Here is a 72089-nt window from a genome sequence, read left to right as displayed (position 1 = left end):
TTGTGCAAAATAATCCCATGCAGGGAAGCCCAGACCAGCTAGTTTCCCCATCTGTTCAGCTCCCACAGCCTGAGACACAGTACCCAAAGAATCAGCCCCCAAAATTTTAATTTTGAAGGCATGTTCAGCTTCTGAGTCTGTGACATCTACACCTCACTTGTCTCAAGCACGGTCTAGGAAACTTGTGCTTGAACCTGAGGAAGCAAATGATTCTTGAAGTCCAGAGTATTCATTTCTGGAGTATCTATCATGAAAAAGAAGACTCAGATTAAAAGGTCATGTTAATATCATTCCTACAGCTCCCAAGTGAAAAACAAAGACCTAGGTAAGTCTTGGATGTCTGCATCCAAGGCACCAGAAGAATCCTGTCAGATACAGCACAGCAGCTCTGTGTCCTTGGGACAGTAGCTTGAGAACAGGAGGATTTCCCTTGAGAATCTAAAATAGCTTCATTCACCTGAATTGCTTCTCTGGTGAGGAGTGCACAGCTGGTTAGCAGTTCATCTCAAGGTGAGCAGTGATGGTTCAGTGTTGGAATCTGAAATATATGGAATTCTCAGAACTCTGGGCCTGCAAGCCAAAGCTTGGAATTAAACACAGAATTTGATCTGAGATCTTGGAAAAGGCTTCCAAATTTTGGTGCTAGAAGCAAGATTGAGGATTTATAATTTAAAGCAGAGACACATTAAGCTAAGTAGAGGGAAGTTTAGAGTTTTAGAGTACAGTACTGTAGGTTTGTGTGTCGTAACATGATTGGCTAAGAAAGCTTACACTGTAGCATGAGTCCATAAAAATAAATATATAAGGATTGGGTCAAAAGCATAAATACCTTTGTTGGCAATGTTTTATTGGTTAATAAATCCTTGGAAGGTCTTGTAACTAGGTCTTGCCACTTGGGACCTTCTGAGCCATGAGGTGAAGATGTGAACTGAACTCACCCTTCCTGCCTATGTAGAAGATAAGGAAAAGCAGCTCAGAGCTCCTGTCTCTAACTCATTCAAAATTCCTTCACAAATCCTCACTGCAGACACCTGGTCAGCCAATAGCAGTGTGGACATCAAACCAGGCACCCGTGTTAGAGCACCTCAGCTGTGTCTCCTAACCCAGAGAAAAACACCTGCTTTGATAGTCAAAAATTTAGGTGGTTTGGCCTCATTAGCAGCCCAGGATTTTAAACTCATTCCATAGGTACACTCACTGTATTTCAGTGTTTCTTCATGGAAATATTGCAGGCTTTTGGTTCTTCTTCCTTTAGTTTTGTCTTTCCCCTTTTGAGCCATTTCAACAGGAGATCCTAATGAATATGTCCAAGTGAGCCATGTCCTTTGTGAAATTGTGTTATCTATCCCTCTTTTGCTTTCCAAACTACACCTGACCTCCCTGAGGCTTCTCCCAATGGCAATATACCACACAGCCTTGTTTCTTACCTGAAAATAGAGGGATGAAATGCCACCCTTCCTCTTTGATGTACAAACCCTTACCTTCTACTGGGATACATGTGGATGCACCAAAATATGCCTTTATTAAATAAACATATTTAAATATCTGTCTGAATCCTTCTTGTTCTCCTCCTTGGATAGTCCTAATTTAACATTTCTTGGGGAGAGCTGATGTTGAGCAATAGTGGCAGCTTCCTGCTGTAATTATTAAAGAATATAATGATGAAGAAATGAGTAACAAGGAAAGTATCCCAAGGGCCATACGGCAGTAATACGCTCTATGAATTGGTTTTCAAATTATTTGTAGGGAGGAGGAAGGATAATTAAACTTGGGTGTCTTTATTTCTTTGCAACATAATCCCAAGGGCTAGTTTAGGTTAAAGCGTGCTCCACTCCCAGTGTCATGCAACAGGATTTTGCTTCAACCTGGATTAGATCTCACAGAGTCCCAGAATATGCTGAGCTCACAGGGAACCACCTAGATCATCAAGTCCAGCTCCTGGTTCTGCACAGCACCATCCCCAAGAGCCACACCGTGTGTTCAAGATTATTGTCCTAACACATCTTGAACCCTGGCAGGCTGGTGCTGTGGCCACTTCCCTGGGTAGCCTGTTCCAGTGCCCAACCACCCTTAGGGTGAAGAACTTCTTCCTAATTTCCAACTTAAACCTCCCATTACACATTCCCTCAGGCCCTGTCACTGGTCATCACAGAGAAGAAATCAGTGTTTGCCTCTCTTCTTCCTCTCACAAGGAAGTTCTAGACTGCAGTGAGGTCTCCCCTCAGTCTCCTTCAGGCTGAACAGACCAAGTGACCTCAGCCATATGTCATCTTCTTAGCCCTCCTTTAGGAGCTCCCTAATAGTTTAATGTCTGTTTTGTATTGTGGCACCCAGAACTGCCCCCAGCACTCGAGCTGAGGCCAGCCCAGTGCAGGGCAGAGCGGGACAATCCCCTCCCGTGCCGGCTGGGGATGCTGGGCCTGATGCCCCCCAGGACACGGCGGGCCCTCCTGCCTGCCAGGGCACTGCTGATTCACATCCAACTTTCCATCAACCAGGAACCCCAGGTCTCTTTCTGTAGCACTGTTTTCCAGCATCTCAGTCCCCAGTCTGTCTGTACATCCAGGGTTGCCTCACCCCAGGTGCAGAATCCAGAATTTTCCCATGTTGAGCACCCTATGGTTCATGGTTACCAGCCCTCTGACTTGTTGAGGTGTTTCTGCAGGCCCTCCCTGCCTTTGAGGGAGTCAACAGCTCCTGCCAGTTTTGTGTCATCTGAGAACCTGCTTAGTGTCCCTTCCCGTCCTGCATTCAAGTAACTTATTAAGATGTTGAAATGCAGAGGGCTGAGGATGGAGCCCTGCAGAGCTCCACTAGTGACATATCATCAGTCTGATGTCACCCCATTCTCTGTAACCCTTTGTGCCTGAACCCTGAGCCAGCTGCACACCCATCACATGATGTGTTTATCCAGCTGTGAGCTGGACATTTTGTGTAGAAGAACACTAGGAGAGACAGTATCAAAAGCTTTGTTGAAATCCAAAAAGACTGCATCAGCTGGCTTCTCTTGATCAGCTAAGTGAGATGTCTTGTCATAAAAAGGAAATCAGGTTTGATAAGCAGGACTTTCATCTCATGAAACTGTGTTGGCTTCAGAGCTCCATGGATTTGTACGGATCCAGCTGGAGCCCCAGGCTGACTGGGAATTGATAATTCCTGCTGTCATGGTTCTCCAACTCAGGGCACTGAGAACCCCCCTTAGTCCATCTGGTGTGGATGACAGAGGCAAAGAATATGTTAAACCTCTGCCTTGTCCATGTCTCTGATTGTGAGGAAACCATCCTCATCCTGTAATGAGCTGATATTACTTTTATATCACTGCCTGATGCCATTGATATATTTGAAAAATCTTTTTATTGTCCCCCACAGTTCTGGCTAGCTTCAGCTCCAGGTTTGGTCGCCTGAATTTCCTCTCTACAGTATCTCTGTATCCTTGCCCTGTTTTTCACTGGGTATGCACCTCCCTTTTTGCCTTATTTCCAAGAGAAGATTCCTGTTTAGCCAAGCTGGTCTTCTGCCTCGCCTGCTTTCCCAAATTCTGACTTTTGGGAATTGACTGCTCCTGTGCCCTTAGGAAGTGATGTTTAAAAAGTCATCAGCACTGATGGACTGCAACATCTGCAAAAACATATTCCCAGGGGACATACTTACTAATTGCCTGAGAAACCTGAAGTCTGCTCTCCTCATATCCAGAGCTGAGGTTTTGCCAACACTTTTCTTCCTGTTAACAGATATTTTAACTCAATTTCTTCTTGTTCACTGTGGCCAAGACAGCTGCCAATCTCCACTTTGCTCACAAAATCCACTCTGTTGACAAGCAGCAGATCAAGCAGGGCGTATTTCTCAGTTGCCTCCCTTAGGACTTGTTCCATAAAGCTGTCATCCAGGTTTTTTAGGGATCTCAGAAGAGAATGAGGCGTCTAAGTCCTCTGAAGTGGATGACAACTATGTTAGATTCACGGTGAAGAAATACCTGCTCTTCACTGTTGACTCTACAAGGGCTTCAAAGTTTTGGATGCAGCTGGGTAAGGAAGAGGACAGAGTAATAGAGTGCAGGGCAAATAATAAATATGTATTTTTCTGGTTGTGCTACAGTAATGTAATTGCCACCAGGTTATACCACATTTCATGTGTCATATCTGTCTTTTTGCAATGTCTAGGATGCTGAGAAATGCAATTTAACTTTAATAAATTCATAACTTTATTGTCATCTGCAGGAAATCTTAAGTGACTCTTCAAGGTTCCTCTTCAGTTCCTTACAAATGATTATTTGACTGCCTGTCTTCTAGTCTCGCTTCATACTGTATTTTAAAACAATAAAAATCATTCAGATTGCTGAGTCTATGATAAGAGAAATGTTTCTATAAAATTCTCAAAGTACAGATTGCCTGTCCTTACGAATTCTCTTGCTCTCATGGTTTAACCCCAGACAGCAGCTCAGCCCTACACAGCTGATTGCTCACCCCCACCCCGTGTTGGGATGGAAGAGAGAACTGCAAGCATTAAAGTACGAAAATTCATGGGTTGAGACAAAGACAGTTTAATAGGAAAAGCAAAAGCTTCACATGCAAGCAGAACAAAACAAGGAATTAATGAATTCAGTACTTCACATGGGCAAACAGTTGTTAAGCCATCCCCAGGTAAACACAGCTCCATCACATGTAACAGTGACTTGGGAAGACAAACACCACCACTCCTAACATCCCACTGTTGTATTCTTTGCTGAGCATGATGCCATATGGTCTGGAATATCTCCTGGTTCAGTTGAGGTCAGCTGTCCCTGCTGTGTTCCTTCCCAGCTTCTCGTGCACTCCCAGCCCACTTGCTGGTGGGGTGGAGTGAGGAGCAGAAAGAGCCTTGACTCAGTACAAGTGCTGCTCAGCAATAATGAAAATATCCCACTGCTACCAGCACAAAATCAAAAGACAGCCCCATAGCAGATCCTGGGAAAAAATTGAACTCTATCCCAGTCAATACCAGCACACAGCCTTATTTATAAGCTTGATTCATCATTATACTCTAGGGCCAAACTAGATGAATGTAAACAGCTCTCCCCCTTTATGTAGAAGGAAGTGACATAAGACTATATAGCTGTGGTTACAGTTGATAAAGGTGATCCTCCTGGAGATTTTTATTCTAGGGAAACAATTATGTACAGTATATAAGCCCATACTTCCACAAGGTCTTTAGAGAAAACTTGCTGCTCATTTCGAGGACAGCCTCTATGAAGGCCATTAACATCAAATTTAGCTTGTCACTGTAATGATTAAGATGAGGTTATTTTTGCCCTTGATGTTTATCTGTTTTTTTTATATTATAAAGTTCTTCAGTACAACACATATTATTTGTAGAAGTGGTTTTTTCTTTCATCATTTCCACCCAGTTTATAAAAAGTATTTATAGGTTCTTTTATTATGCTTGAAAATACAGCGAACTCAGCCAGAAAAAAGTGCATGTTTGAAATGTCTATCTCAGCTGAGAATGGACACTGGGTAGTTGATAAGTGCTAACCTCAGCATGATAGGTTAGTCTAGTCTGCAATTTCCTTTGTGGATTTGCAAATAATCATTGCAGATAATATCAAATACTAATTAGCATTGATGAGATTTTAATTTTTTTCATCTTGCATATATTTAAAGAGCTCAGCTGACTAAAAAAATACTTTAATTTATATCAGTTGGTTGTCTGGCAGTTTCTCTTCTCTGTATTTGCTGTTACTGCCAATAATGTGTTCTGGAGTCTTAAAAAGTGAGGGAGGAACTGAGATAAAACAATCAGTAAAGAGGAAAGAAGACCTCAAAAGCACGATGGCAACCTGTCACCTCAACCTCAGTCAAAGACCTGGTAGTTGCAGGAACCTGATTAGCACTGCTACAAGACAAATGCAGCTGTCCATTCCTGGTCTGCAGGTGTTGCAGTAGGTATTCCATTGTCTGACAGCCAGTGTTTTCAATCAAAGTAATTATCTCCTATAGGAAAAATAAAGTGTTAGCCATGTTGTTCTAGCAGCAATTACCCCTCTGTAACAAGATGGGCACTTGGAGAATACCATTAAATCACTGAGCTTCTAGCCCTGTGGTCATTAGATTTTCCTTTTTCATTTCCACTGGATGTCAGGTGTCTTCCTCGCTGTCTGGCTAATTCTGACTTCCTATGCTGTGTGCTTTTGAGAGTCCTGGAGATAATGCCTGAGTCTTGAAAGGCTGTTTTGTGCAGAAGTGAGAGAGCTGGCTCTTTTGCCCTGGTTTTGGTGAGGAACACTGCCCCTGAAGTGGCACTGAGCATCAGTGCAGTAGGAAAGAGAAAGTATTCACAGAAACTGAGCTGATGTAAAGCTGCATGGATGAAGTTTAGTCATACTTTAAATGTGTTCTACCTGACAACTTCAGAAACAACAGCTTGCAAACCTACATGGCAACAGCATGTAGCAAATATGCCACTCATGTTCATTTCCAGGTAAAGGATTGTGGATATAATTTCTTTAATATCAACTTTGCAGGTAGCCATCCTCTAACCATTTAGTGCAGAAGGGCTTACTGGACCCTTATTTTCCAGCCCACTCTTGCAGTTCTCAGTCAAATTGACTAGAGGTGGGAGCAGCCACTGTCCCTAAAAAATCATGTGCCTCATAGCTATAAAAAATCCACACACTGCACAGAATTGGGCACAAACAGGGCACTTATAATCTTCCCAAAATGCAACAGGAATGGGTCTACAAGGACCTCCCATATGCAGTTTGAAGTCCACAGGAGGCTGGCAAAAGATATGGGAGCAAGGGATTGAATAGAAATGTGCCTGAATTCTTAGCCCCCGTGGGGATCATTAAGACACAGAAATTCTGTCAGAGGAAAATTATTTCATATGATGACAGAATTTGCCAGCTTTATATTAGATATTAGGAAAAAATTCTTGACTGTGAGGATGGTGGAACAGATTTCCCAGAGAAGCTGTGGATGTCCTATCCCTGGAAGTGTTCCAGACCAGGCTGGATGGGTCTCTGAGTAACCTTGTTTAGTGTAAGTTGTCCCTGCCAATGGCAGGGGGGTTGGAACTAGATGTTATTTAAGGTCCTTTCCAACACAAACCATTCTATGGTTCTATCAGTATAGTACCCACCTGTGCTCCTTGGCTGCCTGCCTTTCAGGTGTGTGCCAAGGGTCAATGACTCATGGTGCTCAGACCCTGAAACCACAGCAGTGCTCAGTGGCAGGGATACTTTGCAGAAATACACATTATTTTCCTTTTAGATCTTGGAGTTCCACTCTTACTTTTTTCCTAAGCCAAGTTATGGTCCTATTATATTTTCCACAGTTTTTCTAGTGTTAGATAAGTTTGCACAACGATTACAGAAATGTTAATTAAGAAGTAGTACAGATTTTCATTTTGTGTGCTAGGGCTATGAAATATATTTTGGTTGTTGCTTCTGTTCTTAAATTTGACTGCTGTAGGAGACAGCTGCTCATACACGTAACAAATGGAAAACTCTTTGACAGATTAATTGACTGGCAAGCCAGGTTCATCATATGCATCCACTTTTTAATGAGTTATAATTTAAAAAAAAAAATTACAAGGAAGGTAACTATGATTTGATCATTGAAGTTTAGACAGGCAAGGTGACCTATGTGTGAACAGAAGAGTAATTATTTGAGAACTATGACATCACCTATCCACATGCCTCACACATTCTGTTAATTTAACCTTTGCCATCACAGACAGGCTGTTGTCAGGTCTCTTCAAGCTGAAATGATCATATCTAAACTCCTTACTAGGAGCAGCAATGTGGGCTGGCCCAAAGGAGTTAGATGGTTCAGCTAACGTAAGGCACAAGGGCTCCACCAAGCTCCTTGATTCTTCAGAAATATTTTAAAACTTCTTTAAAAATTCTTTAAAATATTTTAAAGGCCTGCCAGGCCTCTCCTGTTAGCATGTTTGGTGTAAATGCAGCAAACAGAGATATTTGTTCTGTCCAAGATGGAATTTCTGCCTTGTGCTGTACTGCAGCAATAAAATTGTTTGCTCTCAGAATATGAATGTGACTAGGTGTCCCATTATATTTGCACATTCCAGAAAGCTGCAGAACATTGTGGATGATTCACCCCAGGAAGGCTAGATGGGAACCTCTAACCTTGGCTTCCTAAGAGTAAAATTCAATGATGGACAAGAGATTTTTTGACCTCAGTTTACAATGTTTAGCATTTTAATGTAACAAATTGTGAGTTTGGATGGGGAATTTATATTTGAAAGTAAATATTTGTTTTAAGGTACATAGGGGAAATATACTTCTTTCAGCTGGTGGCTCTGGCCTCATGAGTAGAAGTGGGTTTATTCTGCACTGAAATAGAATATATCCCATCTAAAAACATGGTAGTGCTTTGCTTAACTTCTACTTTCTTTCCTGCTAAATTGCATCTTTAGCAAGAATTATGTGGATTCAGTCTATGGTATCTTGTTCTTTAATAGGCAATTTTCTAGGAAACTGAAAAATGGTACGCACACCAACATGTAGAAACTGACCATCCAAATTCAAAGAAAACAGATGGTCTCAGTGTCTCAAAGAAAAAGGTATTTCTCACTACCTTCTCACGAGTTCTCAATAGTTCCAAGGCTGCATTTCATGTGCATAAAGCTTTAATATTCTGTGATTAGTGCATGCTTGTCTGAGACACTGGCAGTGAGCCTAGAGAAAAATGCCACCTTGAATCATATTATGTGGTGTCATCCTACCGGTACGGCACACTGTAGTGTGACACAGAACAGCTCAATGCACTCCTGTACTAGCTAAATTAGGAAACAGAGATAGTCCATAATTACATACAAAGTGCCATGGTAGGAAAGAGACTGCAGATAAAAAAAACCCACTATTTTTCTCTTTTTCAAGAAATAAGGTGTTTGATGCTCTTTCTTTTTTAATCCTTTTATTTAAAGATACATACTCCATTCAGTGATTTTTTTTCCAGGAGAAAGACTGGTAGACAGGATCAGAGTAAACTGAATGCAAAAAGATTATCCTCTCATCTATCATGTCAAGAGTCCAGATACAAGTAAACCACAAGTCCCAGTCTAGGCTTGGGTTGGCTGCTGATGCAAGAAATGAAAAAGGACTCCTGAGTATACAAGCACCTCTGCTTGAGTTGGGTTCCTGTGACCTTTTTAATGCCATGCTAGGGATCTTCTTGCTTCTACACATCACTCTTTTTGCAATACCTGGTCACTTGTTCAGTTGCTAGAGCATTCTCTCCAGAGAAGAAAAATAGTCTAATTCTTGAGAGGCCTTGTATCTGGAGTGGTACTATTTTGGTGGAGACTTAAAGGGAATGAAAATATATAGCAAAATGTCACAGACTAATAGAATCAGAAATAACAAGGGACAGAAGGTTCAGATAGGATACTGTTAGGATAGTTAGAAGAGATGGACACAGATAAAGAAAATAGAATAAAATAAGATTTAAGAGCTGAAATAGTGGAAGGGGAGATGCAGTACCTATTTGAGTGAGGAACCTTTTCTGTAAGAGAAACTCTTCACTGCCATGGGGCTTCAGTGCTGTTTCTGACCTGCAGAGTTATTTTCCAGTCTCCTCCTTGTACTTGAGTGGTTAATTTCCATGTTTCAGGAATCCATGCTTCAGCTAGCAGTTTTCAGGTATATTGTTCATCATGTCATCATCATTGGAGCAGGAAGGTTCCTGCTGAAGCAGTATATCTTCTGGAAATTAAATAAAAAGTCCAAGTTTAGCCATGTCCTTGAGAGAAGAAAATGAAAATTTTTGGATATAATAGTGAGTTGTATTTGAAAAAATACTCAAAGAAGAATATGATTTTTGAGCTCATGAAATAACTTGTATTAAGTAGTCTCTTCTTAAACAGAATTGCTTACACCCTCCCCCCCACCCCAAACCCCCAAGTGTTTTGTTAATTTTAGCTTCCAGTGTATTCAGATGTGTTAGGTTTAAAAAAAAAATGTTTAAAAAGACTTGGGTGAAATTTTGGTTCACATGTGACATCTGGAATAATGAAAAAATATCTGAAGTTCCATCAAGACATTACCATGGTGAGGTATTCATTTATATTTCTATCTCTTTCTGCTCCTTGGGAGTCCTCCCCAGTAGTTCACAGCATGTAGCAAAATCTGTCTTTGCTGACTAGTTGTAAAAGGAAGGGAGTTTGCATAAGCAATAAAATAAGGAGATACCTTTGGAAAATAAGACCTTAGAATTGTTCCATCTGCTCATAAGATATAAGTATTCATAAAGAATTTCAGTGAAACAATAGAAAATTATTTTAATGCTATTTTTAATTCCTTCTGCTGTGCTGATTTACTTCTGTGAACAAAGCGACCAGAAAGCTTAATAAGTTTGGGCCATCAATAATCTGCATGCCAGCAAAACCCATTGTAAGACTTTGCAGAAGATGATAAAATCTGTAATTTCCTTTAAATTCATTACAGTTTTGTTTATTGAGCAGAAATGTGCCACTTATTATTCATTCTTCTTCAAAAGTTAAGGAAGATTCCTTTGCCCTGATTTAAGTAGCAGGTTCAGAGCTCATTTAAAGTGACTCTTCATAGGCAGCCCTCTCCAATGATTACCTAGAGTAAAAGGAAAACTATTAAGATTCCTATGAGAACAAGTTAAGCTCATTTTTCTACTTTTAAATAAGAATTCTTAATTCTGTTGTTTCTTGTATTTACTGTTTAATGTCAGTGAACAGCAGATTCATTTAATGCCTTAGTACTAGTTCAGTGAATTTTTCCTGCCAATCCATATTGCTGTCTCTAACACAAATACCTTCAAACACACAGTCTAAAACAACACTTCTACTCCCTGATCTCAATTAAACACAGTGTAATCAAGTTCATCTGTTGAACTTGATTACACTGTGTTTAATTGAGATCAGAAATGGTATGAAAAAAGCAATAGAAGATATTCTCTTCATCTGAGAACTAATATATAACAGCATAATTTTAGCTATCACATGTAGTTGATTTATTGTCGATGACATAGAAAAGTGTATATTTGTACTTACCCGCAGATATATGATGTGTGCATCACTCTGATCCAGGATGTGAACTGATGCAGAAATTCAATAAGATATGTGGAGCTTAGCAGAAGGAAAGGAGTTCATCAAAGCCTGTATGTGATCAGTTACCATCATGCAAATTTTATTTTAGCTGTATGCATACATTAGATGCCATCAAATGTACATGTAAATATGCCCAACTTGGAAGCCTGATATAGTGTAAAATTTAAAAACAGATTCAATTGCAGCATCCTATTTCTGGCAGTAGCAGTCTGATCTTAAAAACCCTTAGGGCTGCAATGTGACAGAAGCTGGCAGTTTATATTTTAAGTATAGATTTAAAATATTGTATATTTTTGCTTTATGACAATTTACAGTAGAAAGTGAGAGATGGAATCAGTGGATGTCTGTGTTAAAGGATTATTCAGGTGGAAAACATGATCTCCTGAGGGGCTCAGCAGGGCGGACAGGGATTTAAACTGGTCACAGTGAATTTAAGACAGTAAAAATAGAACTGCACTAGAGCTGCAAAGTTTGGATCTGGTCTTAGATTTCAAACATCCCTAAATTCTGAGTGAGTCTGTTCTGCACACTTAAAGTGGCAGCAACAGCAGGCCCAGCTGCCACCATGCACATGGCACACTGTGGGAGCCTGGAACATTCCAGGAGTTGCAGAGCACTCATGCACCAGAGTTTATGAGTTGTCCCCACCATGTCTGGACAACAGCATCCCTAAGATGGCTAAAAGGTGAATTCTCCCTCAGTGTGTGAGAAGTGTAGATTTAGTTATATGACTGAGGATGCACTCTAGGGGTTGAGTCATTCAAATTATGAGATCAGGGTGAGGACAGAAATCTACTTCAGCTGATGCAGAAATATTTCTGTAAACAGATGCAGACATATACATGGACATTGACATTTATGATTGTTGATGTTTTCCTCATGGATTCTGTTCCACACCTATTGCTTGAACCTTATTTTAGAAATTATCATGCTTGCATGTCTTTGCATTAGCAGCCTGGAAATTATCCTCCTTACTTATTTCAAAACATATGACTTCATGTGGTGTAATGCATGCTCTGAGCACATTCCAATGAATTGTTGGGTCCTAATGGGAGCTACCCGAGAAATTTTAATCTTCAGACACCAACTGTAATGGCTTGGCAGCTTAAGCTTTGAAGGTATCTGTAGCTAGTGCCATATCCAACTGCTGTTTTTATTCTTCCAAGACAGGCATAATGAGTCCCATGTAGTGTATGAAGGTCTTCTCCACCTTGGCATGAGTACCATCTGCTACAGCTGTACTCAGTTTATAAGTAGCTCTGTAGGTTGCTAAATGGATTTTTACATACCTCAGTGTCACAGTTTAAAGGTAAAACCTCTAGTTATTTAGCTCTGAAAGTAATATTTCCAGGTTAGAAAATGGGGTTGGATGAATTAATGCAGTAGAAAGTCTGTACACAAAGAAGAGCATCTACAATAAAGCACAGACATTATGGCAATCAGCCCTGATTACATGCCTCCTCCACCATGAGATTTATGTGGATGTGAGAGCTGTCCTTCTCTTAGATTGTGTCTTCATGCTCATTTAAGCACAGCAGCTCACATTAACTAAAGGGGGTTAACATGAGCCATCTTTCTTTTGAAGGGCAATTTGCTTTCAGAAGCTGCTTGGAGATCTCCATGCTGTGTATTTCTCAGCTGGGCCAGGCTCAGCCTTTAAAGCCTTTTTCCATGCAAGCTGAGCAGTGCAGCTGCCCCTCTTAGCACATTCCTCTCATTAGCTACAGCCTGGGAGCTTTCCTCAGCTTCCCCTACTGCACGGAAAATTCAGTTCCAGGACTTCTGCTGCCCTGGGGACTCCTCGAGCCTTCACATTTTCTAAAAGCATCCATTCTGCAGCAAAGCTGTCTAGGCATTGCAGCAGATCTGTCTTTCCCTTTATTCTCTGTGGTTTGAACTACACCAGGAAGAGTACAGAGTTGACCAATGTGGATTGAGAATTATTCTTTGCAGTGTTGCATGGGCCCCAGATTTGTGCAATAAAGGTTCCTGGAAGAAGACCATGATACTTCATCATCTTCTGTCTATTTATGCCTATCATGTCCTTTGCCCAGGATTTATAGAAGATGCTTTAATAGTTTTTCAGAGAATAAAAAACCATTATCTGAATATTATTTGCTGTAGTGATTGCATGTTTTCAAAAGAAGAGTCTTTGAAGGCTCCCTTTTTTGGCCTGTTGTTTTCTCTCTGTGGTTATCATTTTAGCTACATTCGTTACTATGGGTTTTTTGGACTCACATCAAGGATAGTCCCACACATTTCTTTGAGAAAACCTTTCAAAATGTTCCATAGCTGCATCTCTCATTCATTCCTAGCAGATAAAGCCAATGAAAAAAACCATACTGTAGAGAATATTTATGTGGCATACAAAATATTAATTACTGAATGTTTAGTACCAACTAGTAGCACTGAAATCCAGCCAATCTGATGATGAAGCAAGTATCTCTATCTGCATGTGAAGAAAGAAGAAAAGTGCATAAATTAAAAAATTAAAAGCAAGAAATGTATACAAATATATATATGTATATCCTATATACAAATTTAATTGTCATTTCATCTGAAAAAATAATATGAAGCAAATAACCTATTTTAATTTAACCTTTTTAATTTTATAAGTTGCTTAAAAATATAATTATTATCTTAGATTTTTTACAAAATATTTTGGTGAATAATTCTAGACAATCTCTCTATAAATAGCTGAAAATTAAGATTTTTTTATGATTTCCATCTTGCTATCCTCTTCTACTCTTTAGGCAGGAGTATCACCTGCATCATGATGAACTTCCTTCGCTTTAAAAATTCCAGTTTTCAGTTTCAAAAATTTAGAAATGTCCAAAAAAAAAGCAATATTTATCTTACTCTAGTGGCATATTTAGTGGACTCTAAAATGAAGCTCAAGTTGCCATCCAGCCACCTCTTAAGCTCAGAGGGGAGAGATAATCGCCTACCAAGGGCGATTCTAGAGGTCCTGGGGGAAGTGGAATGAGCCCATGTTAAGGGCTCTTCACTTTTTGGGGAATACAGGTAAGAATAGACAGCTAAATTTTATACAGTCCCATTTAGATGGGCAGATTCTTGCATGCTAAATGTAACGAGTCAATTGTGTGTAATTTCCACAATGCAGAGAGCTTTCATTGCAGATCTGTTAACACAGAGTGTCAAGGGAGTACTGAGATACTACTCCATCACATCTGCAGGAGGCAAGAGTGGCTTTGTCTTCTGATCTGGAAAACTCTAAGCACTGGGTTATGAAGATGGAAGGAACCAGACACAGATATTGGGCTGTTTTCAGGCCACTCTGCATTTCAGTGTTTGCACAGTGCTCGGGTGTCCCATAGAGCTCTTAAGGCTGAGCCAGGGTTCGACTCATGTTGAGTTTCTCCATAAGTACTGAGTACTTCCATGCTTAGACCTGAAAACTGTTCAGCAGGAGTGCTACTTGGTGAGCTCATTCCTGGATTTTTGAAGACCAAAGAAATTACTAGAGAAAGTTAAAACTCTTCAAACAAGAGTTGACAGATAGGACTGAGCTATATTTTTCTTGCAGTGCTTTCAGTTTTCCAAGCTGCCAAGAAAGTTTCTCAGTTTGAATGTCTGATCCTTCTGGTCATAGCTGTACCTACTATGAATTTTTAAAGCAAATTTCCTGAAAAACTTTTAGGAAAAAATGATATTTCACATTAACCCATGTACTCTTACCTGAAGGTCACAAAGTCTTTCAAATGTATTGCCTGTAATGGGAATTATGTGGCTAAATCTTTCTGTGGTCCTTTGAAAATAGATAGTTAGCAAAAGTCTATATCTTTCTCTGCTTCCAAATGCAGATGAGTGATATCTGAAAAAAGGACTGAAGAAACACTAGTAGCTAAACAAGTCTTGGTGTACATTATGGAATGCTTATAGTTATTCATCATTTTTTCATCCTTATCCAATGCTGTTTGTCTTAGGACTTGACTGGAGCAGATATGGAAAAAAAAATTTGCAAAAGTTACAGCCTACTATGAGTAAAAAAATCTACCAGAAATGCTTGTCTTAATTTTATTGACTTCAGTAATTACAGCTGCTTCTCTGAGGTCTTGATGCTTTCAAGTCCCTTCAGCTTTATCTGTCATGAGTCTGACCTTTCCTTGGGGTTCTCTGCACCCTTTGGAATTAACACACCCTTTTCTCCAGGTGTCACAAATCTGACATTGCTTTTCAGACTGCACTCTTTTGTCTTTATTATTTGCAGGCAGCCCTTGTGCTCATTTCCTTCCCTCTCTTGTCCCATTTCAGCACCCTCAGTGGCCCTGAGCATCTCAGGATCTCTCTTGTGAGCAGTTAGTGAAGGCTGGAAACGTTGAAATGAAAGGAAAAGTTATTAGATCTGATCATAATCCATAATAAGATTCATTATTAAATGTCACCCTGACCCATTTAATTTCCAATAAAATCATATAGCAACTGTTTGTCTAACACATCATTTAAGAAAAATAAAATCAGGGAATGTAGCATTAGAAAATATGTGGTTACAGAGCAAAGCTAATAGAGGGGGACTCATGGTGGGAAAGCTCATTGCTAGGGATTAAACTTATGTCAGCAGTAGACATCAGTACTGTAATTACAGCTGATATTAATAAAAATATGAAGTGCTTTAAGTCACAGAGATCTTTCAAGAAACTTCTAGTAAACCTCATATTATTGTCAGTATTTTTTTCCATAGTTTCTCAAGTGTCTCAGGGAGAGAGAGTGAGAGAAACAGTCTTGAAAACTCTCCTAAGTACTTCAGGTGTTGGTTTCATGCTGAGGATAAGACAGGAAGAATCCAGTCCTATGAGAACTGGGAACTTGTCTCAGTGGACAGCTAGCAACTAAACATGTAGTGTTAACTTGGTTATCTACGCCTGGATCTACATGTCTGTATTTGGAACCCAAATTAACAGGATCTAAGCGATACAGACTCTGCATCTCCACCTTCAAACCTTTAGTGGCTGCTCCACCCCTCTGGAGAAAGCAAACTCACTAGAAATGGAGTGCACTCTCAAGAATACTGTCAGAGAAATCCTGGTGCAAATAAGAAGCAAACATTTCTAGTGTTTTGGCTTTCTCTGATACAGATAGGTTTTCCAATTCATAACATTTTGGCTTTGTACAGCTGAAAGACAGGAATTTACCCAACAACTTATATTTTCTCAGTGTGAGGGACATAAGAAAAAACTCTCTTGTTTAGAGAACTTTGCTGTATTTCACCTGTGAAAATATGTGGCAATTGATTAGTGATATTGCCTGCTTGTACCATCTTTGATTTATTGGAAAATTCTATGCCTTTTGGAGCAGGTCCATGTTTTTCTGCTGAGAACACCAGAGCTGGGTGTTGTGCTCCAGCTGGGCTCTCTCTCACCAGAGCAGAGCAGAGCAGAGCAGAGCAGAGTCCTTCCCCTGCCCTGCTGCCCACAGTGCTTTGGATGCAGCTCAGGGCATGTTTGGCTTCCTGGGCTGCAGTGCACGTTGCTGGTTCATGTCCAGCCTCTCCCCATCCAGCACTCCTGAGTCCTTCTCCCCACAGGTGCTCTAGATCCATTCTCCACCCAGCCTGTCCTTGTTCTTGGAATTACTTCAGCCAAGGTGCAAGACCTTCACCTGGCTTTGCTGAAGTTCCTGAGGTTTGCACAGCTCCACCTCTCAGCTGTCAGGAGTACAAGTTTGTATTAGAGGCAAACATACAACCTTCAGATGACACACCCACATCCCCAAGACACACACACATAACTATTTCTAATAAATTTGGTAGGGTTTTCCACTGGGACTGGCAGAAAACAACCCATAAATGACTTGTAAAAAAGATGAAAGCGAATTATAATTCAACCATTTTTGTATAGAACATATTGCTTTACCTAGGAATGGTTGGTTTATGGCTTTCTGAAACTAATTATCTCATTCCATTCTCGATGACTTATTTATTAATAGTGCTGTTTTTAATCATACACAGCTTGGAGTACACAAAACAGTTTTATATATAAAATTGATAAATACATTTAATTTATTGATTTGCAAATGACAAATTTATTTGGTCTAAAAATTTTATTGGTTCATAAGAATGAGATATTGATTTCTTTGCATAATATTAGTTTCAGATGGGCACTTAAATAGAGGCAGCAGAACTGCTTATACTTTTGATGGAAGTCTAACAAGCTTTTCAATCTTACCTTTATTTTGAGAGTTTCATAGCTAGGTCATAAAAAAGGAGTTTGGGCTGCAACTTCTTTTAAGACAGTTGCGTATCTAGTGCTTGACATCTCAGCCAAGAGTGCTTTTAAACACGTATACAAAACACATTGGTCTCTGTTAAGCTGTACATGTTTAAAGTAAATGCCCATTAATGTAACTGTAGATTTATTTCTGTCTATAATTTCTGTAATTGGCAGTTTGGCATCTTCTGAGCTTTCTGTTAAAGAAAATAATGTGTTCATTGAAAAATAATAAAAAATATGTTAGCATTTCCACATGCTCTACTGACAAGCTACGTGTGAACTTACAGCTCATCCTGGTGGTCCTGAATGAGAGTATTTTCATAAACTGAAATATTAATCAGTTAATTCCCCTTAGCCTTGGGGCAGAGAAATATTCAAGCACATCACAACAGTGTGCCCCAAACTCAGCATGACAGCAGTGCAGTTCACTGACTTGCAGATTCCTGTTATTCCTGCACACATTGTGCCTACTGTCTAGAAAGAGAAAGGTAATGAGCTGCATTCAGAGTGATTCTTTATATTTCTGTATAAAATACACATTAAGATGCTTACTTTGCTTAATAAGTTTATGCACTTCCCAAAATCCTTCCTACTTGTAGGAAAGATTTTGCTGGTGTTATAGTTAATCAGGAATAGTAAGGTGTGGACAACTTCATTTATTCACACATTATATCCCAGTCAAAGCAAGGTGGGTCATTTGGTTTTGGTTTTGTTTCTGTTTTTGTTTTTTGCCCTGCTTGTACCAAGATTTGCTCAGCAACAAACAGGTGGGATCTGATCTCAGCTGGAAGCCCATTTGAGTTAACAGTAATGTCATAGATATTAATTTGTTTAATTTTACACACACTCTTTTTATGTTTAATTATGAATTTTGTTTTTATTCTAAAATAACGAGAAGGAAAACTACAATTGAATGTGTCAATTATGTCTCCATGGATTTGCATTGGTTTCAAGACTTTATAGAATGCCTGAGTCATGACATGTCACTACATGGTAAATTAGTTTGGTCCCAGAGATTGGCCAAGGTATTTCCAGCTATGCAGATAGGCTGGACAGAATATAACCTCTGTCTCATCTCACCTCAAAAGATAGAGTTTCATCTACTACAGACATGCAGACCCTGGTTTTTACCTTCCTTCAGTATTTGTGCTCACCTGGAGACAAGACACTTATGAAACTACCCACTGAAGGATATAAGTTGCCTTGGAAATAGTACAGCAGTTCTGGGAGCACTGAAGCTGAGTACCTGTATAACCAAAAGTCTTGCGTCAGAAAACAAGTTAAATGAAAAGTAGATGGAAAAGGATGCAATAAACAAACTGGAAAAATACAAGGTAATAGGGAAAACATGGGATAAAGTGATACTTATCGTAACTGAAGATTTAAAGAATGATTGAAGAGTGAATAAATGACACATTTGTAGATCCTACTGTTATATTCTTTACCAAAGAATCTACTATACAATTATTTGGGGAACCTGACAGATGAGTTGTATGTCTAATTATAAATAAACTGATCAGTGCATAGAAATACTCAGGAGGATACTTATTCATTAAAAGTCCTTGGAAAAAACACATAGATAGAATAATTTTTGTAAGGAATATTTATTTTCAGTTCCATTTAAACAACCCACTTTTGTAACACATACTAAAATCTTTAGGAAACATTCTATGAAATTTCAGGATTATAACCACAGTAATGAATTAAACGTTTTTCAGTTCTGGAGATTAAAATACAGAATATGTTTGCATCATTCTGCATTTTATTAGGTTGCTGCCTTTTGGTATGCTTTACATTAAAAATACATGACTGACACTCTTTATACCAGTAAGCCTTTTTATTGAAAAAAAATATTATTGCATTAAACTACATTCCCAGGGATTCCTTGAATAAGCTAAAACAAAAGTCCCATTGCATGTACAATAGTGCAATTCACTTAGCTACTGTATAATATAAAACACTTTATACAGAGAATACAAAACAAAATTACTAGTTTACATATTATACTAGCCAGAGTATTATCCAGTTTTAGATATAAACTTGACACTTTTAAAATCAATCTGATCAAATGGCATTTTTATGCAAATCTGCACAACAAATATACATGTTGAATGTATTCCAGAAATGCATCAGATACAAAAAAAAGTCCCAAGCAACAACAAAAAAGTTTATCCTGGTGCAACTCAGAAATTTTTTTTATTGGAATTTTAAGGTGTGGGTGACCTCTTTCCTTAGATTATGTATCAAGAATATACAATCAAGCTAAAATAGATTATTAACTTGGTGTGTATATATCACTGCCATAAGGATACTATAACTCTTTTTAAAATCTCTTTAAATAAAATCAAAATTGTAGCACGGCTCCATACATCAGGCTCAATAATGCTTTTAATAATTATAATGATACATTTTAAAAGTACGTTACTGATGAAAAAAAATATGGCAGCAATTAGAGAAAATATATCATTTCAGCTTTATTACATTTCTCCAAGAAAATCCCTTCTGTGCACTAAGAGCGGTATTGGACATTGCCTGTGTTTGGTAATCACTGATTACTGTTTTTCTGTTGTGCTCTTTCTGTTCCTAATCTCTCTTTTTCTCTCCATGAATACATCTCAAAATTCTAATTCCTGTTGTTCCAAGAATTAAAATTAATTCTTCATTGTCAATTATTTGCCCTACCATGTTGGTATGTACAATGATGCATGGGAATCCTATGATTTCATTTATTCTAGAGTCCCATTGTATGGTGCATACATTAAGGGATACAAGTACATCTATTTTCCATAAATGATCTATGTAGTAGGATATGGTTAAATTTGATTTGGTCAGGTTTCTTACTACAGAAATTTCTATAGTATTAACATTGTCTCATAGAAGTAGGAATACAAAATATGTGTACACACATTAAAGATGAGATTAGCTCATCATTCTTTCAATTCCATATTTTTCTTTTGGTGTTATCTACATAGGGTACAAATGAACTGTTATACACAATGTGTACAGCTGGGTTTACTTCAACAGGGATGAAACTGGGCCCACAAATTTAAAATCTTGTGGGGCTGGAAATGCACCTTTTATGCTGGTATTATCCTTGGCTGCAGGTGATGGCCACGCAGCCCAGTCAGCCCCTCCTGGGGCACAGCTTGACCTACTAGATGTCCAATTCAGAATGTTTCTACAGAGTTATGACTAATGTGTCCAAGTGGTCCACTGAGTGAGGGATCTCCATCCAAGCAAGTAATAATTTTCAGAGATGTTAAGTCAGAGTAAGTGAAATATGTTTGATTCTCAGAAAAGAAAGTATTGGAAGTACAGAAAATATATGTAATTTCGGGCCTTATTTTGGGAAAATATTCAGCCAAAATTGAAAGGAAGAATTGTTAAACTCTGGAAACATTTAGTTCTACATTCTTCACAAATAAAATTTTTGACTTCCTTAATTCTGAAGCAATAGTTTCAAATAAAGAATTACTCTACAATTTAAACAAGAAAAATAAATATAATTTATATGCTATTTACATACAGATAAGTAACACCCAGATGGCATGAATCCATTTTCTTAATGAGACTAAAAAATAAGTCGGGAATCAAACCAAAATATGTTTGAGGGTGCTTGTGCCACCAACCTTTTAGAACAAAATGTTTTGCTTCTGCATAGTCTCCATAATTTTTTCTGATTTTTTTTTTTCAACATCTAAACCATCAAATGTTTAAAGCTACTCTGAAAACACAAAACTAGCAGTCACAACTTGTAAAGTAACTCAAAAAGTTTGGTGTATTACCTGTTTATGCTGAAGAAGCTCCAGAAAAGCAGAAATTAATGTAATTCCATTTTATTGCAATGGATCGATGTTTTTTGATTAAAACTAAGAAAATTGGTTCTGTTGTACTTTAAAGACACAACTTATTTGCAATTAGAGTTTTCAGCTTCTTCAGGTAGATTAATATAATAGAATAAAATTCTTCCAAAAGTTTTTCAATGTGTTTAATATTGATTCTGAAAGATACTTATTTGTGCACTTATTGCAAATTAATTGAAATTTTTTCAAATGTTTTTAATCCAAACAAACAGGTACTGTGTGTTGGATACTTCATGGTCCAATTTTATTGGGAAAGCATGCTTGCAGTCTAACCATAATTATGAACTAATTTCATGCTAAATATCCTGTGCTCAGTTTTAGAAACATTATAAAAAATGTCAAACCATGGCATTCAAAGAGATGCTATCACCTTCACCTATTTCCAGATACACAGCTATTACAAACAATTTCAGCCACACATTACTCTGAAGGTTGGATACATGCATTCAAACCCTGTCAATTTGTAATTTCAATTTACTTGTTGAGAGTTTGGGAAGCCATGCGAGAATCTTGACATATTTGGTTGTTTCAATAACCTTTTAAATGCTGAGTACTTGAAGAAGTTTTTCTCCGAGTCTCAACATGTAGAGCCAGTTTTTGATCAGAATTTTACTTCTGCATCTTTATTAATATCTGCATGATTTTATAGGACCAGCCAATTGTTTCTGTTATTTGTGAAGGGGATGAAAAATATTGACACATTCTTTGGGAAAGACTCTTCCCCACATCAGAGCTCTGTTTGGTGGGAACTTTTTGGCCAAGTACCTCTGAGGTTCAAAGCCAGCACTGGCTGCTTGGCAATTCTGGGCTGGGGCTGCTCACCCTGACATGCCCAGGCAGTGCCAAAGAACTTGGCTTCTCAGTAAGCCTTCTTGGATGCTTGGCTCAGAGAGAAAAGAGGCAGCCTGCTTCTGCCAGCACAGAGGTCCCTGTGCTAAGGGAGTGCTTTGTTATGTACCCATGGCCTGACTGCAGACCCTTTACACTGTCTAAGCAACATATGCAGGGATGAAATCACTAAAGGATCTTCAAGGTGTTGTTGTGATCCTCACCTTCTAGTGTTGACTCATCACATCACCCCTCCCTCTGAGCCTCCCCAGTTTACTTTGGCCAGGAGACAGTCCCAGGGTCTGCTGGTCCCAGATACCTTATTTTTTCCTCAGTCTAAAATACCTTAACCAAACCAGGCACTGTTTTATATACAAACTCAGAAAATCAAATCTTTGAGATGTGTCAAGATTGCTCAATCTTACATTGTGCTACTTTAGATCCCTCAGCAGTGTTGATATTGATCCCATTTTGTCTGGGCGCTGTGGTCCCTTTCCTACTGACAGTCATAGACTTTACTTCAAACTATTATTTTAAAACATTCTGTAGAATGGCACTGGCCACCCATCCTTCTTGTGATAGTATCACGAAAGGCTTTAAAGCACCTTTTCCTCAGTGATACAAGAATAAAATCAACATTCATATGCTGTCAGCCAGATTGTGGACTTTAAAATCTTTGCTGTTGCGCTCTCAGCAAAACAGTAGATTTCCCCTCAGACGTGATTGAATGCTGAATGCTTTATTTTATTTTAATTTGGGGTTGGAGCCATGATGAAATCATTTGGGCTAGTTTAAGTAGCTAGAAACACTGAAAACTTCTTTTGCTGTAGGGAACTGTTGGGTCTGGACGGAACATGAATAGTGATGGGGCTCTTGTCCTTGGAATAAGGGATGAACTAAGTGATTTGGGTGTATAGCAGAAGGTGTGGCTGTGTTCAGGTGTGGTGTAAATAAGGCTGGGATATAGGCAGCGTGAGGCAGGGCAGGGAAGGTGAGTGGGGAAGGGTGGAGGGGAGTGGCAGACACCAAGTGCAGCGGGTGTCCTGTCAGCAAAGCAGGGTGGGTGGGAATAATGGCTGGTGCTAAAGGGGAAAGTGATATGGGGGCAAAATGTGCCTGAGAGAGGGGATGGAGGGGTGCCAGGGAGAGATGGCTGCCGTGGGGGTGCACAGATGCTGAGACAGCAAAGCGTTGCAGCAGCGTGTGGTGGATGGTGGTGACAGTAGCCTGCTGCTGAACAGGGAGGGCAGGAACTGCTGGTGTTGCAGAGAAGGCAGCTGGTCCTGGGGCAGGCAAAACTTTCAGATGTTTTGCCAGAAGTTGTTTCTGCATGTGCTGCTGAGCTTGCAGCTGCAGCAACCTGTATTTGTCTACTTCTTCTGGCGTAAATGTGATAGGCTGCTGTGCTAAAGGAGGGGAGGTGGATTTACTGTACACTTCTAGGTCATTTAGTGTATCACCATACTTCTGCATAGCATTGTCACAAAAAGAGTCTGAACTGCCTCCTGCCCGGTTCAAATCCATGTTTACATCACGTAGTTCTTCTTTGGTCTCTGTTGAATTAGCAACAGAATATCTATTAGAGGGAAAAGCACCAGGGAAATCATTTGGTACTGGATCACAGCTTTGTATAAAGGGCTGCACTTCACTAATGAAGAGATTGGTTTGTTCCTTTATTGCTGTGTTCCTTTTTATGCTTGGGCTCTGATAGCCTGTTTCAATTTGAATTATGTCTTTAAGAAGACAATGATCATAATCAGTTCCAGGTGAAAGAGTCACATTTGTTATCTCTGATGCTTCAATGTTGTTTTTCTTCACACTGTTTTCCAATGAACTGATTTCATTATGTCTCATGTCATTTTTACCTATGCTTAGCACTTTCTCAGGCAAAGGTAACATTGCAATGTCATCTACCAATGATGAAATCCGAAGAGCAAAATGAGTTGGCGAGTGATCCTTTAATTCTGTCCCACTACTGATTGAAAATCTCTCTGGATCATGCATTTGTTCCTGGGTTTTCTTAGACTGCACTCTTTCTAAAAGTAACTTGGCTGTCATTGACTTTCTTTTTCCACATATGTCTTTTGCCAGGTTTTTGGAAGAGCAGGTGGCAAAGTTTTTAGACTGACTATTCACATTCAGAGAGTTGGAACGTGCAGTTCCAGCTTTTCCCAGTTCAGCGTTAGAACCTCTCTCATCATCCTCTTTTGTTTTGTTGTCACAGTTGTCAGTCTCTTTTGAGACGGATCCTGAACTGCTACATCTTGATATTCTGCTGCTGGATGATCTTTCACTGCTCCTTGAATCACTAGTGGAACCACTTTTGGATTTGTGGCAGCTTCTACTCCTACTAAGCATTTTGCCAAAATGTTGATGTCTACATCTGCTGTGTTTAGACCTGTGTCTGATTTGTAAAAGCTTATGTCTTGAACATCTTCTCTGTTTAATTGTGCCATTCTGAATACAGTTTCTAGTTCTGTGACTTCTACTGTGACAAAGATAATCCTCATCTGTATCATTTGAAGAGAAAATACACTTGTGCTTTCTGTGTTTGTGCCTTTCATCTGTCTTGCTTTTTCTTTTACAACAACAAAGCAACTGATTTCTTCTGTGATTGTTTGATGTGGGATTCATGTAGCTACTCGTACTGCTAACTGAAGTGTCAGAATAGCTGGAATGTCTTCCAGATGAGGACTTTTGAGGAGATGGGAATCTCCAGCATCTTGTATAACTTCCACATCCTTCATTATCTGAATACTGGCTGTTTGAACCGGATTTACAACTGAAGAAACTTCCACTAGAATCTTTTCCACTGTCACTTATGTCACTGCTGCAGCTGACCACATCTTGGAGGGATCTGGAGTCATTTTGGTTCTCATATTTTTCTTCAGAATCAATTAAATTACATTTTTCTGAGTTAGAGTTTTTAATCCTAGACATAAAAGCAGAAAAGGAAATACTTTTGTTTCTAATGTTCTGAGTTTTTCTTTCACAGCCATGGAAACGATGCTTTAAAGGTCTCCTCAGTGATGTATAAAGACTTTTTGCTGTCACATAATCCTTTTGTGAGACATCAAGGTAAGCAGGCACTTTTGGTATATTTTCATTCAAATAATCTGCAATGCATTTTTGACCATTTTCATTCATTTCATTCCCTATGTCTGACTCAGCTTTTTGCTTGGCCTTTCTTGGATTTAGGGAACTTTTCATCTTCTTTGGTTTCAACAACTGATTATCTTGTTCATTTGACATTTGCTTGTGTTTTATTAAACCTGAGGGTTCATATTCATCTGCAGTCTTATTTTTAGAGAGCTCTTTACAGCTTGCTTTGTTTGTTTCATGCTGTTTACCCTCCCTGTGATTTAAAGAGAGTCTGAAGTCAAAATACAATGGATTACAGCCATATGAAATACAGGGCTCAGTTTTTGTAAACAAAAGCAATTCTGTGGGCCACTGCAAGGCAGTGGTGCCATCTTTGCTCACTACATGGAGGAAAGGCAATGCCTGGGGCTTAACTTCTTTAACCATGGTCTCCTTTTCAAGTGTTTCCATATTTCCATCTGTGGTTTCTGTAATCTCCAAAGATCTTTCTCTTTTAATCACTCCGGGGCTGTCATTAATGTTGCTTGAACAGGTCAGCTCAGGCACTGGCTGTTGTGGGAGCTCAGATAACTGGGCAGGCAGGTGGGCATTACTGTGCTTGTAGGTGCTCAGCTGTGCACAAAAATTGCTAGTTTGGCATGACGATGAGATGGGAGTTTCAAAGAATTGCTCAGATTCATTCAGTTTGCTCTCTTGCTCTGTTTCTCTCAGTGAAGCAGAAAAATTAGAATTTGGAAGTGGTATTTTGACTTTAGAAAATGAAGGATTAGCTCTGAACTTTTCTTCTGATTCCCTATTACTACTTTTATCATTTTCCTTTAGCATTTTAGGTTTTGCAGTTACATGACTTGATGCACTGTTATCCAAATCCATTTGGTCTTGTGCAGTAGGTGACTCTTTATCCAAACTTGCTTTCAGTTGTTCCTCCAAAAGTGTGACAGAATGACAGCCCTCAATAATTTGCTTTTTTTTATGGTTGGGGGACTCACTGTAATCATTTCCTTCTTCACAGTTCTCACTGAAGACTGATGCTGAGGACTCAAGCTTCAAAGGGACCTTTTTAGAGAATGAAAAAGACACTCCTGCCCTTTGAGAGGAGTTGTTGCTGCATGGGAACATTTGTGAGATGTGATTTCCAAGTGCATGGTGTCTTTCAGTAGGGGGGTGGTGCCTGCTTATGATAAGTTGCTGTTTCTCCAGTATGCTTTTGGAGAAGCCTTGTCCTTCACTTGTGATGGCTCTTTGAGAACTTGCTGTGAACTTGCTGCCCTTGTAGAGGAAAATGCCATCTGGTGATTGCTGCTTTTCCAGGACTAATCGGGGGGCTTTAAGCAATGGTCCGCTCCCAGTGATGCTTTAAGATAAAAAAATAAAGGAAAAAAGAAAGCTGCATTGAGTAACCAAGATTTGACAGAGCTTGCATTTGACAACGTCTGTCTGGTGAAGGAGGGTGTCACTCAGTTTTTTACAAGGTAAAGCTAAGTTTCAACAAATGTGCAGTTTATCATCAATTTGGAATTTTGTCTGTTTGTAAAGGCAAGAAAGTCAACACATAGAAAATTACATGTTTTAATGTCAGCACATGAATGTTCTTTTTCAGTTATGCCCATGTACAAGCAGAATAAATATTGTTTTAACTCCAAAGTTATATTTAGGAGAACATTATCTGTGGTGAGTCTTGCTTTTCTGAAAGGCCTCTGCAAAGGAAATTGTGCTATGTTCAAAAAGAGTTGTTTACACCTGGAGCATCTGCAAAATCAAGCTGTAGAGGAGAAAGAGAAACATTCTGCTTGCTTAGAGAAGAATGTGTTTGTTTGACTTTTTAAAGAGCAGTTTCTTATTTTATTCCAGAATAAATGACTTTGCAAAATATTCAAAGAGATATTAATACCAAAACTGTCAGCAAACATTGGAGGGGAAGAAAATCACAACTTTACTGGTCTCATTATCAACCATGATTTGACTCACTTTGCCACATTTTCTGTGTCTTACTTCCATTAATTAAATTATTCCTCATTTCAAAATATCTCAGATTTTAAATGTAATTTAGTTTTCTTGTAATTAAAAAAAATAAAAAGTTACCTATTCTAGGGCTTTAACAAAAACAGCAAACCACTGATTTCTTGAAACAGGTAACTGAGACTGAAAGGACTGGTGCCATTTTCCATTAAAGATGTGACATATATGGCCACCATAAAAGTGTTTTTCCAAGATATATTTTAAACACACATTTCATTAGACTAATTATCTGCATTTGCTATCAGAGCAGTACTCCAGTACATTTACAAGGAAAAAAAAAAAAAAAAACTAGAACCAGATAAAATAACGAGTTTGATGAAAAATAAAAAACATTTTAAATAAATTAAATTAATTAAAACTGTTGGATCTGCATATAAACTATCTATAATTGGCAGTCATGTTTTATAAATGCTATAAAAATACATTGATCTTCAACAATGGGAAAGACACAAAGACTCCACGGAGAAGGGTCAATCATAATATTAAAATAAACGTGCATTTCAGAGAATATATTTGCCTTTGCCAGAAATTCAGCATCAGGAGATACAAATTAACCACTATTTGTACATGAGGAATAATTATCTCTTGGAGAAGGCATATAAAGAAATCCTTTTCAAAATCTTCTTGGAATAGCAAAATAACATTTTTCTGCGCCCAAGATTAGCAATAATTTTGTTGTCCAATTGAATTAGCTCATTAAGGAACTGTGTTGTAACCTGAGAGACAGCACTCAGGGATGGTAACAATGGTCTGTGTGTGGACTTCTCCTTACAAAGGCTGACATTCTGTCTCTCCTGAGCAATTGGGAGTGCTACCCCTCTGCCAAAATCCCTGCACTCAGCCTCCCCTGAGCCTATAAGTGATCACAGGGAGCAATAGCAACCTCTTCCCTTCCACACTCTATGCGAAATATTATGGACTCCTGGCTGTTTCTGAAAGCAAACCTGCTCTTTCCCTCCCAGATTCGTTCTGGCTTTCCTGTATCACTGATATTATCACTCTATCTGAGGCTACATCTTCAAGTGTGTGGGCATGAAGGAACCTTCCCACAGGCAGTTACATTTGTTTCAGCACATTTGTATGAAAATGGAGTCGTAATGATAAAAGTGATATATTAGCACTAAACTGTTATATTTCAGCTGATTGCTCAAAAGCAATTACATAGGCCAAAATGAGTTTGTAATAAACTCTGAATGTTGTTATTTCCAGGGTACAGTAGTCCTCAGATGAATTTAAAACAATGCCAGTTTATTTATCTAATTAACTCATTGCTGTCATAGATTATTATAAACAATTGGTCTGATGGCAATCTATTCTACTGAAGCATTTAATGTCATTAAACAAAGGAGATTTCTCAAATTTAAAGGTTTACTACTGCAATCTTTGTCCTCTATCTTGGTATTAATCAATAGAGATAACAGTATTAGACCAACTTAATTCAGTTAATTACTTGTTTTTCATTCAAATTATCCTACAGAGAAAATGAAGAATAATCCCAGTACCCTAAAAGTAGTAGAAATTATTCACTAAGGGTTTATCCTCTCCCAATAACTTACAATCAAATGTTAAGACAGTCATACTAATCTCTTCAGATAAGTTTGGATAAGGTAAAGTGGTGAAATTATAAAAGCATCTTCAAAGCACTCCATTTAGAAGATGTGAGAGTAACTATCTACAGGAGAGAAAATGACAAACTTTCAAACAGCATGTAATTAAGGCAGAGGTTTTCAATGCATGGTTTGCAGAACAGGATCATTTGGAGTTGAAGACAGCTGAAAACATGTTACAGTACACACAATCTCTGTACAGTACTTGTGTAGGAGTAAAAATATTATCATTTCTTCTGGAAGGGAGGAAAGAGGGCATAAAACCTCATATGATTTTTAAAAACTTGCCATTCTGACTGCTTTCGTAACTCTGCAAGCTGGTGGAGCCGCTTGAGTGCTTTTTCCTGTTTCTTCTCATCTTTCCATGACTTTGAAGCCACATTTCGAGCAAATTCCCTTTGTTTTAAATCTTTCAATCTCTGTGTGAAAAGAATATAAACAGAAGGGATTAGAGATGTACACAAGAGATAGAGTTCCTGCTACCCAATTTATTCACTTTTCGTGAAGTTGGTATGTAAATGGAAAATAAAAGTATACTTAAAATACTAGAATACTGAAAAGAGGTTGAAAACGTTATTTTTGCTTAACAAAACAGCATAATTTGCCCTCTGCCATCCATCTGATGGATGCCTATGTTTGAATGACAGCTTTTTTGGTTTCTGATGAATACAAAAATGTTCTGTTGTGGACAAATACAGACACAAAACTAGAATCCATTCAGTGAGGTGAATATTTTCCTATTTAATTCATCCTGTTGAAATGTAATCCACAGGCATATACTGGAATAACTCTTATATATATATATATATATATACTGGAATAACTTTTATATATTTTATATATAAAATATATTTTATATATAAAATATGTAAAATATATTTTATAGTTCTCTACTTGGACATGTGTACGCAGATGTGTGGGGGCTTATCTGTTGGTTTTGTACCTTCTTCAGGCTGTATCATTTTCTCAAAGGAGAGAACCACTGTCTGAAATACTTGATCAAGAAAATCTTTTATAGTTATTTTCACAATTTTTTAATCATCTCACACATCTATAAACCAGGTAATTGCTGTTGGAGAGAGAAAAATTCTTTGCATTTATATGTATATTTTTATTGCCTAATTTTGCACCACTGATAACATAAGGAAAACGAAGGAGAAGATGTAAACTAGAAAATGTCAACAGCATCCTCTGCAAAAACAGTTTTCTCTGAGTTCACTGTGATCTCTAGGAGCTAGCATGTCACATCTAACCTTACAACTCCTCAGTCCAGATCCATGCTTCCATACTCCATGGCAGAAATGCTTCCCTCTTCCCCACTTCTCCAGTGTTTGGGGAAAAAGCGTTTGCAAGCTGGGAGGGAACTCTGGTGTGTTCAGCCAGATGCCCAAATTGGAAGCTTTGAGGACCGGAACTGAAACTAAACTACTGCATTCATTCATCCCTTGGTCCAGAGGTGGCTGCACTCGTCTGTGGAATTTAGAACTACTGTGTCACCACCATGCAATGCTAAATTTTCCATGGAGCTGTTTTTGCAAAGTAGATTTGAAGAAAGGTTCTTGTATCTCTGTCATTTTTAACTGCTGCTCGTCTTTCAGCATCTATACCTACTTGACTGTCCACCAGCACCTGGAGATCAACATCCCAATCACTGCTATCATCTCATGCTGTTGTTTCACTATAGCAGGGCCAGAAGATCAATAGCATCACTAGGATAAATTGAAGGCTGACCAAACATTGTAAAAGCAAATACTGCTTTCTGCAGCTCAGGTATGGGGAGCAGCCTAGCCACAGCACAGAGCTCTACACTGGCAAACATGCTTCTGAGAAAACAGGGCTGGAGGCAAAGAGTCCTCAACTTTTAGAGGTCAAGAAAATGATAAATGCACGAGAGAACTGCTTTCTGGAGAGAGGTCTAGCTTTTGCCATAGATTATGACAGGGCAAATGGGTGAAAACCACCATCCAAAGAGATGACAGGTTCTTTTTTGTCCAGCTAAGATGAAGGAATCCAGTTAGTGGCAAAGACATAATATGACAGAGAGGCATGAAAAAACACTTGGTGGAAACATGCCATACAAGGTCTGTGATTTCTTTCTGTGAAGAGGGCTGGAAATCTGTAGTGAGCATCTCTCACCACTGTCACATCAGCTGTTCTTCAAGTATGGGATTTTTTAAAAAGTCAGATAACATCTGTGAGAGAAAAATAAGTGCCGGGAGACTAAGAGCAGAAGATATTTGTTTGCTCTCAGCCTTTTGGACCCCAAGACATGCCTTTGAGCACTGATCTGGAGACAGGGAGAGCTGGACTGACAAGTCATCTGCTCAGGGAGTCTAAGAGGGATTTCTGGCTCTCAGCCATCCTGATGGTTTTGCACAGACACTCTCTGTTGTATGGGGATTAGAAAGCCAGGACGTTGCTTGAGGAACTGGTGCACCACCAACCAGCAAGAATCATCATGCTGCCTAGTGCCTGATGAAAGCTTTACCATTTCATCAGAACTATCTACAGTCTGTCAAATCTGTATGTTTCTCTGTAAAGCTTGTATCAGCCCCAACGTCCAGTACTTCATGGAACTAGACTCTGAAATAGGACAGCTGCAAAGACCTCTTTAAAGCTCTTAGGCTTCACCTTCTTGAAGAGAAATGGTTGCTCCCTATATGTTTAGCTCTTACTGTCCCTTTATGTGCCCTTTCTCACTATTCATTTGTCCCTTGCCAGGCCAGTCACATAGCACTCCATACCCTCAACCTCATTGTCTGCAATTTACAGCCAAATGGATGAATATGTAAGACAATGTCAATTTTGGGTCAAGAAAAAAGCTTTTCAAATAATATATTAAAGCCAAAGCTGAAAAAAGAAATCAAAGAATCTTCCCAGAACAAATCCAAATGTTCTTTCACCTAGGTAATATTTACATGAGTGTGGAGATATTTAAGCTGTAAAGATCCTATTTTCCACAGAAAAACACAGGTAGTCTTGAGCCTTATTAACATGTCCAATGTGAAGAAAGGGCAAAGAAACACATTTGAGAAATGCCCTTTAGGGCAGCTTGCTATGTTTTAGCTGTCAGGGTGAGCTGTTCAGCATCACACATAAAGCATTCATGAGGAAAAACAGAAACAGTTTCTACCTGTCAAGGAAACAAAGAGCAGCGTGAAACTGAGAACTATAGAGAGCAGCACTGCAAAGCAATGCCACTTCATTTCTTTGACAGTTAGGATGATAATCAAAAAAGCAAATGGACCAACACTAAGAATAAGAGTTCCAGCAGTATTTTTTGCTCTCTAATGGCATGTAGCATGTGTCAGAGAAGTAGAGAAAAGAAAAAGAAATGTAAGTAAGCAGAGCAGAGAACTCATCAACTGGAGATGAAATCCAAGAAATCCAAAGCTCTCCAGTCTGAGGAGAGAAAGGGCTCTCCCTGCACATCCCCTCAGCAAAACAAAACAAAGCTGGACTGCCAGAACTCTAGTTAGGAGTCATAATGAAATTTGTCAGCTGTGTTGGATAGATCATGGAATAGCCTGCTGAACCTGCAAAGCCCTGGTTTTCTTCACTAATAACCTGTGCCAGACTTCTGACAAGCACTCAGATATTTTCTGCAGGTGGGATACAAGAGCAAGCAATTGAGCAGATATCTGAATGACAACCCTAAGCTCAGTAGGTGTGCCTGAAAATTAACATTGCTTTACACAGCAGTTGCATTTTTCACATAATTAGGTACTTAACTGGGCATCCAAATACAGGCACGCATAATAAAATATGATTTATTTAATAGCTTTCTTGTCCTTCATCTGCTACAAATATAGTTGTCATACAGTCTTATTTCTTTTTTAGACTAATTTTCTATTCTTTCTAAGTTTTTTGTACACCTGTGTGTGGATATTTCCATATTTAAAAGTAAACTATCCCTTTTTCTATAAGCCCCCACAGAGAGTATTAGAAGACCACAAAATAATGTTCATTGTCAGGGAAAGATTTACTTGTAGAACTGCTGTGAGTCCCGTTGGCTGTTCTGTCTAAGACTCAGTCAAAAACTGCTGAATCTATGCTTTTCCTCCTGGAACTCTGATATGAATCACCAGGAGATTTAAATGAGTTAATGGAGCTGCATCTTCACTACTTACTTTTGCTAGACACCAAATGACCGTGGTTAAATACCTGTAATTTAGCAATTTCTTTCCATTCTTAATGTCTGGGGCATTGTGATTTGTTCTTTTTTTTTAAATTGTCAGTCTATTTGGATGAGTACTTGCTTTGCACTGACCTATGAGCACCTGAATACTCACAGCTGGCTGCCTTTGCAATACTGAGTTTACTTTCAATCCAGAGTTATGATCCTGATTTCTATTCTTTCCTGTGCAGGTAAATGTTCACCTGGATTACTATTTTCTGATCAACTTCAGATGCCTTTCTTCATAACCACTGAAAGGAAATAAGCACTTTGGGAACCTAATCACCTGTTTGTAAAGCAGCTGTCTAAAACAAGAGGGATAAAGTGAGAAGTAAAAGTATCTCTTTCTTTCATTGTGTACAGAGGTTATTAAAGGTGTCTATCCTAATTTCTACAGGGTTTTCCTTTATGAAAGAGACACAGCTGACCTCCCAGCTAAGGTGCCTCTACACCAGTGCTCACAGCAGGGACAGCAAACCAGAGGAGCTGGATCCCACTGCTCTGCTAGAAAGTTAGGAGCAAATTGCCATCACTGCAACATGGTGAGAGGAATCCAGGGTTTATTCAATAGCCCCACCTGAGAAACTGCCCTCTGGGACAAGGGAGCAGAAAAAAGCTGGCAGATCTTTGAGGAAGTTACACCAATCCTTTGGTGTAAGAGAACAGGAGAATGGCAGGGCTGAATCAAGACCTGCTGGTCGAAATACGAGGCAAGAAGGAAAGGTAGAGAAAGCAGGGACAGGTGTCCAGGGAAGAGTGTAGTGATGCTGCTCAGCTGTGTAAGGACCAGTCAGGAAGGCCAAGGTGAGCCTGGAACTGATCTTGGCAAAGGATGAAAAGAATAATAGGGAGAGCAGGAGTGTCAGCCAGAAATGAAGGTTGAAGAAAGCATACTCCCAGATAAAGAAAGCAAACAAGAGTGTTGAATAGGTAACAACAAATGAGGAGGAATTTGAGCTACTCAACATCTGCTTTGCCTCATTCTTAACTGGCAAGTCTCTCAATTTGAGGACCATCGGAGTATGGCACTGGGAGACACTATAACTTCTCCTAAGTATTCTGCCAGGAGCTATGCCATTATACAGATTTTACAGGGGTTCTCAGTCTTAACTCCTTCAGATTCTGGGAAGAAGAACTGTTGCTGCAACTATCCTGAGTAGCAAATCCTCTTCTTCAAGTAGTGTAACTGCATGGATGTGAATAGAAGGTATCTTTGAGAAAAAAAGTAATTTTCTATGTATTAAGCTATAAAATGTCATTTTAGTAGAAATTAAATTATTTTTTCCCATTACATTTAGAATGTTTTTGTTCTGGAATATCATTCACAATGCACCCTCCAAACTACTCATTATGCATTCCAGCCCCAGGTAAAAATGTATATACCATATTAGGTATATGTCTTGTGTTATATTTAGAGAGCATTCTTTGAACTGAAGTCCTTGAACTAATGTGTTTGAGGGCCTGATTTGCTTTAAAGATTTATTCCCACTCAGGAAAAAGGTTCCTTAATTAGGTTCTAACCAAATTCACCATAGAAGGGTTAATTGAGGAAGAAAGGAATGCTAATTTCAGTAATTATTCTCTTGCCTGTAACCCTAACATTGGAACCAAATGCACTATTTGTAAAATGATTTCACACTGCAAACCATCAAATGAGAATGATAGTCACTAAAGAACATAATTAAACTCCATATGTAAAGCTTACAGTAAGTGAAAGTGGGGAAACAGCAATGAAGGAATTTGCCTTTGCCATGGTTTGTAAAAATCCTAAAAATAAATTGGAAAAGCTATTATATACAGGAATTAAAAATAAGAGATGAAGCTCAAAAATTAGCTGATAAATTTTCATTTGTTTTTTTCCATAAATAGCTACAGATCTCTTTGAAGTGTGTGCAAGCAATTATTTGTTAGAGTATGTTCTATTATAGCCAGCTGTAACAGATTTAATATTGGTAGTGGAAGTGAATGAGAAGACAAAAAAGAAAATATCCTTGTCTGATTGGATTAGGGAGTGAGATGATAGCAGGAGGGAGGAAAACTCAGTCCTCAGACATGTCCTAGAAAATCCATCTATCAGTGAATGAGATGCTGATCACAGATCTAACCTGAAGGATAAATTACTTAGATAGATGGCCCTTTGGAGGACTTGTTTTTCATGTCTTCAGAGAAACTCTTACTGTTTAACCAGACCTGCAAATATTCCTGCTAATTAAACTGATTTCATCTGTTGCTGGATGAAAGCATCCATTTGTGGATACTTTCTATTTTCAAAGATCCAATTGTATTTCTCATAAGAATCCCCCAGATAAAGTTGAAACAGATGCATTTGGAGGCTGTTCCCACAGGGAAGAGGACAGAACATGCACTGTGTGCCAGCACCTCACTCCTGTGGAAGCCTGAGCTATTGCCCACTCATGTTTCTATCAGCAAAGAGCAAATATATTGTCATAGGCTCCACCAAGCTGGCTGCACACTGTGTACTTTGATTAGATGTATTTAGTGTCACTTTGGAATACAGAGTCAGAAAAATCAACACATTACAATGATAAAAATCCTGGGGCAAGGTCTGAATCTTCCCTTTAAATTTATATATTACCTCACTGGTCAGGGTGTTTGGACCCTTCTTAGATCAAAACCATCATCTTATATATTTTACTTCTTTTTTCTTCTCCTTTAAGCAGCTAAAAACAAAGAAACTGGCATTACAGATCCTGTGCAAGACTACTGCCTTTCAAAAATTGTAGTACTTGTTGTAATCTTATTTTAAAATTATTTAAGACTTTCCACATGTTATTAAAGCCTGTCTCACCACTTATTTTTTCTTTGTTTTAACTGTAGCAGGCAGACTACAAAATCATTTACATTTTAATGAAAAGAGAGTCTAAATTATCCCAGAATTCTACAGGTGAGTTGAAAACATGGCTTCAAACTTTCTTCAATGCAGTCAGAAGGTTTTCAGAGTAACAAAAATGACAGTTGGAATGTCCATACATGGATTTTAATTAACACTTTTCATAGACAGATCTCAGATTTCTTACAAAACTTCATCCTGTAAAATGATATCATTTTACAAATAAATATATGAAAGCATAGAGAAATGGAATGAATTTTAGAAAGAGCAGAGAGGAGACTGAATCATAACCACTGGTATGATTTACAGGTGTATATGTTTAATTTTCATCACTAACTCTTTGTACAGGCATTGAAAAAAAATGTCATTCACCTGAATTAAACCTAATTTTCATTTAGCTGTATTCTTGGTTGATTCTTGGTAACTATGATAATGCTGGGGGAATAACAACAGAGAATAAAGGATAAACCTCTTCCAAATTATTGTGCTGTGTTCATAGTTTACATAGAGGAAAGTTGATAAACCACTCCATGGTGACTTCCAAGTGCTCTGCAAGAGAACAAGTCCATCACTAAAAAGGAATATTTTAATATCTACTTGAGATAGCTGTAGCCTTGCTTATAGTCACCAGCCACTGAACTTCAGATGAAAAGTTACAAACTGAGCAAATGTGTGTGAAGGATATTGGGAGGAGTAAAGTAGAAGCCTTATCAAATATATGAAGGAAGTAAAAAATTGCTTTTTTAATAGGATGTAAAGCTAGCTATAAAAAAATATTTTAGATCATGGCTTTCTTTTTTTTTTTTTTTTTTTTTTTAAATCAGTCTAAAGCAAAATATTATTTCTCTTTAATATGCTCAAAGTAGACTGAGGTCCTCTGGAGTAGGATAGTTGAAGTTAACCAGGAATCTAGCAGCAATTCTATTACAAAAAATTCCTGCTCCAAGTAAAAGAGCTTTAATGCATGAGATTTCCTTGCAGTTTTGCTCAATCAGAAAAGACCACAAAGGAATTTTGTAATCATCCAATCAAATCTTTTCACTAGCAGAAGATAGGGGACATCCAGAAAAAATAATTGATTAAAGTTACTTTGACAGATCTATTTTATATAATCCATAATAAATTAAATGAATTACATTAAAATTCTTCAACATTTTATAGAGATCTGTATCAGTCATGCCAGTATTCTCCCTGGCACTAATGTCAGAATGACAGATTTTCCTATTTATTCTTTTTAAATCCTATCATGGCATCATCTAGCTTGATGCTTTTTCTTCTAGTGCTCTGAGACTCATTAAAAATAAACGTTAAATATTAGGAGAGTTTATGACCTAAACCAGCTGAGACAGAAAATATTTATTTCTAGAACATGTTGTTTAAGGTCCTTCTTAAGTATTGACAGAGTGGTACCTCACAATCATCCTAAACATCATGGATGTGGCTGAGTTATCTGGCATTGTTCCAAGTATAGAACAGAAATCTGCAGGAATAGCCTTTTTAATATCACTGCTAACAGGTAAATAATTTCAGTTTGGACCAGAAGATACTTTATGTTCTCAATACATTTCCAGAAACTTTCTTGCCCTCACCTCTGATGACTACAGATTTTTCTTTTGCCCTTTTTTCTTCCTCCATCACTTCTTTTCCAATTTTTCCACTGGTGATTTATAGTATTTACCATCCATTTTTCCTTTCTCTCCTTTATTATAAATTTAAGACAGAGACAATTGACTTTCCTTCTAAATGAGATTAGCTCTTTATAACCTATTTGGTCTTTTTCTGTTCTGGGATTTAGGTTCTTAAACCATCTGCCAAGTGCTCTTTGAAATTTCTTTGTTCTCTCTCACACCCTTCTGTTTGATTTTCCTCCTTCCAGCCCATTTTACAAGGTCATTCACCTTTATGAAATTAAGTTCCTAAAAGAAGTTTAAGGTATAGTTTGTTATTTACATGGATTAATGCCAATATTTTATTTGCATGTGCTATATACAATTATCTTTTTTTTATTTCCAGTGTCATAATGCTAACATAGACATATAGATTAAAGATTATAGATTAAAAATTAGATATAGATTAAAGATCAGCTTTAATGCATATGTTATAATTTTAAGAGACCCATAATATGGATGAAGTGTATTTGTGCTATTCTTGTCATAAGGGAGGCCCACAGAGGCAGCACATTCAGATGGAAGGTCTGTTAATTTTAATTTCTTCATTCATGGGATTGGAGTAGCAGTTTTTGTTCCAGTTTCTGGTTTATTTGCAGAAAAAGATGAACATATGTTGGAGGTTTTTTTGGGGGGGTGGGGTTGGTGGTTTTTCTTTTTCAGGGACAATAATCCAAGGGCCTGGTTTAGCCTTTGGTTATCAGAGACAGTCTTCTGAGAACACATCCCAGTACATGGTACTGACATTTAAAAACATTGTTTTGACTATATTTTATCATTTATTTCATTATTTTCCAAATTTTACTTCACATTATTATTGTGTGTTCTCTCCTTAGATGTTAGTCTCCTTTCTTCCATCTACTTGGCTTATCCATCTCTCTTCCCAGTTAGACAGAATTTCTTTCTGATATGACAAGAGCAATAAGGTGCTTTTAAAGCAAATTTAGTGTGTCATAGAAAGAGATGACCAAACCATGAAGAGTGAATGCCCTAATTTCCCAGTGTATCAAGGCAAAGATATTTTGGTCCTATTAGCTCCCTTTTTATTACCATGTGTTTAAAATATTATATATTTGCAGCTTGTGATTTGGATTTTGTCCACTTGAACTTACTGGTGTGCTACATGTCACTGAGCTGAAACTTGACCCACTTCAATTGTGATGCCACAATTTAAAATATTTAACAGTATTCTAGAAACTGCTCCCTGAAAAGAGAGTAGAAATGAACATGATGCACTTTTCTAAGAGTAATCCTGTACAACTTTTCTTACCCACTCATATGTTCTGTAGTTATGGGAGGTAACATTTAATGTTATTCTCTTAGCCATGCTCCAGATAATGTTTGTTCACTCTTACATCAAATGCTATAAACACATCTAGATTTTCATGTAGACATGAGCATATTTAAGAGTCAAAAGATGAACTATCACTCACTGAGGTACTACGTCCCTTTTCAAATTCTTTCCTATCACTTGACACAAAGAACCTTTCAAGCAAGCTTTACTACTCTCTCCCACGAAATTTTCATTCCTGTAAAAGTCAAAGTTGCTTTTTTATTTATGTCATGTTTTTTATCCCAATAATCCATACTTTTCTACACTCCTTGATTTTAATTATTTCTTTCAAAAAAAGAGAAATACTGTGAGTATATACACTGAAAAGAAAAAAAAGCATCTTAAAATATGCACCAATGCAGATACAATATGGTGATAGTGGTTTCATATTCTTCAGACTAGGTGAGTTGAAACAATACTGGAAACTGTTCTGGAGACAAGAAGGAGAAGGACGGCTGGATTAAATGTTATTTAATTTTAATTTCTGAAAAAAAACTTGATTGTTTTTCCACATATCGTGGGTTTAGCTTTTAGAGAGACCTTCTGCAACAATAAAAATAACTATATAAGAAAAAACTTTGTTCATTTCCCTGAATACAACAGAATATCTGTAACAATTGCTGTATACTTCTGATGCACTCCATGTTTAGATGTGTTAGGCTAAGACTTGTTGTTTGACATGTGTACTGTTCCAATTTCTTATTATTATCAAACTGAATGCCAGAATTTCAATTTTTTTTCCCATTTTTTTTTAGCCAAGAAAATTGACATTATGGTGTGCTACATTTCAAAATGGGAAGGAAATCAGAATCTGACATGGTTCTTGAGAGCCAAGATTATGTCAATGAGTGGAATGTTTGGTGTAAGTCAGAATCAAATTATAAAAAAGTAACACAGAACTCAAAAAGATGGTCATGATGAGCCTATGAGAAGAATTAGTGCTGCTTTGAAGTAAAGATGGGACTAATCTGAATATTCTGGATTCCTTTTGAAAGGTGAGAATTACATTGTACCTTTTAGGCAATATGCAAATATTGGCAACTGACAGAGAATCACGGAATACTCTTAGCTGGATGATTGGGTCCAGCTCCTGGCCCTGCTCAGGACACCCCAAGACTCACACCGTGTGCCTGAGAGCATTGTCTAAACACGTGAACTCTCAGGCTTGCTGTTGGGACCACCTGCCTGGGGAGATTGTGTTCCTTAATAAACTGCATTGGTTTACCCCCAAACATGGGGGTAAACCCCTTAATCCTGTGGTTTCTCAATTAATTATGATTTGATATTCACACAATCTGAGCTAAGACAGGAGATCCAGGGCAGGTTCAGAACAAAGCCATACTCTGCTATTCCTCTGCCAGAAATGATTTAGTACCATGTTGAATACCCCAGATCCTAAATGGAAAGTGTAAACACACATCAATGGAATGTGAGTTTTCAACACAAGTGTTTAGGTGTCTCTTTTGAAGGAAGCAGTACTTGGAATTCATCAACATGCTAAGGGCTGAAAACAAGCCAAGAAATGCTAACTATAAGCATAAAGTATGTCACAGGGTTCCAGGGGGTGTCTGTCAATTCCTGTATACTTACACACTTGTTAAAAGACTAGAATTTCTGCTATGCAGAAAACTTTGATATCTGGGATTTCTTTAATTTTTAGTCTTAGTGGGGGAATAAAATTTGGAAAATTCATATGAAAAATGAAATTATCAAGTGTCTCAATGTTAATGCATCTAAACAGCAATGCAACATAATGTGTCAAAGTTGTAGTTTTCAAAATTTCTGCATCTCAAGAATGACAAACAAAAGGTGTGGTTATGTTATAATTAATATAATGAAAGTATTCTTACATTCCTTACAAGAAATTTTGAAATGTATTTTCCTAAAGTAACACTGCTGAAGCAAAGTATGACAATCTTTATGAACTATTTCAAATTGTTTGAAACTAAATGGTGCAAACTTTCTGTATGAAATATAATTTGATCTTATCACATTCCTGTAACTATTCTACTCTAAAACATTTCCTGAAAAATTACAGTTAAGTTTTTTTTGATTTGGTTTGGTTTAGTTTGGTTTGGTTTATTTTCAAGGAATATATATATTTTTTACTGTCCCATCACCTGCATTAGTACATTTGTTTGGTATTCACATGTATGTCACCTACATTTCTCTATTCATTCCCTTGGAATTTAATCTGAGAAGATGCTTAAAGAGCTCTCATCTTTTAATTACTTCTGATAAAACCTAATTATTATAAAATTTTAAAAAATGTGAAATGAAAATCAGTCTGGGTTACCTCCTTTATTTTTCCCCTAGAGACACATTAAAAGATGTTAATTACTGCATTTAACAAGTAAGTAAGGATGATAAATTACTAATCTCACCCTTTTTACTGTTGTCTTGGTGATGCACAGATATGTTTCTATTTTGCTTTAAAATATTTGTTTCTGCTAGGAATGCCCCTTAAAGATGTACAAGGCACATTGTAAGGCTCCTTGAACACAAACCTAGCTGATAAGCATCACTTAAAACTCCACAGGAATCAATTCTCACTTATTAATTACTGCTTGGAAGGTACAGGCATTTAAAAATGAACATTATGTGTATGTAAATGAGATTAAAAGTATTATCATTTTTTTCAGGTGAGGGAAAGTTATCAGCAAATTCAAAAGTTGTGCAGAAGCCAAGAGAAATGTAATTTTTCTGTGAACATTTAACATTTTGCTATGACAGCTAATTGCTGTATTTCCAAAAAGCTGATTATGGCACAGGACTGCCTCAGGTAAGATATGCAGAAACATGGCATATCCTGTGGAACAGGTTACTTAATCTGGTTGAATATCTTGTTCTAAAAGTCATTCCAAAAATATGATTGCAAGTACTTGTGAGGACACAGTCACCAAAGCCAGTCATAGCATCGGGCAGTGACTGCCTCTCTCGCCTCACTATTTGTAGACCCTGTAGATGTTGACCTTAAAATGACACCAGGTGTTCCAGATCTACTGATTTAACACAGAAACTCCAACCAACTGTGCAGAATACGTGACCTGCACACAGTGTTATGTAATATTTGCCCGTGCTCTGCAGCTGGCACAGGACATGGAAGGCACATCTGTGGTCAGTCTTGCCTGCATCTTGCTGGCTCATCGGGAGCACATTTCACATGAATGGCAACATTTTGCATGGAAGTAGATGGAAAATATTCTGTTTATTCTGATTCTTCTGTCTTTATAGCTGGTATTTAAAAAATGGAAAAATTTTGAGTCCCTGAATATGGAGATGTTTAAAAGGACAATAACACCCGACATAATTTTTCTTGTTTATTAAAAAACACAGACATGACTTCAGCCTGGCTGCTCTAAAGGTTAACAGGGAATAATAATCTAAGCATAAATATTTAGGTTCTACATGCCTAGATCATTTAAATAAATCATTTTCTATGTTCTGTGTGTATTAGCATTTCAGAACTCAGAACAAAAGAGGAATCTGTTGATTTCGATAGCTCTTTTTATGAACTAGGATAAAGAAGTATGACCTGGTTAAAACCATATATATTTTTATATATTTTTAATTTGAATAGAATGTTTCAGAAAGTCTTTAGTTTCAATTTTTTAATTTTGGTTTCAGTTATCATTGCCATGTTAAAACAGTCAGAACAGAATGTTAATTAATTAATTTGGTTTTGGGATCTTTGTCTATATTCTAAACAGGACCAAAGTTTGAAGCAATGGGAAATTATTTGAACCAAAGATTCTGAGTTTCCACCAGGTTAACTGGACCTTTAGTCTAAATATAATTGAAGAAGAATGTGTTCCTTCATGCTCTGAGGGAGGATTTATTGTACAAAATTAAAATCTAAAATGATGGTTTGAGGGGTAATTTTGTATTTTTCTGTGGTTTGTCATCATCATTTTGGTTTCATTACAAGCGTAATCCTTACAATTCCTTGCTTATTTTAATAAGCCATCCATTACACTGTATCAACCATTCCTCCTTCTAGGAAAATTACTTTTAAAACTTTAGTAATTAAAAAGTATACCATCTGAGAAGAACAGGAAGAACAATAACACAGGCATTCATGAAAAGCACTTCCTCTAACTGACATTCTGGGTATTGCTATGTCTTAAATGCCAAAATCAGATAGTACACTTTTGTAATTCCTTATATAATGAAATGCTTAAGAAAAATTCTACAGTCGTTGGACCATCATTAACCACTATGAAATTAGGTGTCCCATGGGTTTTCTTCCAATATAAAGAGGGTTAAATTGCTAATTTACATGTTAATTAGCATTCATTCTAAAGAACACCAAATGTAATTCCATAGCATCTAGCATTTAACAATTTAGCTTATCAAGACATTAAATTTAAAAGAAGCTCTGCATTATTTGCAAGAATTTTTTTGAGGGCTGGTGATGAAAAGAATCTCATTATTCTAAGTAACATGCAATTTAAAAAGGATGAATACTGCCAATTTATTTACTTTATCACTGAGTAATAAGAAAGTGGCAGAGCATTGGCAGGGCAGCAGTTTAACAGTTCTTTAAAGCTCACTGATCTACAGAGACTGGTAAGTTTAAAATAAAGAATTGTTTCTGGTGACATTTCTTTGGAATGTGTTGCCTCGAGTCACTCCTAATCACCAGAGTGTGCTCAGTGGTATTTGATAATGCTGCTGCTGCTGCTCTGGACCTACTCTGGTACATGCACTTGCTCTGGTGTGCAGCTGAAGCATCTCTGTGTAGCAGACCTAAAAATACAAGCCTCCCCCCCTACCATTTAAGAAAATATTGCATGATATTATAGTGCAAGCATTCATTTTAAGAAAATTTCAAACTGGGAAAATAAATGTTCTTACAACAGTGAAACCACAGAATTATCATATTATGTCCTGCTTTTGTGCCTATGTTGTACACTATTCCTTTACTTAAGTGCTGATGTCATCCTGTTTTTGCTTTATGTTACCCTTATTTGCATTAGTTTCTGTTATGTGACACAACCTGATTGTCTGTTCCCCTGAACTGCTACTTCAGCACTTCAAAATTGCTGGATTGCAGGTGCTCAGAAGTGCAGCAGCTGTGATGCAAACATGGTTTTTGAAAGCAGGATTTCCCTGTGTCTAAACAACAGAAAAAAGCATTCAGGACAAGAAAATTTTGGTCTTATATGATCTAGCAGTAGTAAAATATGAAAATCTTTATGAAAACAGCACTATACATTCCATTCTTTGTTTTTTTTTTCCAGAGCCCAGCATTTTTTATGTTGTGTAAATCCTTTGTATTGTTTTGAATGTAACACTGCTTGCCAATACAGTATCTGTGGTGCTCTCTTTAACAGAATTAGAGTCGTGTAATGTGGCCCATTCACTCAATTCCTCATCCCTAAGTGTAATGATTTAGACATTGGTGGTGCTAAGTGGCTGACACTGAGACTTTCCTGCTGTGTTTTTCCTGGTATTTCTCCTCATTTACTGATTATTTCTCCTGGTCCTTCTTACCTTGTATCTCTTTCTTCTCCCTTTTCTTCTAATTTCCAAGTGATACTTGCATGCCTTGTTGTTCTAGCAATTTCTGTCCACACCTATTTCCATAATTGCTTCCCAAACCCACTTGTTCTTCTGTTTCTCTCTCATTTCACATCATCAGTTCTTTTGCAGGCAGCAGTTGCATCCCTTGCACAAAAGGGATTAAATTCTAAAGTACAGTCCATCTTCAGCACTGAGTCAGGGACGTTTCCTCACTGAAGACAACATGCAACCTCAGATTAAAGATTCATTAAAGGGCAGATCCATGAAAGTATCACTTTAGGGTGTCCCAACAGTATTGATTCTGAAGCCTTCTCACTTCTTTATTCTTGACTTTGTAAATTTTATGTATTTTTACTGTTAATTTGCTAGAGCTTGTGATCCATAAACAAAATTTCAACCCAATAACCAAGAGCAATGGAAAGTTTGTACTTAAAACACCAAGTGTTTGTAAACCTTAATTAGAAGCATCACAATTAGTTCTGTATCTAACAATCTACTACCATTGGGGTAATCTAGTTTGTAATCAAAACTAGTTTAGATACATGAATGATGGATGGAAGAGGTTTATTCACATGAAAAAATTCTGAAAGAGTGAGAAAAACTTTTATATTTAATTATGGAAAAGGCAGGGTGAGAAAAGCATAACTATTCAGGAAGAAACTATCAAAAACTTTCTCTTTGGGAAGAGTTACAGTCAGAGTGGAAGTAATTTTTGGAAGTATGAACAAGAATATTCTCTGAAAAATCGGTGTGTGATGAACAGCTAAGAAAGTGTGAAGCTATAACAGAAATTAGAGAATATAATAAATGGCAGAGGAATAAGTAGCAACAAGAAAATCTCTAGTTTCACAATGAGAAAGAAAAATGTGTGTCTTTAAGGCAAAAAGACACTGAAATGATAGGATAGATTACAGAAATTAATTCTTTGCTTTTAACTTTGGTCTTCAAATAAAAAGAAGCTAGACTAGACTAGAAACGTCAAGAGTATGCTGTTTCCAAGGGAAGAGAAAGATGTGCTTAAAAGGATAGAGCAGAGAAAATTGTTATTTCTATTCCAGATTAATGAGTAAATAAAACAAAATTGAGAGCATCCATACCCCCAAATTAAAGAGAAAAAAAAAAGTTGCAAAGTAGCAGAAGTGTCTGACAAATGTTATACTGTAAGAGGTGATCATTCTAAATAATTGTATAGCAGAGATAGGTAAAATATAAACTGGTAATAGATTTGTCCAAAGTTAGAAATAAGGAGGCATTTCACTGAAATTAAAGAATACTTTGTAGAAAAAAATCTGTGAGACTGTTGACTGCATTGAATAATTCTGATAATATCCTGATGTAATTTCATCTCTAATACCCCTCTCTTATAAAACAGATGAGCTTCCTTTATTTAAATTATTTATTTTTTTGAGGGGGCTGCTTATAGGGCTACCTCTTAGAAAGTTCAAAGTTTTCAGGACAGGGCCTAATTTTAAACCCTCTGAATTACACACATATAGGAATTTGTGTATGTGATATTTGCTTATAGCAATTTGTGTATGTGATATTTGCTTTGGACCATATAAATTCATTGGTAGTTAAAGAGGACAGTTAAAGAGGACAACTTATACAGAATTCTTACATCACTTCAAGTCCACTTATAAACCAGCTGTTTGAGGGAATCTAACACCATAGTACTGTTTCTCTTGTTTGACTTATTTCCTTTAATCTTACTAGGGAAGTGAGGAATGTGAAAGCTTTGTTACAAGTATGCATGTATTTCTTGACATTCATCAAACCAAGGTGATTTTTTGTAAGTTACAGGAGCAAAATCCTGCTGACACCACCTCTTGCTAACAGAAAGCAAGAAATTAGAAGGTCTTTTACCACTCAGGTTGTTTTCTGAGGAGGCCACAGAGTACAGACCCCATGTGCAAAACTTGGCCCCACAAAGTCAGCACCAGCATCCTGCTTTTAGAGGCTCATCTCTTTAAAGGCCAATGTCCCCATGCAGAGGGACAGGAGCAGGGGCTACAGGGAAGGACCTTGGCCCAGTCCTCATGTGAGCACCAGTGGAACAGTGGTTCCACCTATTTTCCAAGGGAAAAAAGCAGAGACTACACAAGCAGATTAGTAGGGAACCTTCATGCTGGTGTAGCCCTGTTTGTGATTAGTGTGTTCTTACAGCTGAATATGCTTTCCTTTGTCCACAAGAAGGTTTCTTAACATGTTTGCCTCATTTCCCAGATCCAGATCCTAAGGTGAAATTCCTCAGATATTGCCAAACCAGTTATTTTTCCTCCAAATGAAAATTGTTTGGGTAATACAGCTTTACCTTGGCACCAAAAGACATGACTTACTTTTCCTCCAATAAACATAGAGATGCTGGAAGAAAAACCTTCAAGATGAACTAACAAGATCTCAGCATTTACACTCATTCCTGGAGCTTTCTCTGAGTTAACTTAGCAGTGCATTTTCTGGGTGGTAGCAGCAATGCTAGCTAAAATGTAAGCATATTTGCTAGCTTTGAAGTTTAACAGGAGCTAAATCTCTGCCTGAATTAGAGTTTAAATCCACAAGCACCATAAAGGCTTAACAGTAAGTGCCAACAGCTGTACACACTAAATCAGTCTCTCATGCCAAAAATATAACCAAATGCTAGTATGCATGGATGTAAATACTGAAATACAGGTATGTGCATGTAAACCAGAGCAGACTGAAATTTCTGTTCTCTCACTTAGTACTGTCTGCTTCAAGGACACTAAAATTTATGTTGTGGGGTGCTTTTTATAGGTTTTTGTTAGTTTGTGTATTTTTTATCACAGGAGAGAATGTGATGCATTTAACTGCATGGTTAAATTTTGTCAACAAAACTAAAGGCTTGCTTTGTCATCAGAAACCCCAAGATGGCAATACAGTCTTGTTTTTCTTTGCTTCTTATATCTAATATTATTATTTTTATCATCACAATTATTATATTGCAGTACATGGGATGGAATTGTGATTTTTCTCGTTTGCTGACATCTGAAAGCCTCGCTCATTGCTAAGGATTATTTATACAAAAAATTGAAAGCTCCAACTACTTTGATGTTAAGTGAATGAATGATAATGTGCATGACCTGGAGTTATTAAAAGATTCCATTTAATAATGTCAACCAAAGATACATCTCTGCTCAAGTTTGGCTTCATTTTAAAGATGCACACAGTATGGTTAAAAAGAACTTACATATTATTTTCAGCTTAACCTACTCCCACATATATTACCTTTTCAGGTGGCAGCCTATCTTGGTTCTCTATATCCTGATCACTTTTAAATGACCTCTCACCAGGACCCTTTTGCTTTTCAGTGTTCAAACAGCTTTGGCAGAGCCCAGGTGCCCCATTCTGATGCAGTTAACTTTTGCTGCAGAGAGCACAGCCAGCAAGTGAGAGCCAGCGTCCTTCACCTTGATGCTTGAGAAGAGAAACTGCAGATTTATCAAACAGGCTGCTCCCCCTGACTGCTGCCCTGACTTCATAAAGTCATGGGAAAAAAAAACACAGAGGGAAAAAGCTTGATTTCAAGTGGGTTAGCTGATATGCGGTGGGCCAATGAGAGATGTATGCACAGGGCTGTACGGTGATGGAAGATTAGGTTCTCCCAGGAAAGTCACTCCTACTCCTGCCCCAGCCTTGTTAAGTAGCAGGTTTAACAGCACAGGGCTCAGGTAAAGCTGGGTGGGAGTGCAAACTTCAGACAGATTTTCTGTGTTCGCTTTATCCACCAGTGCACTGGAAGAAATGAATTTCCAATAACAGGTAATATCAAGGAAAAATTCTTGTAGTGTGTCAGGAAAGATGTTGAGACTAATGCTGATAAGACAACCAAAGGAATTAGAATTGCTTAACAGTGGGAAAATGTTACTCAAAAATAGATAAATAATATTAGAACTCTCCAGGGTCATTATAGTGTTAGAAGATAATGAAGATATAGGCATTGATCTTTGATGGCCTGTCAAAATTTTGTGCATATACATGTACACCTACATCGTATTTTTATTCCTATAAATTTGAAGGTATGTAGCAAACAGAGAGAGAGACAAAGCATGTCTGAGTGTACTGCTTTAGAGTAATCTAACACAGAAAGACAGCAGAAAGACCACTTATGCAAACAAGGCCAGACTGCCATCAAAACATTTTGCAGCCTCTGAGGACAAGGAGAGCAATGGCTGGTATGCCAGCTGCTAGGTCCAGGACTCAGCACTTCCTGCTATAACAACTGGTTGAAATCATCTATCAGAAAATGGATTGCAAAATTAATTTTGTGAAACCATAATATTTGGAGATTAAAGTCATAATTCTCTGAATAAAATCTGTTTCCTCTGGAAGACAAACAAAAGACTTATGATTAAGCACTCGGTGCAATATCCTTTTTTCTGCCTTTCTATCTTCTCTAAACCTCATTTCCACTTTAATACAAATTGTGAAGTAGTAGCATTTAAATGGGAAATCACATGGGAGGAGTATACTGTATTGTTACTGAGATGCTCGGAGTGTCTCATTTTAATTTACTCTCCATTAGAAGAATGATGTTTAGAACATATCCATGCAGATTACTAAACTACCCTCAAATTACTGCTGAGGAACAGAAAACATACCTTCAGAGGAAGAAGCTCTTGGGGTGGCTAATGTCCCTCCCAGAATAAACATTTTGAAAGAAGATAAATAAGCCCACAGGAAACGAGGAATTTATATTTTTTTAAGATTATGCTGATAAAAGCATGAAGAGAGGCCTTTCTGTGACTGACTATAACAGTCAGAGTAAACACCTACACTATTCCTAGAGGCAAAATAATTCTTTTCCCAGACTTGGCTGACCAGGTAAGGAGTGAGAAGGGAGAAGAGACTAAATTACCCTGTCACATCAGGAGGGGAGCTAGCTAATCCTGCACTAACTGAGCCTCTGAACTACATCTGAAAGGGCAGGATGAGGTGAGCTCCCACTGCCAGTTGATATTCTGTATGTGTCGCGCATTTCAGTGCAGACTCTTAGTTTCCAGCACTACATGTCTGGCAGCTTTTAAAGCAGTAAATTTATCTGAAAATTAAGAAGAGTTTTATTGCTTAAACAAGCCCCTTTATAACAGAAACTTGCCAAAAAACCTGCCCTGTCCAGCAACCCAATCATAGCTGGTGCGTGAAGCCGGCTGTTTGGTTTAGCATAAACTGCTTTTTGCAGGGGGAGTGTGAGAAGAGAAAAGAGCACAAATGGTTCCATTTGAGTTCAGATGCATTTCTGATGACTTAAAAAAAAAACAGCTGAAGGGTGAAAAAAATCTTGTGTGCAGCAAATGGGGATTTATAGGGATTAAAGTCACAGGTTTAGGATCTGGAAAAGCGCTTCGCTTGTTTTGTGTTATAAAAAATTATGGATTAATTTACAGAATGATGATGAGGGGAATTGCTTTTGATTTAATACATAAGCAAATAACTCTGGTTTGGGAGTGATGGGACAAAAGAGTCCCATTATTACCCATGGATAGCTGCCTGGGGTGCTTGAATTCAGCAGGACTGTTCAGCATTTGATGTGTGGGCAGACCTTAGGCAGTTTTTTAATGAAGTGCTGTGATAGATGCACACAGAAAATTCCAGGGTGATTTACATCCTCTGTGATACTGCAGAAGACAATAAGATTGCTTTCAGGGAGACTGAGGAGTTTTGCCTTTTTTTGCCTTTAGCATTGCTCATTTTATTCACCATTATTATTTCTAATACTCTCTTCAGAAATACCTGCAGCTTCTAATGGTTTCACATATTTTTGAGGTAGCACCTGACCCTCATGAACCCAAAAGTGTGATCACACAGAGGACACTAATTCCCTGGCAACTTGGATGCACGCAATACATGAGCACTTAAATGCAAACAGAAATACAGGAGAAAAAGGTCCATCTACAGAATCCAGTAACATGTGCTCAGCATGCCAGGTCAGCAGATGTGATCTCTTGCTTCAGAGGTTCAGAAACATTCACTCCAGGACCTCACAAACCATTTTCTTTAAATTCTGAAGTGTTTATATGAATTAATTGCATTTTCCTTTCATATTGCCAATTGAGATATGGATTTTGCTAAAATTGGAGGAAAACTGGGACTCAGGAAATAAAGTTAATAAGCACATATGGGTAAAATATACCTACCATATACAAATGTGATAAAATTGATACCAAAAAAGTGATAAAAATTTAGTATTTATTATCTTTTTCCAGGAATCCAATGTCCCATCAGGGATTATTTTATATCGTTCTATATGCAAGGAAAAATGTATTTTGCCTGAGAAACATTATGAGACATAGATTTTAACTCCAGAAACAGATGCTTAAAAAAAAAAACATAAGACAAAATTAATTTTTGCCTTTGAAACAGCGCAACCAGCTTGAAAGAGCATGGTCATATGCCTTCTGATAAAAGTATTAAGAATAGGGGATTTTCTGTGACTGGGAGGGTCAAAAGAAGGACCTGGTCATTTGAGGAAGTGATCTTTCCCCCTGCCTGTGGTTTTTAAGTAATTCCACATTTAAATTTATCAAATTAAGTCCAGACATCAGTATTAAGCATGTATCTAAAGCTACAGATGGAGGTCTTTCAGTCAGAGTAGCTTAAAAGAAATTGTGATAAAAGTGAATATTTTCCATTCTATTTAATGGAAAGTAGCATGCTAAAGTTGAAAACATCAAATGATGAATTGTCTTCTACTTGGGTGAATTTAGAAGCGTCCCACAATCAATGAGGAGGGAAGAGAGACCGCCGTAACATGCAAGACATTTATCAGGTTTACCTGCTTGTGAGCGTGGTCGTAAGAATTGATGTGGTTGTCAAATTCCTGGTGTTTGTGGTACTGCTTGTCACACAGTTCACAGTAGAAGTTAGCCTTCACATCCTCCAGGGCCTTAGCTGCAGCTTTCTCCTTCTCAGCATAGTCCTGCAGAGGCAGAAGCAAAGGGAGGCTCTTCACCTGAGACCGTGAACTCCTGCTTCAGCAGCTCTTCCATCAGGCACACTGCAAGCACTGGACCCCTGGAACACCAGACCCCATCCCAAACATGCTAAGCAGGTTTTGGTCCTAAATGGGATTCATTAAAAGAGTTGTGTTTCTTGGGGAATTGTTCTTACTACTCATTGTAGGTTCTGCTGTACGGAGGGAGGAGCAGGGTGCAGAGGAATACCATCAGGATACTGCCTAGCCCCTGGGCAGGAAAGCTGAGCAGTGAGAACAAGCAAGCCCTCAGTGTCAGCCTGTTAATCAGCCCCAGATTGCCCCAGTATCTGCTCTTTCAGGTACTATTGCTCACAAGAAATAAAGTGGTTCAATCTGATATTACGGCAGATTTTCCTTTGTGTTCTGCTTTCTGACTTCTCTGAAATATTCACTGGGGCCAGGCAGAAGATTGCCATGGCTGGCTGAGATTTCCCTGGAGCAGAGCCATCTCTGCAAGATCTTTTTCTGTTCTTCCCTGTCCTTCCCAACATCTGCATGAAGGGACACACCGTCCAGCCTGGCCAAAGTGAAAGTGACTCTTGCCTGCCTGTCACAGGCCACAGCCACTGAGGAGAGCACTAGCTCATGTCCAGCTGAAAACAGGGAAAACACAATTAGTTCCCATATAGTTGCCTTCCATATCTCCCCAGTGACACAAGTGAGTGTCATGGAGAGTCAAATACTTCAATTCAACACATAATATTAGGTAAAAAGAGAAAATTTCAAATATAGGAGCCAGAAGTTACTGAGCTCAGATTAATGCACTTAAATAAAGGGGGTTTTTATGTAAAATTGGCAGCAGCCTTTGTCAATCTTATTTCTTTTAAAAGTCATTCATTATACTGTTGTTATTTTTATGACACTTCCTCAAACATTTTGCATTAAAGTGCAAACTTCTGATATGGAAAACAAGAACAAAAAAAAGTTGGTAGAAGCTATTCATTTTGTATTCATATTGACAAGCTGATATTTCTTGAGTGTGTGTAATATATTGCCAGGGATTGCAGTAATTCATCATTTGCTGTACCGTTTTCTCTCCTAAAGACACGAGCACTTTCTGCTGCCAGGCTCTCCATGCTCTGCAGTCAGTGCTGTCTGCTGCCCACATGCTTTCACCACTCTTTGCATGACAAACTCAGAGTGCATGAAAGCCAGGACATGCTGCACATCTGGGACAGCCTGCTCTTAGCACATCCCAGTGCCCAGCCCAGCTCCAGGGAGCAGAGGGGGCTGGTGTGTGGGTAGGGCAGACCAATATGAACTTACATTCTGAGCCCTTCACAGGGGGAGGGACTCTCTTAATGAATGACACGATTCAAATCTGAGACTTGGCCAAGCAGCTGATGCTGGTTGTTGGTGTGGCTCACTGAACTTTGCACAGCTCTGTGCTGTCAGCCCTTCTGTTTTGCCTCTTTTTCTCTTTACACCCTCAGATTGGTGTGAGTAGGTCTTGTTTGCACCATAGTTTTGGAGGTTACCTTTGCTGGTGAGATTAAATTCATCTAAACTTGGCTGTCTAGAAGTTAGGTGCATGGGTAAGACAGAATCCTAAGCTTCTTCTGTAAGAAAAGAAAAATGCTAGACACTGCCAAATGGTTATTTATCCCATCTATTTCAAAAAACCCATTTTAGGATGAGATTAAATTCTCCAGAGGTTCTATCTCTCTCTGACCACTGCAAGGCTCTAAATTACTAACCTGGCCTACATCCTTAATTCTTAGATTGCTGAACTCAAAGATAATAAATTCTGTATTGTATTTATTTAGATTCAATTCTAAATCTCCCATTGAAACTTGCATGAACTGACCTACTTGAAGACAGGAGGTCAAAGAGGAACACTGTGCCCAGAATTTTGGTTTTACAACTTATTGGTGATACCAATGGCTTACCAGTTCCTCCCAGAGGGGAAACATGCAAATAAATCTCTTTCCTGCAAGCATCTAGCTCAGGTGGGTCAATATACTATAGTGCACTAAGAAAAAAAAAAACTAAGCTGAGCTAACATTTCTCCACTTGAGAGGCTGCTCAATTATGGTAGTTAATCCTTGATTGTATCAGGGAGAAATATACCCACAATCAAATAGTTAAATAGCTTTCATTAGTTATTTAAATTTACAGAGCCCATTAAAAAGTGATACTTTTCAGCTTATGCTTCAGACCCATTGTTTTGCTAGCATTAATTATTCACCAGGCCTTTGATATAATTAAAATGCATAAATTAGGATGTGGATGCAATAGTATTAATTATGCAGAGATGTCTTCCCTGAAAATCAAGTGTTGGAGGCAACATATTTTTATTCTAAACTGGTAAAAATGTAAGTTTTGCACTCACTGGAAGCCAGCCAAAGCATAGTTGTTTTGCAGGAGGGGTTGTGGGATGGGTTTTTTTGGTGGGGTTTTTTTGTTGTTGTTTTTCTTTTGTTGTTTTTTTGGTTGGTTGGTTTTGGGGTTTTTTTTGCTTGGTCAATTAAATACTTACAGCCTGCTCCATCTTTCCTTCTGCAGCCTGTTTGGGGTGAATGCACTGCAGTACTGTCTGTAAAGCACAGCTGAAACTGCTGCTCATGAGCATTCCAAACTGCCAACTTTATCTTTCTCAGCAGAAATTAATACAGTTCCCTTCACATAAAGATGTTTTAAAATAGCAACAAGGCAGCTCCCAGGTGCATCCTAAGATAATCACAACTACCTCCATTGCCTTATTGCTTAATTATGCTTGTCTACCATGGCAAAAGATAGAACTTCCTGCTTGCTTATCGATCAGGTGCAGGGAAATTGAATGCCACATCACATACTTTAGAAAGGTCATGGATTTTTTCTTTCTCTACAAAGACATAAGAACTCCTAGCAGTACTGTAAATTGTGCATAGTCAAATGAATTTTCACATCCAGACTTCTAATATCATCTCACTAGGATTGTACAGACCGATGGTCAATTCTGGCATGGTAAATGTGATCTCATGAAAGGAAATCTATGGAGCTGCACCTGTAGGAAGCATATGTGATCATGAAGGACTGATCACACAAATGCAGACACAGGCAGGCAGCAAAGATGCACCAACGCATTTTGAACCCTGAATCTTCAATGATAAGGAATATATGTGTCACAGTCTCATAAATTTTATTCTAGATCATACCCTCCTCGGCAAAGGCACATAGCCTGGGTAGATGTGTGTATACTTAAAAGACAATATAAGTTAGCAGTTCTGTCTTTGATCATGGACAGCAGTGGTACAAGCTCATGTAAAGGGTGATGTCATCCTTGTAGGTGAGAACTCCTAGAAACCATGGATTAACCAACTTCTGTGGTGCTGGATGCAGACAGTGAAGTGGATAATGACGAACAAGTGCAGAACATGTCTCTAAATGCATTTTTTCTAGAAGCCTGCAAAATGGTTCCATATTATAGATTTTAATTGCATTCATGTCAATTTGACCCACAGAGGCGCATAACTGTAATAATTGTATATATTGGATTAATTTAAAAAAATTACCTCTCTTGCATGTTAGGCTAGAAGTGCTTTCACTTAGCAGCTACTTTTGCAGTATGCTTGGTATTGTGAAAACTCAATTAATGGTAGCTGACATTTCATTTTCTAATATGGGGGAAATCAATGAAAAATCCCATGTAACTGAGTTTTCTTGAATGTTGCCACTGACATCTAGTCAATTAGAAATCATTTATCAAATCTAGAGTCTGTAATAGATATTTAATAGACTGCATGGCCATTAAAGGATGCTGATCTAGACAAAACAATACCACATTTCTTGTCCCAGTAACTGATTGTAAATATACCTGCTATGTTCAAATGGACTAAGGTGAAAAGTAGGTCACTTGATAACAATAAAACTTGCGGAGGCAATTTTCTACAAACCCATGGATTTCTATAAATATAGTAGAGTAAATGCATGGTGCTTGTAATAGAATATGAGAAAAAAATAGCATCATTAGCCCACTTCTGATTACCTATTTCTAAATTGGAATGCAAAATTAGTGACAGAACAGCTAATTCACATTAATGCAGTGCTCAGTAAGTGACAGACTGCTTCCTCTTTGGGGACATAAGCAATCAGTTTGGTAACTTAAATATAATTTTGTGAGTCCGATTAGGTACGAATGCAAGTTTTAAATACTCAAGCAACTACAGAGGTGCCTCTTGGAGGTTCTCAGGCTAGAGGTTAAAGGAGAAATAGGATGAAGAGAAAGCACATGAATTAGCTACAGATTACAGTCTACATCTAAGACTTTTAAACATATTTTCATTAGTTATTTAGGTGACAAAATGAATTGTGATTATCTATGAAATCTATGAATGGTACTAATTAACAGCATAGGGCATACAAATGTTTTAGGGACCAGGGTCAAGATTCAAAATTACTGTAATAATCTTCAGATATGACCTTAAATCAGCAAGATAAAATTAAGTAAGATGTTTTTCAAGTGCTGCACTTTGGACGGGGGAATCAATATGAGATTAGGCATAGCTGCATAAAAAAATGCAAATGCAAGAAAAAAGGTCCAAGAGTTACAGTGGAAAAGAAACCAAACGAAAGTCAACAATGAAAGTCAAGGCAAATCACATTCTGACATGTTAATAGTGATGGTATAAGTAAGATGCTGAGGGTAATTATTCCACTTGACTCAATATTGGTTAAATGTCAGCTGTAAAATACTATTTGGTACATCTACACTAGCAAATAACTTGGCTTCTAGAATCTGACCCTCTATCATTCCCACTATGTGTGTGATAGTTCATTCCTGGGCTTTTTCATTTCAGAGTTGCCTTTTTAGATAAAAACGATTGCAGCTCCAGAATAACACCTGGTGCAGGGACCACACTCTACAGGCAGCAAGGATGAGACACCACAAACCTCTCCATGCCCCTTATAGCCTTATGAAAACCCAAATGATTTTATCAAAGAAAGCAACATTTGCATGCCATAAGAAAGCATGCAGCATCATATCCCAGAATGACTACCCCAGCAGTGGCTTAACAGAGCCATTACACCTCATCATATAGACTGAAATAAAAAACAAATATAATAATCACACCTAACAGTACCAGACAGAGGAGACTTCAGGCTAAATGGACATATGGTCAGTTTGTCCTGGGGTGCATGTACCTTTTGGGGAAGACCAAAATGTAGATGCAGCCTTTGAGACAGTTTGCTTCCCACAATTCAAGAAAGACATAGATGTACTCGAGAGAAGCAGAAGTGCAGAAGTGCTCAAAGTGTACACTTTGAGCAGAAGTGTAGGGATCAGGGCTTTAAAAGTAAGTTCCATGCCTAAATTAGGCAAACTAGATCCAATTTGTAATTTATATTTTCATTGAATCTTTAGTGCGAGCACTCGTAAATAACATTTTTGAGGAAAATATATAGAACTGCCTAGGCTGGTACAAAACATCTCTGGGTGATCAGGACCTGCACATACATGTGGAGAAATAGCAGCTGTAGAATCTTCATTTTGAGTGCTCATTCACCACATCTTCCAAATTCACCAGTTTTAGGGATAGCTGCACATAATTTTAATGTCCTTATATATTTTCTTCTGCAGCTAGAGTGAGATAGATTTTAAACCATCTTTAAAACTCAGCAGGCAGGTGATAGAAGTAATCAAAGTACTTGTGTGCAGTGGGAAACTTGAGTACCACAAAAATGTCCTGATATTAAGATATGTAACTGAACATCAGGTTGTTTGAAATTAATGAACTTTTCCCTGAAAGCTCTCTTTTTTTTTTTTTTTGTCCTCCCTGGAGAAGACTGTTCACTTACCTAAAGACTTTCCTAGGGAAGTTTAGCTGTGGAGATAGAATAAAAAGCAAGTGATTTGCTCAGCTGCAATAGCTGGCAGTACAGAATGTCTTCATTTATCTCACATATGTTCTGCCATCCTCCACCTTGAAAACTCAATGCATAGTTTCTGCCACTCTGGGATCTACAGTGAGGATTTACAGAGCTATATATTGCAAAGGATTTTTTCTTCAAAGGCAGGAATTGCTGCCATTCTCAGCTGACTCATGGAGGGCAACACCTAACTTCTGCAAATAAATATATCTTCATATTTTTCACACTCAGCCAATTACTGCAGCATTTTCAATTATATGCACATCCATTTGCTACTAGAATGCTGAGAAGTGCAATGCTTTTAGCAGGTCCTACAGGCCTCTCAGAGTACAACCCTGCTGGGACTAATAGGACATGCAAACCAATTCCTGACCTTTTTACTATCAAAATCATCAGTGCTGATTAGAACAAACTTTATAGGACATGAGAATTCAAAGAACATGAGCAGATCTATTCAGATCTTCAGAAAATCTTTTATTTTCTAAGACAAATGGTTGCTGCTGGTAACTTTATAAAGGAATTGAACTTTGAGATTTTCTGTACTCATTTTCAACATTATAAATGGAGCATACAGCCACTAAAAATCTTTATTGATATAGAGGGAATTTTTCAAACATCCCAACATTTTTCTCCTCATTTTCAGAAACTGGTGGAATTGAGATCACATTCTGAAAATGTGATCAGAAGTTGACCTGCAAATGTAATTAGGTACCTAACTGTAAGTTGCTTACAAAATTGTATGTATTCAGTTTAATTCTTAGAAAAATTAACAATTAATCAAATTGGAGCATTTGCATAATTTTATGTTGCAAAGGGATATATCTAAAAGGAAGTATGTACTGGTTTGGCTGGGATAGAGTTAACTTTCTCCAGAGTAGATTAGTTTTCAACTGGGGTTAAAACATGACAGAATAATTGTCAAAATATAATTAATCTAACTGAGAAAAAACTGCCTGGGATGACATGCAGTGCAGAAACATGAGTTCTAAAATAAAGCCAGCTTAAAGAGGGCATTAAAAACAGAGTGGAAATAACATAAAGGGAAAGAAATTTCAATTTGAGAAAATCAGGTGGTAAAAAGGAGATCAGTGATGAGTAGTGTCCCCACAGGGCCATACTGGGACCTGTGCTGTTCAGTAACATCACAGATGACACAGAGGGATCAAGTGCACCTACAGAAAGTTTGCAGGTGACAGGAAGCTGAGAGGTGGGGTTGAGATGCCTGAGGATGGAACACCATCCAGAGATAACTGGACAAGCTCTGAACAAGTGGATGCAAGTGATCTTCATGAGGTTCAACAACGCCAAATGTAAGGTCCTCCACCTGAGTGAGGACATCCCCCAGCTGTAAAAGAAGGTGATATAGGATCTGCTCCCATGTATTAAGCAACTACTGAGATGCAGATTAAAAAAGACATTAAATTGAATGCAGCAAATAAACAACTTCCATACAGACTGGGAAATACACTCAGCCCTGTAGACCAAAGGATAGATATAAATGTATAGATCATTTATATACAATAGAAATAGAAATTATTATATTCAATTATATTTCAATATATTCAGGCTGGAATCCATAAAGTTTCTCATCATCAGTGGAAAAAATCTAAGGACAACTTTCACATTGAAGTTGAAGGTGTCATTTTTAGATGAAGCATGATATATTTATGAGGGGGAATATATGATGGGATTTGGTTGACTAAATTTGATTTGAAGATTTGGGAAAATCTTAAGTTACACTAAATCTGCTTAATGATTAATGTCTTGCTGCTTGATTTTTATCTCTGGGCCTCATTGTTAATCTAACCCCTATATTAATGCTAGCATTAGCATTTGACTTATTGCTTTGAAAGGGTTTCCAAGCATAAAGTCATTAAAGAACAATTTCAAAACACAAACGCTGCCATTAAAGAACAACAAAAAATGTTGCAATCCAGTAACTAAAGCAACAGCCATAAGAAGATGAAGAAATGTGATTCAAGGACAGCCTGAGAACACAAAGGGCATCAGAACTCTCAAAATTCCTGGTGGTAGAGGCTGAACCAATTTCTGGGGTAACCAGAAACAGATGTGAGTCTCTTACAGTTAGGATTATATTCTAAGCATTTAAAAGAAAGTTCTAACAGCTTTTTGGGTAAGATTAAAAAGATAAAAAATTATAGAGAATCTCAGTATATTTACAGCTACTCTGCAGATATGGTTAACTGAGCTTACATGTCAATATGACTGTGAAAAAATGTAGATAGAATAGAAACGGTTTTCTTAAGTTGGACAGAAGAACTGTTCCTGGTATGAAGAAGAAGCAAAAAAGCATTCACTTTTTCTTTATAGTCCTGCTTTTCTGCACAAATGTGGGTCCTTCAGTGAATCTGATCGTGACATTTTTGTCTGCCTTCCATTCAAAGTCAATTCCTTCAATTTGTTCACTGATTCATACTATTTTCTCTCTCCTCCTCTCAGGTGATCATTTCTTTTACTCCTTTTCAGATGAGAGAGGTATTATCAATTAATCTGAAGAGTGAGTCCTCCATTTATGTCTGACTATTCTCACTTTTCCATTGCGATTTGTAGAGTACAATGCATGTTCTAGCACTGCATTTAATGGATTGATGTGATGAATTTCTTTGTCTGTCACCTCTTTTCAGATGGAATGTACTCGACTTTTTTTAGGATCTTTGTACCTTTTGATCTAAAGGTTTCTTCTATAAAAGAAGAACCACACACACACATATATATAAATTTTATGTATATATATCTATATATATAACTTATATATAGTGTATTTCATAACTGAGCTAGCTAAAAGCACTTTGCAACAATGACTTTGCTAATTGTTTGGGAAACAGTGCAGGAAATTTTGTAGGAATACAGAATTTGTATGAGCATAATAATACTTACCACACAACTCATATATAGTTGTTAGAACCATTTTTATTAAGTGCCTTTTTCACAAAATACAGGCTAATCATATCAGATAGCATTTTATGGTCCTTAATAACAATAGAATTAAACATTTAAATCTCTCTCTTTTAACATTGTGGGACTCTTTCTTTGCAGATACCACAAAATTAAAACCAGTTCCTGTAGACTTATTCAATATCATAAATGATGCCATATGTCTAATATCAGTGGATTTCTTTGCTCATGGCAACAGAGAAGAATTTTAAATTCTATGATAAAATATTAATAAACTATTAGTAAATGCAGATTGGTCAATTTATCTCTTATATTATGTATATTTGCAATCTACTTCAGAAAATGTCTTGCAGTGTAAGCATTAATCATACACTTGAATTATATTTATGCCATTCACCTTCACTTAAAACTCATCTATTGCACTCTACTGCATCATTGTTGCATTGGGGAGCATTTGATGGTAAGTTTTTAACCAGAAATCAGGGCATTTCTGCACATTACCTTTTCATGGTTTTTTGGTTTATTTTTGGTTTTTTTTTTTTAACAGAAGCCCAGAACACTCATTTATGTAAGCCTTGCTTTTCTCAGAACCTGAGGTTATCCAAGGGAAAAAGAAAGAACTCCAAATTGCTCTATGAAGTCCAAATGGAAAAACAAAGTTTATTTGCACACCCATATATCCTTCTTCCTCTGCTCCCCAAATGCATTCATGTGAGCTATAAAATTCTATATACTTTCTTTTTTAACTCTGCAGTTTTATACAACCTGCAATTCTATGACCTGACCTAAAGCAAAAAAAGAATCTTTTCATTTAGATGAAAGTATAATATTTGCATTCTGATTGGAAAAATGCATGGGAGGGACAGAGAGAGGGAGATAGGAAAGATGTGAGTGTGACAGGAACAGAGGAAGGAAGGAAGGAAGGAAGGAAGGAAGGAAGGAAGGAAGGACAGGAAGGAAGGAAGGAAGGAAGGAAGGCAAGGAAGGCAGGAGGACAGGAAGGAAGGAAGAGAAGGAAGGAAGGAAGAAGGAGAGGAAGTAGAAGGACGGAGGAAGGAATGGAAGGAGGAAGGAAGGACGGAAGGACGGAAGGAAGGAAGGAAGGAAGGAAGGAAGGAAGGAAGGAAGGAAGGAAGGAAGGAAGGAATACTTTTTCTACCTCTATTTTATCCAAGTGCTTATGGCTCAAAGCTCACCCTGCAGCACACATGGCAATTAAAATTAGTTGATTTTTAAATACAGCTGGGTACTCAACTTGTAGATTGATGGCACCCTTATGGCAATTTCCAAAAGCAAACTCTCTGTCATCCCATTTTCTTCAGCCTTGATGCAGAAAATAACTGCCTGGAAGGAGTCCCTGTATTCAAGTGCCAAGTGGTTTTCTTGAGTTTTCAAGCTCAGTGTACAACCACTCCAGGGGTACACAAAAGAATCTTTCCATCCCATGATATCCTGTTCAATTTAAATGCCTTAGCATTTTTGTTCTCTTGCCTTCTGCTTTTTCTGGTCCTTCCTTTCTTTCACATTCCAACCCAAGAAAGAAACAGAATCCTTGTCCCATCCTGCCAGTTTCTGTGTTTACCAGGCTGTATAACTGGTAGTGACCTTCATTAACCAGCTGTAAGTCTGCAATAGTTTTGATTACTTATTCATAGAAAAAAAAAAATGTTGTCAGAACATAACTTTAGAGCAAATTCCTGGCCTTCATGAGGATGTGGAGAAACCTCCATGCTCACAATCAGTTGTGACACCTTGCCAGTCACCAACTTCTCTTTCTATTCTATCACCCAGGTTAAGAACACGTAGCAAAAGGGCATGAAGGGCTATCAGAAAATGTTGGCCTGAAATGCTCCAGCCTATCCTCATGTCTTGGTGAAGTCTGTTCCCAGAAGATGGAGCAAACACAGTTGTAGCTGTCTCCAGCTCCAGCCCAGGCTCTAGCATGGCCCAGCAAGGCTGGGCTCAATGGAAGTTTTGAAACTGATTCTAATGAGACTGTAAGATCCAGCTATAACAAGCATAATAAAATAAAAACCAAACCAAACCAAAACAAAAAGGAAGATACCATTTAGATCCAGGGGAATTTACTGAGATTATTAAAATTAATAGAAGAGAGGGTGAACACATTCTTGCAGAGACAGATTTGGAAAAAAAACCAAAACAAATCAAGATGTGGAAGAGGAAATAGCTGTTTAAAAGACTACATTTTTTTTCCTGCTGTGGTATTTTGTGAGTAAAATACTAATATGGTACAAAATTGATAGCAAACATCTTTTGTGCTCTTGAATTCATCATGTTGGTATTAGGAACAGAGCTGTATAATGCAACATGCAATTTAAAATAAAATGTCAGTGTCTGGACACAAAAGGTCTTAAACAGATACTTTGTTGAACAAATAAAGGATGATCCATCCTCATCTTCCCTCAAATGAATAAACTATATAACACAGAACTAATTCTGTCACAAGTACTTGGTTGGGAATATGTTACCCACACGTAATGAGCACTTCTAGTGCTGCTGTGGAGACCTGAGGCTTCCTGAGACAACAACTCAAGCAGCTGATTGCTGTTTGATTCTGTAAAATGAGGTCTCCTGGGGTGTCCATTAATCCCATGAATTTACTGAACACAGGGCAATGTAGAAGTGCTTGATTTCAGAAAAATGAGCCAGGCTGACATCTCTCGACTTAAAAGAATATTTCTGGCTTCTCCATCCCCTATTATAAATACAAATGGGGAGTTCTCAGCTCCTAGGCTACCATCATTAAATTTCTTGCCTTACTGTGTGTCACATTTCCAAAGAATGAGTCCTAAAGAAATTATTGCATTTATATCCATTACAGACTCTCTGGATTCTTCTTTATTTTTCAACTGTGGTTCTGTGTTGAATATTTAATGATTTTAATGCAACATAAGTGAATAGTAGTTCCTAACTTTGATTTTTATAACCTGTTAGTCCAACCATTAGTGTCATGAAACAATGCACAGTCTTATTAGGTAATGGTGCATTTCCTTAATGAATATGAATACAAGTGTGTCAGCTCTCTAACTCTTGATCTAATTAAAATAGATGACTCAATGAATTAATGATGAGACATTTCCTTCCAGTATTTGAAACCTAAATAGTAAACTGTCTGTTATTAAGTAAAATGCAACAAACAAAAACCCATGAATATAATCTCAGTTACCAACACCTTGGAATAGCAATTTTATTAATAAACCTGGAGGAATTAATTTATATGGTGTTTGTCTTGTAATTGCTTGCCAAACTTTCTTTTGCCACAGTTTTTCTAAACCTTGTTATTTTGTATCCATCCCATTGACTCTTCACTGCTTACATTTTGGTTCAAAGCAACCTATTCTAGTGCATTTCTATGGCTGGTGATTTGGGTGTAATGCCCTTAACTTTCCTCACTGAACAGCTTTTCACTATGCTGTCAATATACTGTCTGGAGCAGAAAATCAACCATCATGAGATTTGATGCATTCCTGTGCAGCTGGATTGTTCTGAGCAGGCTCACACTGATATCAACAGCTCTCTGATGGGACAGGCTCTCACTAGTGCCAGAATTCACAACTGTGTCCCACACATTTGGGGAATAACACAAGTTAATAAGATAACACAAGGAAATAAGATTTTTTTCAGGTGTCATTGCTTGTATTTAGGGAGAGTCTCCACCCTTTTTGATACAACTGCTGTGCCACAGGAAATTTCTAAAAGCAGAAGTTCTGACTCGATTGGTTAGGGCTTTGACTAGTTTATTTAGGAAGTTAAGTCTGTAGTAATTCAAAAGCAATCAGGACTTTATTTGCATTATGACAGGTGTGATCAAGTGAGATTCAAACTCCATAATAGCAATTACTGCTAGCCTGAAAGTTTTCTTTTTCCTCATTTGAGAGGAGCACAGCTCTTAGACGCTGGACACTTAGCCATATTCAGAGATCTCTATTCTAGTGGCTTCTGACTTGCAAATTAAGTACAAAATATTTTCATATATTCAAAATACTTATCCTGCTCCAGAAGAATAACTCTGACAAGTTTTGCCTTATATGTTTAACAGAGAGAAATAAAAATCCATATGTGATGTATATGGTCACCTCTGACTTCATCTTCAAGCAATTTGTCTTATGGTTGCATAGACTTATATTTATTACTCAAAACATAATTCTGAAGCTTGACTGCCTTCCACAAAGACCACAGCACCAGCACTTTGGCCTCATCATGCTCAGCTTTACAGCACTGGATTTGTCTGCATCTTCCTGGAACTTGTAGGGCTGCATTGGCCATCCCAGCTGCCTCTTGTGAGCCCAGTGTCAATCCAGCATGTTGGATGAGATATCATTTGGAAATAACAAGAGAAGAAATGAGCCTTTATATTTCCTTCCTCAGGGATTGGGATGCCTTCCTAAAGTAAAATAGCTAAGCTGTTCCTTGCAAACTTGGCCTCCCTTTCATGTCTTGCCCACTAAAAGGTGAATTTTATGTTCAGTTTGGGAACGTGGTACTACATTTATTTGTGTCCCTTTTTTAATCACCAGGACAAAGGAGTTCAGTACAACACTAAGGCTCCAGCCTTAGCCCAGTGAATTGCATGCCGACATCTTCAATAATTTTAGTGGGTGAATATTTCTAGAAAGCATGGAAAAATATAACAAAGAAGATGATTGGAAAATAAAAGAACAAATGACAAAGCACCCAAGGAAATGTACAGGGGAAAACATAGCCATGGAAGATGATGGAAAGAAAATCTTCACGCTAATTACCTAACTGAAAAGAAACCTCAGCATGTGGATATACATTCTTTAACATTGTTCTGTTTAGTGTCTGTAGTATAGTATGTATAATATAACTACAAAACTATTCTATGATTGCATCTAATATATATATTACATTCATCATATTATTATACTGTTACAACAGTAGTAAAATACTGATGCAAATATGCTCTAAATAATATCAAATAAATGTTAATAATACATTGCTAGGTTTTTACTATATTATTAATATTTAAAATTTATATATTATATTATTTTATAAAAGTGATAAGAAGTTGGCATCACTAAATCTAAATAATGCTTCAACATTATACTTTGCTATAAGGAGAAATTGTGTTACTACTATGCTGCTACCAATTTGGCTCTTATAATAACCTGTATTTTCACAAATCACTTCAAGTAAATATATGGTGCCATAGTTTCTGATATAGTTTCAATATCTTGAAATTTACAGCAGCATGCAAAGCTAATGGGGATTGAGATTTGAGATTATTTCAAATATAAAAAAATCCTTTTTTCATATTTTTTGATTTTATGGCTAATGTTTAAAAAAATAATTTTTCAGTTTGTTTCGTTTTACTGAGGATGCCATAAAAGAGAGGCTACTTAAAATAATGAGAGTTTATGGCAAGTTAATCTTTTAATAATACATTTGCCCCTAATTTCTCTGTTACAGATTTTAACCCATAATAAATTAACTAATAATAATTAACTCATAATAGATTAACTAATGATAAATATAACAATTTTGGCTGGTACTCCAGATAAAACATGCAGGGGTCCATGAACTAAAGTATTTTCTTCAGTAGATACTTAAAAATTTCTATTCATAAAAGTCATAGTTAAGTCCTGGCAATCCTTATCACAACTGTTCAAGATGTACTGTTCTAAAACAAGCACTTGCTTGGTTATGCATGCATAATAAACCCTCTTACTGAATTTGCTTCTCCTTACCACTTCTTCATTTGCAAATGTAATACATTCTTGCATGCAGAATAGGATAATGAAATTAATGTCATGCTTATATTTTCAATAAACAAAAAAGTAGTCAGCATACAATAAAATAATGGAAAATTAAAGTGACAAAGCAAACACGATAGTCATACAACAGGCACAAACCCAGCCCATTTCAGGCATTATTTAATTCAGAAATTATACTCCTGCCCAGAAAATTTATCACATATCAAACAAACAAACAAACAAAAAAAATCTGTGTTTTTTTAAACACTAGTTGGTCACCAAGACATTTTCTGAAGTGACTGAATTTCTGCTCAGATCCTGTATTTGGTAATCAGTTGTAGTGCCCTGAAATGTAATGATGTGACACTGGCATCTAATTTCGGAATAAATTCAACCCTGTAGAGAAAACCTACTTACTATTCTCTGCCCCGCCTTGAGCAAAATGTAGAAGCTTGACTAGTGCTCTACACTGGGTTGAATTCCATTTACAATGAGTGTCAGTGTGCAGACTTTAAAAAAAAAAATCAAAGTTACTGGAGGAAAGGCAAAGGCTGGGCCTTGTCTGAATTAACGACAGCTTTATGTGGAGTTTAAGCTTATTTTCCCCTTTGTTTGCAAACTCATGCTAAAAAACCAGAAGGAAATTCTGAAATCCTCATGCACAGCAGGGCCTTCCATAGTTGCATTCACCTTGGTTTCACTGAAATAAGGCTTCTTTCTTTAGTCCCTTGAGGTGCTGAGGACGTTTGGGGTTGGTTGGATCACCAAAGCTGCTCACATGCTCCTAACACATTCTGGAACCTTGTGTTTAAGTACAGTGTAATCATTGCTCTGGAATAACACCATCTGCAGTTCAGCCAGGGCACCTCATACAAGTGATTTGAGATTCTGAAGGCAAAAGGAAATTAATTGTAGTGCAGTCTTGAAAAACTTAAAATATCTATATTAAAGGCTATGTGTTTTATTAATTTTTTGGATCTATTTATGCTAAAAATAATAATTAAAAAAAAAAGCCCAAACAACAGGTACCAGTCAGGGGTTCTTCAGGGAATGTGGCCACCCTCCCTTAGTATTTTGGATCAGAGCAGTAGCAAGCTTCTGAAGCAAACTCAAAAGACTTCTCTTTTTCCTGCAGGTTGGCTTGATTCATGAAGCACCTTTGGTGTGTGCAGTGGCTTTCTTTCAAGGGAAACAGAAGGATAAGAACTGCCCAGGGTACATGCTAAATGTGCCTCAAACACCATGGAAACATAAAAGCGCAGACTAACTTGATCCATGGGTGAAGTAGGGACCACTGCTCCTAGTAAGCAGCCTAAATCTTGTCCAAAGCAAAATGTCTGAACAAGGCTGATGTAGGTGTCTCAAAACCAACCCTTTCAATTCACAGATCCACTCCTACTAAATGGAATTACTGTCCATGTAGTCAAGGCCTGGCTTCATGGTAGCCAGAACAGCTTATGAAACTTTACGTGGCTTTTGTAACTTCCCCTGCCAGACTCTCTACCACATTTGGTCCTGGTTCACCTGAACTCAGCAAAGAAAAAAGGTTTAGCTGCATACCACTGGGGCATTTGTAAACATATTGTATCATACATCTCTTCCCTGGGTGACAGCTGGGTTGTTAGACTTCTCTCTACCTTTCCAGATTGAGGGCTTTGTGTTAAAAATAAGAACAATAGCTTGCTAAGTTATGTTAAAAAACACTCACTCCATAGTCCACCCTGCATTCAGCCCATCATCAAGAAGATGGGGTCAAACACTAGGGCTGCTCTGTGTAGAAGTGAAGGACAGCCACTAGTTTTAAAATAGCAATGGAAAGAATGTGAGCCCCCAAAGTGAATTTTTCCCCTACTGCATTCAAGAAAAGAGTCAACTCTAACTTACACAATAAGGTCACTGTGTTTAGGGACTGATTTTTCTTTTCCATCAAGGAGACACAAATGAAGCTTAGGTTCTATAAACTGAACATTTTGATAACACTGCAGTCAGGTCAATTGGAGTGGAACTGGTACAGAAACATTATCAAGCATCATTTCAATAGTGTGTGGCTGTCTTCCAGGAGTGCAAATATCATTACAACGCAGCAAATCAGTCCACGAACCAGATTATCTGAACAGCCATTATCAGCACTCAGGAAAATAATATCAGTGACTGACTTCACCTGCCTGAGTGGTTTAAATGTCCTGCCTTTCCATACTGATAACATTTGGCACCACTTGCAGCCTGAAGAAAGCATAATTTTGTTTGATGTAATTATAGAACCATAGCAATTTTTGATAGAGAAGAAAAGACATATAGTCTAGGTCATCTTGTCCATCTTCCTGTAACTACATGAAAGTAGCCTGGCCATGTGCCTGAAGTGTAGTAGAATAACACTCGCTTTTTTTCCCCTCTGTGGTTTTCTTTATTGGATTTATTGGTTGGATTTTCAGATTCAGAGCAGCAGAGTTCCCAATAGCAATGCCATCGGAGTCTTTCCATAGGGAAAATACTAGTAATTTGTTTTGGCAGAGAAGAATAAGAAGTGAGACGTTATTTTTAGAAATGTTCAAAAGATTTTCCTTGTGGTTTAATCTCCCCAGCACAGGATGTCTGTGTGCAGGAGGACACTTTGGCTTGGTATAGGCAACTGCTTCCCTGTAGTCCAAAGCTGGCAACCTGACTTGGAGGCAGTCAGGAAATTTGTACTGCCAGGTGGATTTTGAAGTGGTTTAGGTGGATTTTGAATACAGTGTGATTCAATACAAAGAACAATTTAGAGGCAGAATCCCCATTAACCAAATTATGTTTCCAGTCCTTAGTTTGCTTCACAGTATACAAAGTTAGTGTATGCTAGATATGCTATGGGATAGACTCATATCACAGAATGTTTTGGGTTGGAAGTGACCTTAGAGATCATAATGTTCCAACCCTCTGCTATGGGCAGGAACATCTTCCACTAGACCAGACCCACTAGATCAAAGTCCCATCCGACCTTGATACTTTCAGGGATAAGGCATCCACAACTTCCCAAGATGACCTGTTCCAGTGTCTCAACACCCTCACTGTAAAGAATTGCTCCCTATTATCTAAATCTAATTTAAACCTATTCTCTGTTCAAAGCCCTTTTCTAACATGACATGTATTTTGTAGCCCCCTTTAATTACTGGAAAGTGCTATAAGGAGTCCCTGGAGCCTTCTCCAAGCTCAGCAATCCCAACTCCCTCATTGTCTTCACAGAAATGCCCAGTGCTCTGGCTATCCCTGTGTCCCTCCCCTGGACTCACTCCAACAGTCCACGTCCTTCTCATATACCCTATATACAACATCAACCTATAGTCTATGAGAAAAAATTTTAAGTTTTCCATTCATCCCTGTAATGTTTTCTTGCTTGGAGCAGTGCTGCAGTAGACATTTGATTGGTAGTATAAGACTAGTTTTACCCTAGTTATAGGAATGAATTTTCACTAGTTGTAGTTTTGCTTGGGGGTAATTCTGATTTAAATAATGATGTACCACACATACCATGTGTAGGTGATACAGCACAGACTTGGTTTAGAATACCAACCTATTTTAAAAAAAATTTACTAATAAAATGCCATCATCAGCTTTGAATTGTACCCTTAGATTTTTCTGAGGCCACAGAGAAGCATGCTACAGTACATTATCAGTCTGTAGTCGCCTACTATTTGCTCAGCAGTAAGCTTGCATGGTTCCATTAGCTTGCTCAGTTTAGGCACAAAAAGATCCAGCTACAGATTCAAGAAAAGCTAGAAAGCAGATGCTGACCTCTGGCACCCATGGAACATTTCCACACTCAGTTTTCCATTATCCTGGAGGGTGTTCTCATTACCAGCTCCAAGAAAAGTTTTCCAAAGAGCAGTGACACAGAGAGCACTGTAAGGATGATTGCTCCCATGGACTGCCAAAGCATTACTTGCAGCTGAGTACCAGAGGATGACTTTAACAAGACAGTCCTACTGAGCACAAACCTGTGCAGTCATAAGTGCAGGCCCTTAGAAAGGTGTTAACTTCATGGCTATGACACCTAAGGAGAGGTATTGAAACGTGCACTGCCCAGACTCTCCTGCTACAGAGAGCTGAGCGCTGAGGTTTGGTTCTGCTGCCCACAAGCATTCACTGCTACCTGATGTGTGCTTAGTCCTGCTCTTTAAGAGCATCAGTCTGCTTTAAATTCTCTCTCCCACCTGTGCAGTAGCTTTTACCTTAGATGCTCTCAAGGGTGAGTGCATCTAACATCTTGTCAGCAGAGCATGGACTGTGAGAAGTCCTGTACTCAGGATCCACTTCAGAGCAACATGAGCTGTTCTCCACACTACACAGCCTGTGGTGGCCAAAAGCTTAGTGGGAGACTTTGAGTTCCTTTTGAGATTCCTGTGGTATCAGTACATCCATACAGGATTGCTGGATGCACTGGACTCCACTCAAGACTCACACCTTCCTAGAAGATCTACCTGGAAAGCAGATGGAATATCCTTGGACACTGGAAATTGTTACCAGATGAGGTAACAATTGCAACTGAATCCTGTAGATAGGCCAGTTTTAGGGAATAGATATTTCTAGATGTTTCAGTATGGAGATGAATATAATCTGGGAAAGTAGATCCAGTGCTTACAGCAGGGAAGGAAAAAACTGAAACCTTTTCATATATTTTCTGCTGGCACTTGTAGCTGACAAGGGAGAGAGGTCAGCCCCATCAGATTAGGGCATGGATTTGGAGATCTTTTTATTTCTTGGCTCTCAAACTTTAATAACTTCAAACCCTCTTTTATGTTAGGTTGCAGGTGCCTGTATTCCTAGCAAAGCATATTAGTAAAAAAAACCTGGTTCTTGTGCTATCCTTTTAACTTCTCTGACTATCCAGGGAATAGAGAAAAAAAAACAAGAAAACAATTTCTTCTTCTTTTTTAATTCTTATTTTTAAGTCATTTATTACTTTGAATTTACTAACATCAGTAGAGACCAATCACCTCTTCCCAGGTGGGATGTCCCTTGACAGTCCTTTTCCATAGGGACAATGGAACTGTCAACCAAACAATGGGTGAGGGATGACACTTATTCTGCAGCTGGTTCACCACATGTAATTCTCTTTTATATTAGATTAAAAAGAAAGTGACCTGTGTGACCCCATAAGTGTTCAAATAATGTGGAAACCTGGTTCTGAAAGTCATTTTTTCACTAGAAAGTTCAGAACTCCTCCTGTTTATACAGAGGGTAGGTGCTTGTAATGTGCTATCACTATTACAGTAAAGTAAATGATAATCAAAAGGGACTCTTAAGAATTTTTTCTCTGTAAGGATAAATTTGTATGTGTGGCTATATTCTAGCCACAGGGTATTTTGGTTAAAAGAAGATAATGGACTTTCAACAAATTACAGGTTTTGCTGATATTTCATGAGGTTCTGTTGGACTGTTTGAGGGATGCCAGAGTTCAGTGTGTGCTATATAATCACAGAGCATACCTGCAATTTTTCCCTATGAATACTTGCAAGCAGTGCAGAAATGAAGAGAGTGATTATGCTTCGGGCAGGTAATTTTGAGTTACTATGTACAATAGTCTAGATAAAATCAATTTCATATGCATTACTCTGTAAGAAGTCTACATGGACTGCTAAAGTCTTAGCCACTTTGACTGCTCAAAACTACATTGTCAAATTTCCTTTTATAATAACAAGAAAAAAGCACCACAATTTGATTTTTAAAAATTCTTTTCTTGCTCAGTGCATAATATTTTGTTCAAATACATTCGAAAAAGGTTTCTCTTTTTTCATGAAGACTGACATACAACACGAAATGACTAGTCTACTTTTGAAAATGTAAAATGTTAAGAAAATAGATAGATGATAGATAGATAGATAGATAGATAGATAGATAGATAGATAGATAGATAGATAGATAGATAGATTTTATACTGTAGAGATTAAAACTAGACATGCTGTTTCTAGTGTTCTTTATGTCACTGTGTTCTGAATGAAAAAGAACCTCCCCTTCCTAGAACCTCTGCCCAAAACCAAATATTCTGTTATGGGGAGTTGAAAACAGTCTGAGAAGTTGAAGATTTCTCCATCCCATGCTTCAATAGGGGCATATATTCAGAATTCAGGCTTCTAAGCTGTGAAGTAACACTGGCTCCAGCATTTCCAAAATTGGTTCTCCAAAAGGCTTTAAACACTGACAGATTTTTGTCTGAGCTTTTCGGTGGTCTATGGCAAATGGAGTTCTACCTAAATTTTAATTCATTAGTGGTGTTAATTTGCTGGGCCCTACTAATTTCTCATATCTTCAGAAATACTACATATACACATTTCTAGAACATTA

At 37.8% G+C, this 72089-nt stretch overlaps 1 protein-coding gene across 1 annotated transcript; it reads right to left on the bottom strand.

Annotated features, from left to right (window-relative positions):
- Positions 1–21155: 21155 nt before the first annotated feature.
- On the bottom strand, positions 21156–52378 carry ZNF804B (zinc finger protein 804B). The gene is made up of 4 exons (XM_050970992.1): positions 52298–52378; positions 51070–51213; positions 29017–29147; positions 21156–26456 (listed from the first exon to the last, which is right to left on the bottom strand). The coding sequence occupies exons 1-4, from the start codon at positions 52376–52378 to the stop codon at positions 22787–22789; spliced, it is 4026 nt and encodes a 1341-aa protein (XP_050826949.1). The 3' UTR covers positions 21156–22786.
- Between the last annotated feature and the right edge of the window lie 19711 nt (positions 52379–72089).

The sequence above is a fragment of the Serinus canaria genome, chromosome 2 (genome assembly GCF_022539315.1).
Source record: "Serinus canaria isolate serCan28SL12 chromosome 2, serCan2020, whole genome shotgun sequence".
Classification (NCBI taxonomy): Eukaryota; Metazoa; Chordata; class Aves; order Passeriformes; family Fringillidae; genus Serinus; species Serinus canaria.
The sequence above is the reverse complement of the archived record's forward strand: the minus strand, read 5'-3'. Positions and strand labels throughout refer to the sequence as shown.

Coding starts and splice junctions, on each gene's coding strand:
- ZNF804B (XM_050970992.1), bottom strand. CDS start 52,378: ATGTGGGCAGCAGACAGCACTGACTGCAGAGCATGGAGAGCCTGGCAG. Junction 51,214..52,297: donor TGTCTTTAGGAGAGAAAACG/GTACAGCAAATG, acceptor CTGCCTCTGCAG/GACTATGCTGAGAAGGAGAA. Junction 26,457..29,016: donor TTACGAAAGCAGTCAGAATG/GCAAGTTTTTAA, acceptor TTTATCTTAAAG/CATCACTGGGAGCGGACCAT.